General features: G+C 45.6%; 2 protein-coding genes and 1 long non-coding RNA gene across 15 annotated transcripts in view; 1 reads left to right on the forward strand and 2 right to left on the reverse strand.

The window, feature by feature from the left end:
• Positions 1 to 3,992: 3,992 nt before the first annotated feature.
• On the forward strand, positions 3,993 to 14,736 carry LOC101155400 (transcriptional repressor scratch 1). The gene is made up of 2 exons (XM_004084573.5): positions 3,993 to 4,786; positions 10,566 to 14,736. Exons 1-2 carry the CDS (start codon positions 4,669 to 4,671, stop codon positions 11,351 to 11,353), a joined length of 906 nt encoding a protein of 301 aa, XP_004084621.1. The 5' UTR covers positions 3,993 to 4,668; the 3' UTR covers positions 11,354 to 14,736.
• An 11,883-nt stretch (positions 14,737 to 26,619) lies between these two features.
• LOC144995476 (uncharacterized) lies at positions 26,620 to 50,604 on the reverse strand. Its single transcript, XR_013658996.1, has 6 exons — positions 49,491 to 50,604; positions 42,645 to 42,750; positions 35,992 to 36,093; positions 28,390 to 31,229; positions 28,082 to 28,184; positions 26,620 to 27,800 (listed from the first exon to the last, which is right to left on the reverse strand). It is a non-coding gene; the product is annotated as an uncharacterized LOC144995476 (long non-coding RNA).
• A 5,517-nt stretch (positions 50,605 to 56,121) lies between these two features.
• The window catches only part of zgc:63863 (TBC1 domain family member 20), a 22,150-nt gene continuing 6,724 nt past the window's right edge, over positions 56,122 to 71,547 (reverse strand). The window contains exons 3-14 of one of the 13 annotated variants that reach the window (XR_002874127.2): positions 70,850 to 70,980; positions 70,692 to 70,772; positions 69,294 to 69,480; positions 69,113 to 69,214; positions 68,047 to 68,188; positions 67,784 to 67,968; positions 67,529 to 67,638; positions 62,343 to 62,491; positions 61,233 to 61,332; positions 58,648 to 58,733; positions 58,221 to 58,316; positions 56,122 to 56,663 (exon numbers count right to left, since the gene is read on the reverse strand). Coding sequence is in view for 1 of the 13 variants with exons in the window: in XM_004084574.5 (XP_004084622.1) it covers positions 66,379 to 66,542; positions 67,529 to 67,638; positions 67,784 to 67,968; positions 68,047 to 68,188; positions 69,113 to 69,214; positions 69,294 to 69,480; positions 70,692 to 70,772; positions 70,850 to 70,980 (1,102 nt within the window). In the remaining 12 variants the exon portion in view is untranslated. Of the gene's footprint in view, positions 56,664 to 58,220; positions 58,317 to 58,647; positions 62,492 to 64,714; positions 66,543 to 67,528; positions 67,639 to 67,783; positions 67,969 to 68,046; positions 68,189 to 69,112; positions 69,215 to 69,293; positions 69,481 to 70,691; positions 70,773 to 70,849; positions 70,981 to 71,547 lie in introns of those variants that run through there. The other 12 variants (XR_013659004.1, XR_013659001.1, XR_013659007.1 and 9 more) reach the window with 12 other exon arrangements.

Consider the following 71,547-nt stretch of genomic DNA (forward strand, 5'->3'; position numbering starts at 1 on the left):
CCACCGGAGAGGGACGCCCACAGCCCCAGACGAGCACCCCACCACCACCCAGGAGTTCCGGGCATCCCCCCGCCCCCACCCCAGGTACGAGCCAGGACCCCCCAAGGGAGACCCGCTCCGCACTCCAGGCAGCCATTCGCCCGGCCCACGGTTGGTCCAGGGAGGAGCAAGGCAGGGGCCAGCCGCCCCCGCCCAGGAGGGGGAACCCCGAGGAAAAAAGAGGGCCCACAAGGGGTGTTGTAAATATAGCCCGACCAGGCTCGGCCACAGTTGGAAATTTGGCGGGGCCCAGCGCTCAGGAGCAGGGACCAGAACCCTACCCCCCGGAGCAAGCCCAGGCCCCCACCCCCAAACGCCGGCCCTAGAAGAGCTCTGGTCAGGCCTCGACGGGACCGAGGCAGCCAACCGGCCGGGGAAACCGCCGATGGACTCAGCGGAGACCCCGACCCGTCAACCCCCCCTGCCCCGTACCAATAGTGCCCCCCCCCTCCCCCAGAATGCCCCCCCACAGGACAGGGCCGACAAGACCCCCCCCACCCCCACCCCACCCCAGACCCCGCAGCCGAAGCGGATGACACCCAGAGCGACCGGGGGCCCCGAGAGGGTCGTCCCGTCCCGCCCCAGAGCTAGGGAAGGGCCGATCCCAGCCCCAGGTGTAGATGGACAGCCCATCCGGCGCCGCTGGGCCCCCACCGAGCAGGGCCCCCCGCCAACCCCCCCAGCACAGGCAAAGGGACCACCCCCCCAAGCCAAGCCAGACCACCACCCCACTCCCCCACCACGCACCCAAGCCCAGAGGGCCACGCAGCACCCCAGCCCGCCCCACCCAGGCGCCGGCGCCCCACCCAGGCGCCGGCAACGTCTTCTTTAACGCGCGGCGACAGACATCCAGTCTGTGAGGAGAACGTTCAACAGGTATTCAGAAAGTGAAGCTGTTATCCACATCTGGGTGAATTTCTGTTGCTTTACTACGTGTCCTGACTCAAAAACAGGTCAGGAAGAATCCAGCTGTCAGTCAACAGTCACACGTGGAGATCTGTTGGACTTTAAACATGGAAACTGATTTTATTCTGCTGAACCAAAGCAAACATCATTTACAACGTCTGCTTTAAATCCGGATGCAACGGTAATGAATCGGTTCCATTTATGACAGAATGTAAACAGATGATTGGTTACCAAAATGTGCTGATCAAAATGTTTGAAGTCCCCCAATCATCTTCTGATCCGTTTCCAAACTTCTTCCGTCTTTTCATGATGATGATGTCGTTTACTGGGCATAGTTTCTGCAGAGCGGCAGGAGTTCATTTGTAATTCCCCCGAGAGCGAGCAGGACTGTTGGCATAGAGTAAGCCCACCCCCCTTCCCGTCCCCATTGCTGAGAGCAGGTGGCCCCGCCCAGCGTCCCAAACACGATCTTTTCTAACGGCATTCTTTTCATCTGCTGCTGATTCACATTGATTTGAAGAAGAGAAATCCTCTGAATTTAACCATAATTGTCTTTAGAGATGTCTTCTGTCAACAACAACATTTTCATGAGCGGCTTTTTGCTGTTTTCAGGCACTGACTTTATTCTAAAAACAAACATTTTAAATTTGTTAGGAGACATATTTTTAAGTAAATGAATGTAGTTTCTTATTACAAAAGGAGCTGCTGGATTTGAGTTCAATCAAAACAGTTCTGATGATCTTTATTCTTTTCAATCTGAAATGAAACCCACATAGAACCGGGAACATCTGAAACACACTCTGCAGGCTTGTTCAGTAAAACAAGAGAAATGCCGTAAACACTAACTCTGTTGCTGCAAAAGTGCGATCTGAAATCCAGATCTACAGATAAAAACCTGAAGCTCCACGCTGCAGACAATGACCTCCGGACGTCTATTGACTGGTTTCATGGCAGAAACATGAACTCGTCTCTCCAACAGCAGAACCACCAGAGGGCGTCACGTGTTCCATACAGACATGAAGAACCACAAGAACCACGAACCAGCAGTAACACAGGAAGCCAGAAGTCACTTCCAGATATGATCATGCTCCTCTTCCTCCTCCTCCTCTTCCTCACAGGACGTCCTCCTTCACTTTATAGGATTTAACAATGAACTGTAAAAATAACTTCAGTAGGAGAACCTACTGCACAGAACCTACAGAAATGATGATGTCACTGACTGATGATGTCACTGACTGATGATGTCACTGAATGATGTCATACTGCATCCATCCTGCTGTCTGGGAAAGTCCCTGAAAGGACATTTCTCTAAACTCATCAGGAACACAAAGAGAAGTGTGTTCCATGTCTGATTATTGTTTGCGTGTTTTGTTTTTTATGGAAGAAAAAACATTTGACTGAACAGCGCCACCCTGAGGAACATCAACCTTTTCAGGACCCGTTTCTCTTTTTGTGATGTTACAAAGCTCTGTGTTTCCTCTGGGATCAAACGTTTCAACACAAAGTTTCATTTGACTCCATGTTAGTGTTTTTCTCTGACTTTAACTGTTCGACAGAAGTCATCATGTTTATTAAAAAGCCGTTTCTTTGAGGACAAAGTTCTGCTAAATGTCATGTGGAAAAAAAAAATGTTTAGGACACAACAGTTTGTCTGCCTCTGTATTCATTTCACTTGGTTGTGTGTCCGTATGTGTGTGTGTCTGGGTGAGTGTGTGTGTACGTCTATGTGTGTGTGTGTGGCTGTGTGTGTTCGTCTATGTGTGTGTGTGTGTGTGGCTGTGTGTGTGTGTCTGTGTGAGTGTGTGATCGTCTATGTGTGTGTCTGTGTGTGTGGCTGTGTGAGTGTGTGTTCGTTTGTGTGTGTGTGTGTTCGTCTGTGTGTGTGTCTGTGTGTGTGTGTGGGGGTTCGTCTGTGTGTGTTTGTCTGCATGAGTGTGTGTGAGTGTGTGTGTGAGTGTGTGTGTGGGGGGGTTCGTCTGTGTGTGTTTTTCTGCATGTGTGTGTGTGTGAGTGTGTGTGTGGGGGGGTTCGTCTGCGTGTGTCTGTCTGCATGAGTGTGTGTGTGTGTGTCTGTGTGTGTCTGTGTGTGTGTTTGTCTGCATGAGTGTGTGTGAGTGTGTGTGTGTGTGAGTGTGTGTGTGGGGGGGGTCGTCTGCATGTGTTTGTCTGCATGAGTGTGTGTGTGTGTGGGTGTGTGTGTCTGTGTGTGTGTTTGTGTGTTTGTCTGCATGAGTGTGTGTGAGTGTGTGGGGGGGTTCGTCTGTGTGTGTTTGTCTGCATGAGAGTGTGTGTGTGTGTCTGTGTGTGTCTGTGTGTGTGTTTGTCTGCATGAGTGTGTGTGAGTGTGTGTGTGTGTGAGTGTGTGTGTGGGGGGGGTCGTCTGCATGTGTTTGTCTGCATGAGTGTGTGTGTGTGTGGGTGTGTGTGTTTGTGTGTTTGTCTGCATGAGTGTGTGTGAGTGTGTGGGGGGGTTCGTCTGTGTGTGTTTGTCTGCATGAGAGTGTGTGTGTCTGCGTGTGGGTGTGTCTGTGTGTGTGTGTCTGTCATCGGAATTATTTTGTTTCTCAGAGATGAAGACATCAGAAAACGTCTCGCGGGGGGGGCAGTGATCTGTTGATGTAGTTTTTAAAAATTGCAGATGAAGGAACATTTTTGAATATGTCAACATTTGGCAACATTTGATTTAATTATAAAAACAATGTTAGTAATTAAGAAATTCATGGTAACTTTTAGGAATTTGAATAAACATTTACAGACATGAAATGGATCAGATCAGCTAAAAAAGCAAAAACAAATTAGTGATGACATCATTTAAAAAAAGGTTCTTTTTTCCTATGAACCCATGCCCCCCCCCCCCCCCCCCATGTGTGCGCGTGACGTTTTTTCCTATCAATCTCAGAGAAAGCAGCGCGAAGACCCTTAAAAGTCTAATTAACCCCCCCCCCCCCCCACACACACACACACACTTTCTGCACCCCCCCGGTTTTTTCCTTCATGAGTAACGCCCCCCCCCTCCCCCTATAAAGCTGCTGAAGTCGTGCATCAAAGGCAGCTTCACGCGCACGTCAACGGAGAGACGCGGGGCTGTGCAGGAGTGTGCAGCAGCTCAGCGCTAACAAAGCAATATTTTTTTTAACCGCCGTTTGTGCTGGACACGGACGTCTTCGGGGGGGGGGGGGGTTTCACTTGACCCACCGGCTTCTGTCTGGAACCCTTCAACCCCGTTTTCTCCCGGGCTCTCGGACGCGCGCGCGCTTCTGCAGCTGTTTTGCAGTCGTTGGGTTTTGGACGTGCTCAGCAGAACCCGTTTAGACAAACGTCCGAACCCGCGCGCTTCCCTGGTTCTGCCTCGCGCACTGTGGAGATCAGAGGAGCTGTCCATGTGCTGAAATCCAGAGCAGCCAGAGGGGTTCGCGTGGAGCTGTCCAGGTGCTGAACACCACGAGACCAGGAGAACATCTGCATTTTGGATGGGAAAGTTTTTCAGGAACCCATTTATATTTTTATTTTTAATGTTTTAAAGCTCTAAGAGAGAAAACAAAGAACAGAAGAGATTTAGTTTGGTCTGCAAAAGTCATGTCTGCTCCGTTAGTGTTTGCAGGAGAAGGCAGACGCATCTTTCGCTAAACTGACAGCGGAGCGTTCTGTTTCTCATTTAAAACCTGAAAAGAATCAACAGAAGAGTTTCAATCGGATGAGTGAAAGAACAGCAGTTTTCCCATCATGCCGCGCTCTTTCTTAGTGAAGAAAGTTAAACTGGACGATTTCTCCAGCGCTGAGCTGGAGAGCTCCTACAGCCGGAGAGAGGAGCTCCGTCTGCAGTTCCATCATCATGACAAAGGTTAGTCACCCCCCACACATGCACAGTCATGGGGGGGGGGGGGGGGGTTCTCTTTCTTCAACTTTCAAGCTTCATCATGTTTGAGGAGTTTTCAAGGACCAAAGAATCTGCTGACTATGTGGAAAAATGGCAAGATCCTTGTTAGACAGGAACTCGAAGCTACCAAAACAAACTCCTGGGACCAGATTGACGGGCAGTTCTCTGCAGGTTTCAAGGATGTTGATGAACTTCTGTGCATCTGCCTGTAAATCAGGGTTTTTAACTTTTTTTTGACATTTCTGCATAACATCCAGAAGTTCTTCCCTCCTGTGAGAGTCTGATTTTAGTTTGCTCTGCTAACAAACATGAGAACAAACCTCTGGATCAGTTTCCTTTGCCGTCTTCATCACTGGGATTATTTCTGTTGGTAATTCCTCACAGCCTCTTCTTCAGCTCCGCAGAGTCTGCTTCCAAAATTACAAAAACATTGGCTCCTAATGTTTCCCGTGCTCTGAATAATCCCCGAATAGATAAAAATCAGGAGTTTCTGACTTTGAAGGAAAGAGGAGTTTGCCATTTAGAGATGAAGAAAGTCTGGACTGTCAGACAGTTTTTTTCTGTCTGTATTTTAAACTAGTTTGTTACAAACAAGTTTTTCAGTATTTAACCCTTGTTCTATCCCAGACACGTTAACGTTGGGAGTGGGTCATCTAGACCCACTAGACAGTGCTCTGAACCTTTTTTCTTCAATGATTTGTGATCTTCACTGGTGTCCATGGATTACATGAAGTCTTTCCACCTTTATCCACCTTTGTCATGGTGGGGAGAACACGTCAATTGAAGGGGGGGGGGGGGGGTCATCTAAGATAGCACAAGGGTTAAATAAAACAACTCAGATGCCATTGAAGTGCAGACTTTCAGCTTTTATTCCATGGGTTGAACAAAAAGATTTCATAAAAATGTGAAAAACTAAAGCATTTTTAAACACAATCCCTTCATTTCATGGGCTCGTCAGTAATTGGACAAATGAAATAACTGCAAACCAAATGGTCATTCCTAATATTTGGTGGAGAAGCCTTTGTTGGCAATGACAGCCTGAAGTCTTGAACTCATGGACATCACCAGATGCTGGTTTTCTCCTTCTGAATGCTCTGCCAGGCCTTTACTGCAGCGGCAAACAGTTGCTGTTTGTTTGTGGGCCTTTCTGTCTGAAGTTTAGTCTTCAACAAGTGAAATGCTGCTCAATGGGTTCAGATCAGGTGACTGACTTGGCCATTCAAGAATATCCACTTCTTTGCTTTAATAAACTCCTGAGTGGCTTTGGCTGGATGTTTTGGGTCGTTGTCCATCTGGATTATGAAACGCCGTCCAATCAGTTTGGCTGCATTCACCTGGATCTGCGCAGACAGGGCTGCATTCACCTGGATCTGTGCAGACAGGGCTGCATTCACCTGGATCTGTGCAGACAGGGCTGCATTCACCTGGATCTGCGCAGACAGGGCTGCATTCACCTGGATCTGTGCAGACAGGGCTGCATTCACCTGGATCTGCGCAGACAGTATGTCTCTGAACACCTCAGATCAAGGACGGCCCGAATGCTTCTGTCATGACAGAGGCCAACTGTGGGTGGGAGTCCTCATGTGGTCGTCAGCATCCGTCTGTGGTCGTTTGCTTATTTCTGCCTTCTAGTGGACAAAAACACAGAGCTTTGTCTGCACATGCAGCAGCTGCATGACTGCATGCATACGGACACGGACGTTCATCCATCATTAGAGCAGCTTGTTGCGCACACAAACATGCAAACACACTCACTGTTCTGCACTTCTGCCAACTCGGCACATTTCTGGGCGCGCCTGTACAGCTGAGCGTAACACACACTGCAGTCTGCAGCTACAAGCATGCAGAGCAGGGGGGTGTACATCAGTGAAAGGTTTGAAGAGAGAACTTGACTCCATGGATGTTTGGAGGCGGATCACTGATGCTCTTATTTACAACAACACTGACAGAGTTTGGGTTTGATGAAAGAAGCGCCTCACACCTGCAAACTGTTCCAAAACGGTTCTGAATTTGGAATTTCTATCAAAACCTCGGTTAATGCAGTGAAAAAAACAACTTGCATTTTGCATTGTGCATTTTTAAAAGTTTGGAGAAGTGCTGCAACAATGCAGCTTTGGAGACGGCTCCAGCTGTCGGAGCGGTTGGTTTGAGTGAATCTGTCAGGATTCAAACATTTTGGGATCTGCATTTCTTTCCTTTGTTCCTGTCTCTTCTTCTCATCGTAGCATCGATCAACATCTGAGCTGTTCTCAGAACTGCATCATGAAACTCTATTACCAGCATCTCCTCTGCGTCTTAATGCTTGCAGAGTGCTAATTGAAATGGAGAGTTATTGATCTGCAGATCAGCTGGAGTTTGGCGGCGGCTCACTGGTTACCGGTTTGTCCTGGTAGTTGTTAGACTTTCTCCTGTTGAGCATCAACACTGAAGGAGCGGAAAACACACCTCACTAAACAAGTGTCTGATGCTGATAGGAGGGACAATTGTTGAGGAAAAATCCACTTTCTCTTTAGCTGAAGCAGGACGTCCATCTGTGTGTGTGTGTGTGTGTGTGTGTGGGGGGGGGGGGGGGGTCCACAGGGAAATTCTCCTCCTAGCTGCTGTAATGGAGACATGCAGCTGAAGTTTTGACAGCTCTGGGTGTGACCGTGTGCTGGTAGGCCTGTCAGGAAGGTGAAGCTGATGAGGAGGCAGAGGCTTCACTCCAGAAACAAAGATCTGGACGGGTTCTTCCACTCAGGGACGAGACGCCGCTTCACCTGCATCACAACCATTCCACTAACAAAAAAACACGTCAGCCAAAAGGCTTTAAACTAATAAGCTGGTTAAAATAACACTTCATCTGACTTGGTTTTAGTGTGAGATCTGGTTTTTCACCAGCGGAGACACGTTTCCCTGGCTGGTTGTAGATCGTGAAAGCAAGTTATATATTTAATTTACATTTGCTGTGTTTCAGGGTAAGCAGGGAGTTTCATTTGACGTCACCTCAGTTATTTCTGCTGGGACCGAAGGGTCAAAGCTGCAGTTTGTGTATTTGTGGTAGTAAAGATAGATCTCTGAAGGGGCTTTGACCCCATTGTTTCCCTGAAATAGATGCACAGAACAGGTTTTATGATAGAGCTTGAACACATAGAGGGGAATGCTGGTCCAACAGAGCTCCGGTCAGACAGAAGGGCACAAAGAAACCAGGTCAGCACACTTTTAATGTTGAAGTTTGAAGTTGAGAGTTACAGGACACAAGAATTCAGTGTGTGTGGTCGACAAAGAAACAGAGTTCACAATAATATCATACGCTACACAAAAAAACATAACTTCATAATCATTCAGATGATTAACCTGGGCATATTTTAAATTAACAAAATGTAACAAATAAACCATAAATCAACAGATATTAAGTCAAATAAAGGGTTAAAGCCTCAATTACTAATGTCAATAGAGTTGGAAGTCTCTGGTTCCCCCTAGAGGGCACAAATGCAACTACATTCTGTGACGTGAATGCACGTGATCAGCGCACGAACTGAGGCATCAAATAAACACTGAACGCATGTTGGAGAAAGCGCCAATGTTATACCAATGTTTTAAAAGGTAAAAGAAATGAACAGACTTCAAAACAAAGTCTTTTACTCTGCAACGTCATTAATTAACCGCCAAACGGTGTTCCAGCATTCAATTAAAGAGAACAGAAAAATCAGTTCAATCAAGGAATCATAAAACACGCATCAGAACTTACATTAGCTTATGCACGCACATGGCAGCAACAATATATGTGGAGGAGCAGTCTCTAACAGAAAAATGACTTCATCAATAAGTGTGTTTCAGAATAAAACACCTGTCCTACTGTCCAGTAATGGATACCCTCCTCTTCATCCTAGGCTGGCGGTAGCACTGGAGCAGGGCCGCTCATTCCTGGTCCTGGAGATCTACCACCCTGACTGTTTTCCAGATCTCCAAGTCCTGCTAGCTGCTGATTAGCTCAATCAGATGTCTCCACATTCTGACTGAATGAACACACCTGGTCCAGGTAATCAGTGCAGGGAGAGCTGGAAAACAGGCAGGTGGTAGATCTCCAGGACCAGGAACAAGCAGCCCTGCACTGGACGTACATCCGGCCTCAGGGAGGTGTGTCCCTTTCGTTTGACGTCAGCTGCCCTGAACCTTCCATCTGAACTGGTGCAGGTGTTCACAACTATCCCTTGTGTTATCCTATGACCCCCCCTTCCATTGACGTGTTCTCCCTACCGTGACAAAGGTGGAAAGATTTCATGTAATCCATGGACACCAGTGAAGATCACAAATCATTAAAGAAAAAAGGTTCAGAGCACTGTCTAGTGGGTCTAGATGACCCCACTCCCAATGTTAAAGTGCCTAGGATAGACCAAGGGCTATTCCAATGGGCTAAAGAGTTCTAGGTAACTGAGAATCGACCCCCATCAAAACCTAGCAGTAGTCAGACTGTCAGGGTCACTGTGCCACTTGTCACGACGTCCCACCAGCAGCAGTTTTGGGGTGACAGGATCCGGGTCAGCGGCGTTGGAAGAGATGGTCGGGCTCCCTCCAATCCGTTGGTGCCTGACCAGAGCTCACCCAGGGGCGGCGCTCAGGGGCGGGGCCTGGACCTGCCACTAGAACCAGCTCTTCCTTGGCTCCTCTCTCTTTGTGTGGGGTGGGGGATGTGGGGACTGGGGGGTCGGCTCTTTCAGCGATGGAGCCCCTGGGCTGGGGAGACCTGGGCCCAACGTTGGGAAGGGGCTGGGGGGGCCAGTTGTTTCACCAATCGGGGTTCAATCTAGCAGTCTTCGACCTACCCTCCTTCCGCCTTTGACCACTTATTAGGGTGGGGTGGGGGTGGGGGGGCTGGGATGCACCTTTGCGAGTAGGGCACTTGGTAATGCGCTATGGGCCTATGGGTTTCACGTGCACACTCCGTGTGATGTGGCAGCATCTGCACGGTCCATAAGGAGCCAGAACTCACACCTTACTAGTGACTAGAGTGTGGCGTCAGGACGCCGTGCATCAGCATCACCCGTGCGTCACGAGTGCGTGGAACTCCTATTATCCATTATTCCCAACACACCGACCACACACGACAGTGGTACATTCCATGGCCCGACCAGGCTCGACCACAGTTGGAGTTTTGGAGAGGCCCAGCGCTCTGGGGCAAGGGCCAGTTGGCAGTGTCCTACCTGCACCCTTTACCCCACAGCAATATACACTCCAACACGTCCTGACGCCACACTAGTCGCCAGTAAGGTGTGAGTTCTGGCTCCTTACGGACCGCACAAATGCTGCACACACGGGTTGGCACGTGATACCCATAGGCCCACAGGACGTCCACGCACACCACACTCTGATTGGCTCATTTCCTCATTTCTAACAGTCAGACTGAGCGTGTGCGGATCACATGAACAGCACTAATGCGCTCCTTGTTCAGTCTGCAATATTTGGGGTTGAAAAAATGTATAAACTGCATGACACGCCTGCGTCTAACCCGCTTCCCCGTTACTCGCCTTTACGTGTCGTAGATGTGTTCACTATGACCTGTCGCCGCAGCATGAACGTAGAAAACAATGAACACTTTCTCTCTGAGCCGTCTAGGACCTCGATATTCTGTGTGGGGTACCTGAGTGTTCCGTGCAGGTTTGACCATTTTCCCCCCACCCATAAGGACAACTGGGCCTAAAGGTTTTAGTAACTTTGGTTCATCTTCATCAGTTAATGTCTGCACATTTTTCTGTCTCCTCAGGGTACACCAGCAACTACCTGAGCCCAAATCCATATGATGATGCTGTGGGAAGTGACTCATCCATCATCACCAAAACGCCCTCCCCAAGCCACCCATCCATTATCTATGGCCACGTTAACAACACCTACTCCGGTATCCATGGTGACATCCATAGCGACATCCATGGTGATTCAGACCAGCCGGACAGTCCGCGGTCCGAGGTGTCGTCCTCAGCCGGTGGTTACATCAGTGGAGACACAGCTGTGAGTGAGGGCTACACGGTGGACGCCTTTTTCATCATGGATGGACGATCGCGGAGAAAAGCCACCAGCAGCCAGAGGGGGGCCCCCCAAAGGCACACCTGCAGCGAGTGCGGCAAAACCTACGCCACGTCCTCCAACCTGAGCCGGCACAAGCAGACGCACAGGAGCATGGACAGCAAGATGGCCAAGAAGTGCCCCACCTGTGGAAAGATTTACGTCTCCATGCCCGCCATGGCCATGCACCTGCTGACCCACGACCTCAAGCACAAGTGCGACGTGTGCGGCAAAGCGTTCAGCCGGCCGTGGCTGCTGCAGGGCCACATGCGTTCGCACACCGGTGAGAAGCCCTTTGGCTGCGCCCACTGCGGCAAGGCGTTCGCCGACCGCTCCAACCTGCGTGCTCACATGCAGACGCACTCTGCCTTCAAGCACTACAAATGCAAACGCTGCAACAAGACCTTCGCGCTGAAGAGTTACCTGAACAAGCACTACGAGTCCGCCTGCTTCAAGGGGGCGTTCTCGCCTCTGGGCTCTCTCAGTGAATGAGGAGTTCTGCAGGGGAAGCCTGACCTTCATCTCCTCCCATTGTTTTACAGAACAGCAGAAAGGGAGGTCTTCACTTCCAAAAACCATCCTGTGAAGCAAACCACAAAGTAGAAAAAGGGCATCTGCTTCTATCAGCAACTCTGCAATCCGGCTTTTCTGTCTCCTTTTCCTCTGAATCAAATGTTTCCAGTCTTGAGGCAGTTTGAGGAGACATGAAGCTCAGCCCTGCTGGCTCATTTTGAACAGATGCCCAGAGCTTTATGTCCAGATCCGTTGTGATCCCAGATGTGAGCTGAACAGCCCCAAAGCTGTTCCCTCAGGAGATGAATCGTGGTCGTCTTCCTGCTCTTTGGACGCCAGATCTCTCAGTCTGAGGAAATGTTCTCCTTAGGTTGGATGCACCTGATAAAAAAGCACAAAAAAGCACATGGATTTTATTTTACCTTTGTTCAGAGCACAGCCAAGATTCAGGACTGCTGCTAGATCCACAATGTGATAGATCCGCAATGTGATAGATCTGCAATGTGATAGATCCACAGCAGCTGTGTTTCCATGACACATATGCGCAAAACTTTGTAAAAATTCTAGAAATGTCATAAAAAACACAATTTCACTATTACTCTGTTTACTTTAAAATCCTAATTATGCGAATAAACACACCATCTGACGTGATATTGTTCAAAAGCTAGGATGTGAACAACACTTTGATTGACGGCAGATCCTTTCAAACTTCTGCCACGGCACCAGCGCTCATCATCATACATCAAAGGCGGCGTCGGCGTCTTCTTCAGACCGTGGAGCGGCGAGCTCCTTACATGTGGGAGGGGCCACAGATGAAGCCGTTTTAGAAATGGTGGTTGGTGATTTTCCAGAGGAGCTGTGGATCCAACAATTCCTCATGACACGCTCAACTTCCGATGAGCTGTGACGCTGTGGGACCTCTGGTGGCGCCGCCAGTGCCTACCCAGATGGGCACCGCCATCCGGTTGTTGGTCACGTGACTCATTTTCTTTTAAAAAAAGTGTTTCCATTGCAGTTTTCTGAAATGTCTCATTCTGGAAACGCCTCATAAACCACCTCCTCCAAGCGCAAATCCTTTTTTTTTTTTGATAAATGCGACTTTTCTACTAAATTGCGCTGTTTCCATTAGGCAAATTTATCATCACAAATCCAATGTCATAGTCAATGGAAACACAGTAGCTGTGATAGATCCACAATGTGATAGATCTGCAATGCTGATAGATCTACTGTGAAAAGGAGACTCATCATGAAACCATCATGAAAATAGGATGCTTTCTTACACTTTGGGTTTTTTTGTTCCAGCAATTCTACATTTTGTTTTTGTTTTGTTTACTATACGGTTGGAAATATTTAAGGAAAATGATCATCTTTTAAATTCAGGATCAGATGCCTCAAACATCCACTGAGCCATCAGGATATTCATTCCTTCATTGACTGTCGGTCTAAATGTTTCATTTTTTTTACTGTTCTTCTATTTTATTTATTGCTCAGTTATTTAAGGGCATTTGACTTTAGAAATGTCCTCAAAGTGAAACTTGTCATGAAATATCCAATTAACTGAAGGTGTTTCTGTTGTTTTGTATTTATTTTCATATGTCTGTATTATTTTGCACTTTAGTTTTCTGCCTTTTGTTCCAAATATGCCAAAGCATTTGACACTTTCTGAATCCTGAGGACATTTTTACTTTTCTGCCTTTTTAAACATCAAACACATTTGCATGAAAAAATAACCACAGCTGAAAAAAATCAAATCTATGCCAATGTTTTCTTCTGTCTGTAGGAATTTTCTGCCAAACTCCGTAGATGAGCGGCAGATGAAGCAAATTACTGTTGGCGCAATATTTGGCTCTCCTCTGAAAGCAATAATGCACGATGTGTCCAGAGGAAAACAGTCTCTCCGGCTTTTGGACTTTTTATCTGGTTGTGGGAAAAGACTTTTCAGGGAGTCGGTGAACAAAGAGTCACATGAGGAGGGCTGGGGTTTGGACATCTGCCTTCAGAGGAAACGTGGCGTTACTTGGATTCCTTCCGGCTGACTTCATCACTGATTGAGAGAAACTTTGGACATTTTTCTTCCTGTTTACTGTTGGTGAGCTGAGATATTGGGGTCTCCAAGGATTCTCAAGAACATCCCACTTCCTCTGAAGCAGGGTTCTGGGTCGGGCTGGGACGGGTTCTTTTGTACATGTTTTATGCACTGCCTGCCTTGTATTGTTACTCTAAAGTATTTTAGAAAGTAGAATCTAGATCTCTGGTACTGAAACATGGACGGAAGCAAATGCAGCATGTGAAGAATTGAAGCTTTCAGAGCATTTCCAATAACGTCGGACCATCTCAATCCCAGCTTTACCATCAAGAACTGGCGCTGATTATTGTCCTGCAGAGGTTTCAATTCTTTTTCTGTAAATGAATTACATTTACAGAGATTTCCTGTCAGTATTGATCCAACATGAAGCTCAAAGCATTGAAACTTTTCTTTTTTAAGTCTGTAACCCATTGTGTTATCCTAGGCACTTTACCATGGGGAGTGGGGTCATCTAGACCCACTAGACAGTGCTCTGAACCTTTTTTCTTCAATGATTTGTGATCTTCACTGGTGTCCATGGATTACATGAAATCTTTCCACCTTTATCCACCTTTGTCATGGTAGGGAGAACACCTCAATGGAAGGGGGGGGGGGGGGTCATCTAAGATAGAACAAGGTCTAAACTTTCAGATTATTGGGATTTTACTGAGGTCATTCCTAATACAACATTTAAATAACAATGTTCAATATTTCAGCACCAGAGAGAGTCTATGAGCACTTACTCTGATCTACTGTAGCCTACTATAGCCACAAGTTAGTACAACCATTCTTATCTAAAGTACTTCCTGTTACTAACTATATCATACAACTTTTCTAAAGTTAGTAGCACAAAGAAATCGTTTAGATTCACGTAGAGAATATGTGTGTATAAAAACTTCTTTCTGATCTTTCTACTACAAACTGCAGACACCAGAGGGGGGGGTCTCACCATAAGCAACAGAAGACAACCTGCTAAACCTCCCAACACACAGATTGCTGTGCCATTCACGCCCACGTTTGAAATCTTGACCACAATTTTTCTAGGAGCAAAAAAATGAAACTATTTTGCAGCCAGAGGCCTTGTAAATAAGATCTGCTGTGATTTCTGAGTGGGACTATTTCTACAGATCTGTACAGAGGGATGAGATCAAATGTCATGGATTATTTTTATGGAGCTTCCTCGCTTTCATTTTACTTTCTTCCTCTGTCCGGTGATAGTTTGAGATAATGTAAAGCACAATGCAAACACTGGGCCTTTTTCTTCACTCTTTAAATAAAAACTACTTTCAAATAACAATCAGTGGAGTTTTTCCTGCAGTCCACTTTCTACTTCATGAAACTTTGTTAATTATTGTTAATTAGAGAGTTTTAGTGCAAAAGGAAAAGGTTTGAGTCCTGAGACCGCTGCTGGAGAAGCTGTTCAACTAAAACGAAGAGTCAGCTGTTGGTGGTTTTCAAAACGTGTCAAAGGAAAATGTTATGACTGAGAACAGATCCAGGTCTTTGTTACAACCCGGCTGAATAACTGGGACTCTCTTTACTTTGGCGTCTCTCAATCATCCATGTCCGTCTCCGGCTGGTGCAGAACGCTGCTGTGCGCTTGATAACTGGAAGGTGGAGGAGAGAGTTCTGGCTGCCTGTCCATTTTAAAATTATTTTATTTGTTTTTAACTCTGTAACCCTTGTGCTATCCTAGGCACTTTAGCATTGGGAGTGGGGTCATCTAGACCCACTAGACAGTGGGTCATCTAGACCCACTAGACAGTGCTCTGAACCTTTTTTCTTCAATGATTTGTGATCTTCACTGGTGTCCATGGATTACATGAAATCTTTCCACCTTTATCCACCTTTGTCATGGTAGGGAGAACACCTCAATGGAAGGGGGTCATCTAAGATAGCACAAGGGTTAAACAGCGCCCTACCTCTCAGCTGCTCCAGCTGCATTCCCCTTCCCGCTCGCCTGGATCAGCTGACCTCCTGGATGTGCACGGACAACGCGGGAACTCAGAGGGGAGGATTTGCCGTTGCAGGCAAATCCTCCCCCTGGGGGGGTCTGCCCATGTAGGTCAGGCAGGTTAGTCAGTGAATGATTTTAAATCCAAGTTAAAACTCACTTTCTCTCTCTGGCTGTTAACTCAGAATGAGTTGGTGATTTTATTGATGTTTATTAGTTTTTATAATAATAATTATTATTACCATTATATTATTAGTTTTATTATGCAGTTTATTTTAGATTGCTGTTTTGTCTTTCATGGTTAAGCACCTTGGTCACCCTGCATAAATGAAGTTGACTTGACTACCACGAGGCCATTGAGCGGGTAAGTTATGAGCCACTGCATAAGGACACGCTACCCACACAGAGAAAAATCACCATTTTTCCTTCTTATATGAGAATATTTCTGTTTGATGACATCACCATGCTGCATTAATGGGGCCTTGGGGGGGACGTTATGTGTTTCTATGCAAATGGATGAATATATGTTCCAGCTTACAGTGCAATATCACGGTTCACCAATCGGAATTAGAACATGCTGTGGTTTGGTGTTTTACACACTCGTATCCTGTATTAAGATCATAAAACTTAATCTTAAGTGTTTAAAATAATAATCTGATCACAACTTTGGGAAGAATTTTTGAATAAAATATGCTTTTCCAGTAAAGTGTTGAAGCTAGAATGAACCAGGGCAGGTCAGTTAGATGTAATTTCGTTGAACCAAGTGTCACTGTACGATGACAATAAAGCTTTATCTTATCTTATGTCATGAGCTGGGGTCAGGGTTAATGGTTGAGGTTAGGGTAGGGTTGGGGTTGGGGTTGGGGTTGGGGTTAGGGTTGGGGTTAGGGTAGGGTTGGGGTAGGGTTGGGGTTGGGGTTGGGGTTAGGGTAGGGTTAGGGTTAGGGTTAGGGTAGGGTTGGGGTTGGGGTAGGGGTTGGGTTAGGGGTTGGGGTAGGCGTATGGTAGGGGTAGGGGTTGGGGTACGGGTTAGGGTAGGGTTGGGGTTAGGGTAGGGTTGGGGTTAGGGTAGGGTTAGGGTTAGGGTAGGGTTGGGGTTGGGGTAGGGGTTGGGTTAGGGGTTGGGGTAGGCGTATGGTAGGGGTAGGGGTTGGGGTACGGGTTAGGGTAGGGTTGGGGTTAGGGTAGGGTTGGGGTTAGGGTTAGAGTTGGGGTTGGGGTTGGGGTTGGGGTAGGGGAAAAAGCAGCAGCATGAAGACAGAGCTAACTCCGCAAACAAAAACAGAATTTTTAGAGACGGTTTCTGATGAACTCGTCTTTTTTTTAAGTCAGTTAAAAGTCACAACAAATATGTCTTATTTTTTTTTCGAGTGAGATTTACTGCTAAAAAGAACCAGAAATTATTTGTTTTTAAAAATCATTAAAGGACTATGTTTATAACTTCTACATTTGAGAAGCTCATTGAATCTTTTAGGAATTTTAGCATTTCAACTCAAACGATCTACGTGGACTACAACCAAAGTTTTAGTGCACTGGAATCTTCTAGAAAAAGCCGAATATTTGAAGTGCTACTTCCACAGAGTAATTATTCTCACAATGAGACATGAAGCTACTGATTCATGGATACTAGAATGGAGTGAGCAGCAACCATGCAGGACAAACGGGTCAAAGAAAGACAATGAGAGAAGACGGAGAAAGGAAGACAGAGAAATAATGAGACACGGAGAAAGGAGGGTGGAAGTCAGAGGGGCATTGAGAAGGAAAGATGTGTCAGGAAAGGATCGGGAAACTCAACCTAAGCTGCAAATGGTTCCCTAACAAGAGGCTGAGACAGCAAAATGAAATTATACCTCCACACACGAGACGGCAGCCATTTCTCACACTACCAACAAGCATCATGAAGACCTGTGTTCATGTGCACAAACATGTTGGTTCTGTTCACTGTTCCCGCGTGTGTGGGTTTAGCTTTTACAAACATGCTGTCCAGCTCTCATCAGAATCAATGAGACGCACATTTGTAAACTGAAGCTCCTGAGGGTCAGGATCACCTGGACCCCTAAATGCTTTGAAAAGTCTTGGGAGGAGCTGCATGTTCTGCACTAAGAACCAGCAGCTTCCTTTTTAGCCTTCATTTCCCATCATGGTTAGACCTGCTTTGAATTATCCAACATGAGATAGAACTGTTTTAGTCCACTTCAGTCTTTGGTGGACTCACAGACAGACAGACAGACAGGCAGGCAGGCAGGCAGGCAGATTTGCTTTTATTGTCATTGTCTATTGTACAATGATATTAAAGCATCACCATTTCAGTGCAAGAATGACAAAATGACGAAATATAATATTAAATAAATCAGTGTGTACAACATATACAAGTGTGCAAACATGTCAGATGTGTAAGAGGTGGCAATGAGGTAGAGTGTTGACGTTTGGTAGACAATTAAGTGGACAGAGGCATGGATAAGAGTTACCGTATTAGAAAACATTTCTTTTGCATTCCCCACCTCTCTGACGAGAACCTGTGGAATGGTTCTAGTGTTAAAGCAAAGACCAAAGCTCTCCTCCTTCTTATCTGGACCATGAAAATGTCAGGGTGGGTGGTGGAGAAACCCAGCTTTCAGAAGGAACAAGGTGGTTTCCCACTGGACTATGCTCCACTCCCCCGCACACACAATGTACAGGTCCCAAACTCCCATTTAGCTTCACACGCTGTGATAGGTCTTTTAAAGGGGTGTTTCACACCTCATCGCATTTCAATTAGAAAGTAAGACAGAGACACAGACGCACACACGCACACACTCACAGCTCAACAGTCTGTCCGGTGGGTGAAGAAGATTCATTCAGATTCTCATCTCTTCCTGAACACGTTAGTCCTTTCTTTCCACTCTTCCTCCACTTCCCTTCCATCAGGGTGAGTGACAATGGTTTGACCCCCCCAGACAGCCACAGGAGGCTGCTGCAAAGAAAGGGGGAGTGTTTCTGGAGTGTAAGTCTTCTGGAGTGTGGAAGTGAGGTCACCACCTTTGTTTTGTTTGCTGAAAGTAAAAGTTTAAAATACTTTCAGATACTTCAGATATTTTAGGAGGGCTGTCCCAACGATGCCTTTATGACACAAAGCTGGATTTTTCTATAAACCAACCTTAACTTGCAGTGCCTGAAACCTCCTCGATGGGTTTGACCCACAAAATAAAATCCTTCCACTGCTAATGCTAATGCTAATGCTAATGCTATCTCCTCTTGCTATGGCCTAAAGTGGAAAACCCTTTGCAGGTTTCACATTCCCTTAGTTTAGTCAGGTTGGAGATACACAAATATGTTTGGTAGATGGGTGGATAAATGGTGAATGGCGTTTACTTGTAAAGTGATTTCTCCCTTCCTGAAAGGCCCAAAGTGCTACAGTCACAGTCCCATTCACACACACACATTCACACACATGTTCACACACATGTTCACACACACATTCACACACACATTCACACACATGTTCACACACACATTCACAAACACATTCACACACGCATTCACACACGCATTCACACACACAGTCACACACACAGTCACACACACAGTCACACACACAGTCACACACACAGTCACACACACACACACACATTCACACACACACACATTCACACACGCATTCACACACGCAGTCACACACGCAGTCACACACGCATTCACACACGCATTCACACACGCAGTCACACACGCAGTCACACACGCAGTCACACACGCAGTCACACACACATTCACACACACAGTCACACACATATTCACACACATATTCACACACACATTCACACATGCATTCACACACACATTCACACACACATTCACACACACATTCACACACGCATTCACACACCGGTGGCGGCTCTGCTGCTGAACACCGGCATCAACCTGTCACCAGAAGCAATGTGGGGTTTAGTGTCTTCCCTAAGGACACTTCGACACACGGGCGGGCAAGGCGGGAATCAAACCTGCAATTTTATAATTGGAGGTCGACCGCCCTACCGCTGCTCCACAGCCACCCTTTGGATGGATGAAGCTTCGTGAAGCAGTGAAGCTGTTGACTGGCAGTGTGACGATCATTTGCAGGGAGCTGAGGGCGGTTGGGCCTAAGTGTGTGAAATTTGACTCTAACTTTAAATCCAAACCACTTCCTGAATCAGTCACATGGTCCAGCCAGACAACGAGGCGTCGGACATAATCATTTTCAGCTCCTCCCCTAAATGAACCACATGTGGATCATGGAAACGCCCCCCTATTCTAATGGTCATCCGCCTCAAAGCCTCGATACGGAACGTCACATCACTAATGTTCATCAAAGTTATGGGATGCCGACCATAAGGCACAGATTAAAAGTTGAAATGTTTCAGGGAAACATTGTTTAGTCTTAAACCTTGACCAATGAGAGTGAAGGCCAGTCCTGGTGAAACCTCTGATAGATCTCCGTTCCTTGCAGGGATGTTCATCATTTCAGGGCGACTCGGCTTTATTGGAATCCTCTGGGTAATCGTTTCAGTTTGTCACGGGGAGCAAAAGTCCCCCATGTGGTGACTGCTGGATGATGTTCTGTCTAAAGCAGATCAGCAGTGATGGTGAGAGGATGGATGGCTCAGGCGGTTGAGCGAGTCATCGAAGGGGCGGCGGTTCGATCCCCACTCCCTCTAGCCAACTGCCATTGGGCGAGACACTTCAGTGTGTCTCCACTGGTGTGAATGTGCATGAATGCCCCTGTGGGGGTCAGAGGGGCTGTAGGCGTTAACTGGCAGCCACGCCTCCGTCATCAGCAAGTATCAATAAATAATAATTATTATTAGGCAGAGGTCACGCTCCAGTCATTAGGAAGGGAAGAGGATCGCCTTTGCTCCTGTTGGTAGAATCCATTCAATCCCTTTTCAGTTATCTGTTCCTCTCCTCTTCTGGCCCCACACAGGGATCATCTCCATGCTAACCCTTTACGTGTCGCTAAGGCCTCTCTGGTCCTTTTAAGGTTTCTTTTACTCTAAAGGTCTCACCGGAAACCCAAACAACACGCCTCCTTCAGGAACCACGTCACAGCGGTTCTGTTTTCAGGACGTTCCAGCTGATGTTGCTCCGCTGCCTCTTCTCACACCTCCACACTTTTCTGGGTTTTGGAAAAGAACACGTTTTTTTCCTGTAATCTCTCTTCCTCTAATGTGGCTTTTATTGCAGCGGTACAGAAGAAAGCCTTCAGGCGGTGCGACACACATGCCTGTGCATCGCACACACACAGTGTGTTTGGCTTCATGTTAAGACAACACAAACATGCAAACGCACTCTTCTAAACACACAGCCACATTAAGCTCTGCGCAGCGCCGCCTGTAATGCAGCTGTCAGGGAAACACTAATTCTCTGCCGTTCGTCACTCTGCTGACAGGCACTCCTACACAACAATAACACACAACACTCACACACAACAATGACTGGTTGGGAGTTTATAACGGGTTTAATGAGCAGGAAGCTGCAGCCGCTGCTCGCCGTCGACTACAGCATGCAGACAAAAGAGACAAACGCAGACGGCGAGTGGAGGAGACACAGAATGCAGACACGGCGAATGAGGGAGGAGGAAATGGCTTTCAGTGTGTGTGTGTGTGTGTGTGTGTGTGTGTGTGTGTGTGTGCGCGCCCTTTTACAAGTGCTATTAAAGTTGTATTGCATCAGGCTTTTAGAGCATCGACCATCAGCCAGCTAACTTTAGCTAATAATTTTTTTAGAGCCTCTGTGCTTTGTGGATGTCAGCTTCTCCAGTGTGAGTTGTGTGTGTGTGGTTTGGATTGTCGGCCTGAATTTGTATAAAAAGGTCGCACACATGCTCACATGAGCCATTGGAGCAAATTTCCACAGATTCTTCTTCTCATTTCATGTCAGAGAAAAGTTTTCCCATCATCCTTCTCCTCTCTGGGCTCAGTCACCGTAAAAGCAGATACACAACTTTTACACAAACTGTCTGACATTTTCAGATGAACATACATGACTTTGCAGTTTCCATCCAGAGTCCGTGTTTGGTTCTAGGATGAGCCGGAGAATCTCCTTAAAAACCCGTGTGCTATGCTAGGCACTTTACCATGGGGAGTGGGGTCATCTAGACCCACTAGACAGAGCTCTGAACCTTTTTTCTTCAATGATTTGTGATCTTCACTGGTGTCCATGGATTACATGAAATCTTTCCACCTTTATCCACCTTTGTCATGGTAGGGAGAACACGTCAATGGAAGGGGGGGGGGTCATCTAAGATAGCACAAGGGTTCCAAACGGAGGTGAAACGTTCTGGAACTTCAACAATGACAGACTTCCTGAAACCTAAAGTACATAATCAGGTCTGATTAAAGGATCATTTCTCCTGTTTGCATGTTAGCAGTACTTAATGAAGTGAAGTCTTTTGAGCAGAAATCTGTTTAGGTTCTGAATCAAACCTCATGCTGACAGAGGAAGTCGGTGAAAGACAGTTGGGTCTGATCATTTTCAAACGTTTTTCTCCCTTGGCTGGTGTCGGCATCATCACTCTCTTTGTCTTTGGACACATTCATGAAGACATGTCATAGATACTCACAGTACTGCTCTGACGTTCCTGTTGTTGCAGCAAAATGGGATTTTGAAGACCTGGGGGGATCTCGGGATGTTATTGGATTGTTCCGCCAATATGAAATAACAAATGAAGGACGGATGTAGAGGAATTACAATCTTCTGGAGTGGATCATAGAACTGGACGAAGAGAAAAAGACTCTGGATCTGATGAATGAAAGTGGAGCAAATGTTTTTCTTCATAATGGAAGAGAAGATTTCTCCTAGTTTTGTTCACAAATCTGTGAGTGATAGACCCCACAGCGTCTCCTCTAAGCATCGTAATGACATGACGATAAGAATTCAGCATCAGCAAACGCACAGTTGAGCGTGGTTGAACTGATGGAGGAGAAAAGGTTTGGTTTGAACCCAAGGAGAAGGAAGTGATGTGACTGCAAGTCATTCATGAAGATAAAAAAGAGAGGTAGACCCGCATGCTGAGGTCTGATCATGAAACTACGGACCAATCACACAGAAACTCTGGAATGAAGGACGAGGAAAAGGTTCTTCTCAGGTTGAGCTGTGAAGTTCTGCACACAGATCTGAACACACTTTTCTGTCCTCAGAGCAGAAATCTGCTCCAAACTTTCTTCTTTTCACTACATTTTCCCTCAATCAGCAAACTGACTGCGGAGCCTATGTTCTTAGTGAGGGAGCAGCTTTGCTTTGTATGGACATACCGTAATATTCAGCCTCTCTCTGCTCTTATGCAAACATCTGTTTGAAGCTAATGTTGCTGCTTCATCGTCTTGGTGAACAGGCACAGTGATCTGGATCAGCCTTTGGCCGACAACAGCCGGGACAAGAGACAGTCAGGAGGCCGAGGCTTGGGTGTCCGCAGGAGCACCGCAGAAGGTCTCTGTGGTGCATTGTGGGAGGAAATTGATTAGCAAACATGAGGTTTTTCCACAGACGTGCAGCCATTTCCAATGGACTTCCTCCCTTCAGTAAACGGACAATGGAAACCAAGATTTCCTTGATGATGACGAGCCTCGTCCTCCCACAGCTGCAGATTCTGCTGATGACTGCGCAGACGTCACTCTGAGGTGCAGAAAGGAGCGCTGAAACCGCAGTGATCCTTCACCAACGCAGCCTCAGAGGATCCAGCTGTGGTGGAGTGGGAGGACAGTCATGAAGGTCCTACTGAGTTTCTGCTAGATCGTTCATGTGTGATGCACGTCTGCAGAACAGACAGGACGCAGAGAGGTCCTCCTCCTCCTGCAGAACCGGATAAACATGCAGCCTGCTTCAAAAAGTGACACAAAAATGAAGATTGTTTTTAATTATTGGTTCCCACAAACTTTAAAGCTTTTAGCTCATTTTTGTCTGATTTAGTTCTAAGGTTTTTAAAACTGTTTGATTTCTTAAACTAATAAATATAAATGTGTGTGTATTTATTCATGTCTAGTGGGAATCAGACTTGAAATATGGGATTGGTCAACTATACATTAAGACTTAAACACTGTCCATATGACCTAACATGACAGAATCTAATGTAAAGGATTTATGCTAACAAGCAAACATATGTTTTCTATGCAACGGTGAAAATGAGTTTGACCCCCCAGCTTTAAGCTGATGTTCCTCTTTGATTGGGGGATATTGTAAATTTCCAGAACATTCAGGATAGTTTGACCTTTCCTGACCTCTTGGTCTGTAAGCAGAAGCAACATCTTCATTCAATAATTCTTCAGAAGAATGACGGAGAACCGTTCCTCTGATCTCATCGTTTGGAATCATGAAGGAACCGAAATCATTTGTTATGTCTCTGAGAATTTTAGGGATCTTTAGTTTTTGTATTTTATATCCATCCAGTCTTTAATTGAAAACACGATGATGTCAGAAATGCAGAACGGGAACTTTTTAGTGGTTATGTAAGCAAAAGAGTCCTGTGTGTGTGTTTGTGTCTGTGTGTAGATATGTGTGTGTGTGTGTGCCCAAGAAACCACTTCAGAATTTTGCTGTCGAGGTCAGTTCCACACCACATTTTCTGCTCTCTGGAGACAAACTTAATACTGTCACAAAAGCCTCGCCAGCGTATTGCAGCTATAGCTTTATTGATCTGCAGAAGCACACACACACAAACGCAGTGTGCGTTTGGCTTGGTGCTCAGAGACACAACACCTGCATGCAACTATACTCGGGAGCACACAAAGACACACTGTGGGGCTCAGATGCAAAAATGTCTTCAAACACACTCACACCTCAGGTCATTAAGGAGTTCAGTGTGTCCTGTAAGCATTTTAGCTCCCTGGTGTAGTGGTAATACAGTGCTGTGTGAGTGTGTGTGTGTGTGTGCGTGTGTGCGTGTGCGTGCGTGTGTGGTGTCAGCTGTTTTGTTGCCTGTTAAGCCAGAGTTACAGTTAGTTAGTTGGCTTGGGAACACTTTGCTAGCTAGCTTGGGGACAAAGATGCGCTAAAAATCCTCCAACAGGAAAGTGATGAAGGTTAGAAGTCGGGCTCGGCTCAACGTTTGACAGAATTACCGTGTCACACCTGCAACAAAACATACATGGGAGAAACAGCACGCACCTTCATCACAAGAAAAACAGAACATCAAAGAAAAATGCAAGAAGGAAACAAAGGAGAGACCAACAAGAACCAGACGACAACAGGCAGCTCAAGAAAACAGGAAATCAGCAAAACAGACCACTGCAAACAAGAAAACCACATGATGGACTGGAAGAAGCCAAAGTCCCCCATCATGGATGGAGATCTGACAGCGAGCCCACACTTCCATGAACCGGGATGAGGGGGCCTTCCTGCTCTCTCACATCCTCCAGCAGCAAATGGACATCAAGGGGCGGAGTCACCTGTCAAAGGTTGACAAGTGACTCCGCCCCAGGGACAATCAACTGTTTTTGGACACGTCACATCCCTACCATCTGATGAAGACTTTGATGAAGACGGAAGACGTCCGTCGAAACGTGTCAGGTATGTAAAAAAACACACAACCGTGTCTGATCACAGAAGAACCAGGAAGTCAGTCAACGTTTGTAGTTTGAATCCTAAAACTGCTTCTGCAGTTGCTGAGAAAGCATCCTTGATGATAAAACATCTGTGGACTATTGACCTACATCGTTGATTCAAAGCCTTCAAACGTTTTGATCTTTGTCTCAGATTCTTGAGTTTAGGAAGAGGTTTTGCCAGTGAAGCTTTGGCATCGTAGAACTCTGGAAGAACGTTCTGATTAGCTTCTACAGCTGCAACTATCTACGCCACGCTGGCCTGATGCTGTTTTTGATGGTGTCCTGGTGCGTGTCTGACCCCCTCTGTCTGTCAGACAGACATTCTTTCTCTGAGGTTCTTGTAACTTTGCTTGAACTGAGGCCCGTATCACCAGAGATCACCTTTTAAAACCGTCTTTGTTGGTTTTTCTCCCCATCAGTGTTGCTAAATTAGTTCTCCAGTAGCCTCTGTTACCCTTCAAAAGGCCAGATAATGAAAAAAACCTGTGTTTGAGTACAATTCACTACAGTGATATTGATCTGCTCAGAGGAAAAAGCTCTGCTGCTGTTTCCTTTTGCCGTCTGCAACAGCCGTGTGATTCCTGATGATCATCAGGAATTCTCTCAGAATAGGAACTTTGTGTTTCAGCTTCCTGTCTGCATTCAGACTGGAAAGATCCGTTGGTCCGGATCCAATCCTGAACCTGGCCTTTGGTCTGGATTCAGACTGCCGTCAAGCACACTTCCCTCTTCCGGACCAAAGCTTGTAAACAAACCCACGTGTCTCTACCCATTGGTCATGAATTATGAGGGAGGGGCTAAGCAACCAGAGGCAGAACTAACGGAAGTCCTACGCTTTGCAGTCCTTGTCGGGATCGTTCACTGATTCAAACTTTATATTCCACTGAATGACCTTGAACGTCTGTGTCAACGTCTGGTTCTACTCCTTTTACTTTGGTCCGGTGGCGGCGTGCTGCAGGGCGGTTACTGAGGAGACGTCAGGTGTGAAGGTACGCTGATGAGCGTCCATGACCAAAACAGTGAGAGGCAACGTGGATCACGTTAAAGGGTGTTTTAACGAGACTGCAGTCATCCGTCCACATTTCAATGTGTGTCATGGATGTGGTGTCATGGCATTGTGACGTCACATCAGCGCCGGGGGCGTGCCGCGTAACGAGACACAGACAAGCATGGAAGAAGCGTCTTCAGCTGTGTTAAATTGAACAAATAAACAGCTGGACTCTTCTGTTGCTACATTCCTACTCTGTTTACATCACATGACCCCAGGCTACGGTGGCTGTTTTGGTCCAGTTTGGTCCGAGGACGGATTGTATTCAGACTGAGGAATCTCAGAACCGTCACAGAATAAGCAGACGACTGGATCCAAATGCAGAAAGTTTCATTAGCACAGCGGTGGTGCAGCGGAAGGGCGGTTGACCCATGATTGTAATATTGCAGGTTCGATTCCCGCCTTGCACACCCATGTGTCAAAGCATTCTTGGGCAAGACACTGAACCCCACTCTGCCTCTGGTGGGAGGTTGGCACCAGTGTGTGAATGTGTGTGTCTGTGTGTGTCTGTGTGTGTGTGTGTGTGTGTGTGTGTGTGTGTGTGTCAAAGCTAAATCACGGTCAGGAAAACAGGAGTTGATAACGACCATGGGAGCATCAGAGGAGGAACTACAGTAGTCAGGATCAGACGGCAGGCAAACAGGGTCAGGAAACAGAAGATCAGGTCAGGATGGAACGCTCAGTCATGCAGGCAGCCTGGCACAAACAAACAGTGAGGCTCAGTGCAGAGCTTCAGTGTAATGTGAGTGATGGCAAATGAAAGTCATGTGTGCAGCATCCAGAAACTGTGTGCTGAGGTTGCTGGGAGATGCAGTGCAGTTAGAACTCTGGAGACGGTTACCGACGGTGACCAGGGGGGGAGACAGAGCTCTGACTTCTGACAAGAACGAACCAAAGCTCATTCTGATTGGAAACGAACCGATACCACCTCAAAAGATGGGTCTGAGAGCGGTTCCTGGTTGGGTGTACTCAGACTGAAACTTTGTTCCGGATTATCGGGGTAAACAAACCGTTTCACTTAAAGCAACCCAAATGTGTTTAGTCTGAATCCACCCTAAGAATGAAGCCAGAAAGCTCTGGTAGCTCCTGATTTTGGGGGTTTTGGCATGATTCCGACAGGTTTTATGGAGGGAGGAGCCTGGCTACATTCATGTCAGAAAGTGGTGGGGATTGGAGGATTTATTCAATTAATATGAAAAGATGGCAGAAACAGAAGACAAGAACAATTCCTCTGAGAAACGTTAGTGAGACAAAATACAGAGAAGATCGGTTCTTCTAACAAACTTAGAGAGAAAAAGTCTCAGATTGATCATTTCCAACCAGTTTGTGTGAACTTTTCTGAATAGATAATCAAACTCGGTTCCATTATTATTGCATTTGGTTTCAGATGGAAAGCTGTTGGTGTGTTTCCGTCTTTAGGCTGGAAGATAACAGCTCTTCAAAGCAGACATGTTGGCTCTGGTTCATCCAATCAGAAAGCTTTCAGCATTTTCAGGCCTCGTCAGACTGTTGTTTCCCAGCTCAGTAGAACAAACGAAGGAGACGGTCAAACTGTTGTCACAGACACACAGCACTCACCTCTGAGTGAGCACGGAGTCGTACTGCAACTGTGATTATGCAAACCAGTCCCACTGCACAGAAAACCAGCCAGGGGTTCTTCAAAATGAATAAACAGTCTTAGATGAATGGAAATATGAATATGGATCAGAGTGGTCCTCTTTCTGCCTCATCAGCTGTTCTCTTTCTGCAGGAATGTTCCTTTTTCTCTGGGTTCTCTGCTGCGTTTGAGCCGGTCCTCCAAAAACCTGCTGTGAGCAGAAAAGAACATATTTGTGTTTGCTATGGTCTCTCCGGCCTGCATGTTCAAACTAAAAATGAGTGCTGGTTTTCAATAAAAGCCACTTTAAAAAGCCCTTTAGGAGCGTTCCAGCTGCAGATTCCTGCCTGAGGCAAAGCTTTGGGTAAAAATGTCAAATGAAACGAAAGGTTCAGCTGTCAGGAGGAACACCGGCTCTAAACGTCGGTCCTGACGTTTCCCATCAGGAATGCAGTGGTGGTTTGAATCCTTTTCACGTTGAGGAGGTCTTACATTTGACTTTGCTGACGGAGTCTGAGGGACCTTCTTGTTTGAGGACTCAGCTTTAGGTTTTGATCGCAGTCATTCCAGCTTCATCAGCTCCAGTGCAGTGTCCCTACACTCACATTCCGGCGGGATGACAAAAGGAGGTCATCATGAGGAATAAATGTTGGCAGAAAACAAAGAAACAAGTCAAAGTTCACAACAATTTTCTGTCTAAAACTGGAAAAATCTGATCAAAGATTTTCTGTAGAAAAACTTTTCTCCCATGAAATGTAATCAGAAATAATAAACCTTGGAATTAGTTTGATGTTTCTTACCGACAGATGCAGATGAAGTTCTTCAGATGTTCTTCATCTGTTTGAATCCCAGATTCTTTCTGAATCCACCCAACAGCTTTTTCCTGGAAAAGGTCTCAGCAGATGGACCAGAGTCTGGATCCTCTTAAGAATCCATTAAATACAGTCTTTTTACTCAGACTTTTCTTTAATGAACCGGGTTTTGTGTTTTAATTCAGAATAGAAGTGACTTGAAAAATCTAAACGTAGATGGAAAATGTCGCCAAACAGGCGGCAGTTAGAGCTGAAGTGGATTACTAAAAAGAGCCAGACCTCCCGTCACCGTGACGACTGGAGGAGGACGGCAGGTTAGGAACCAGGAGGAGCTAATTAGGGAGGCGCCACTGACAGGTGTCCAGTCAGACGCTTCCGCTGACAGCCAGCAGCAGCTCCAGCCCCCGCCACCAGACCTACCCCCAGCATGTCTGACACAGCGATGCCGCCGAGATGACAGCGCAGGACCACTTCCCTAGGTGGGATTTGGAAATTCAGGTCCTGAATGAGTTTCAAACGAGCCATAAAAAGGACCGTTCCTGCAGAAAGAGCCGGAAAGGAAAAGGAGCAGCGATGGGGGGAAGGGAAACATCCGTTCTGTGATTATCAGGATGTTTATTTGGTAATTCTATTGATTTCAAATGTTCACAGCAGAATGAAGCAAACGTTTGGTTCAGCGTCTGACTTTTGTGTTTCCCAGAAGTCTCTTCTCATATGAGACATTTGTCCCCTCAGCATGGTTGGACCTGATTTGGTTTTTGCTCCTTATGAACCTCACCGGTGAGTGGTTTGGCATAAAAGTGTCAAAGAAACATCCTGGTCTGACGGTCACCGTCTTTGACACGTCATCCAACATCAGTCCCAAACGTTGCTTCCATACATGTAAAGGCTTTGGCGTGTTATTTACGCCGCCTGTGCCGCCGTTTTCTCCACCTTTCATTAACGGACAAACGTCCAGCTGTTCTATGTGCCGAAGCAGCTTTCTGCATTCAAATCTTCCATTTGAACCTTTAGCTTGAACACTGTCTCATTAAAGAGTTTCACTGCAGAAGGCGTCTCTGGGACGGATGCAGCAGCGTGCAGCCAGCTCACCTGAGCAACTTTCCCTTTGAATACTCTTCAGAGGCGGCACAAACTAAAACAAAGCAGCGTTCCTCCCCGTTCTCAAAGGCTGCCCTCATGTCACACGTTCTATCTCCAACCACAGAAAAGAGGCTTTCAGCTCAACTTCTAATGTGAGGACAGCGGACGGACATCAGCGCGACACAAAAGCTCATCATCTGCAGGAAGGCCAAACAAATCAGGCTTGAACCAAACACCAGGGGTTCAGGAACCTCCGAGCTTCCAGGAAGCTTTCCGCTGATGCCAAATCCTAAGATCCAACGAGACTCCCCTGTGAAGGAGCTACAGCCGCTGTTTCTACCAACATGTATGACACACGTTATGTAATGTTCACAGATGGATCAGGAATGAACCACGTTAAAACCACAGAAGAAGGAATAAGCCACACAAAGAACACGTGAACCAACGTAGAACATGAACCGTGTGTGAATACTGTGCTGTTTATCTGCGATTCATTTCTGACTCGTGCATCAATTACGTCATTTGAACGTGACATGTGCGCCGTATACATGATTTAAAAGTTACACATCGGTGGTTCATGCGTGAAAAGTCTGTTGGGCAGACGTGAAAAGACACACATTTGCATCTCTCAAAAATTACACACAATTGTGTAAGATTTATGTAAAAATTGTGTATAAACTATGTAAAATACACATTAACTGGATCATTCTCAACCAACAAAACATTCTGAACAACTCAAAACCGGATTCACGTGAAGACCCGTCAGCTGAAACTCTATACGGACGTCTGCGCACATCGACGAACGACAAACACTAGAAACACGTATGAATGACGTGCATCACGCATGGATCACCATAGACCAACATTTCATACGTGGACGCAGTGGCTGGAAGACACGGCCTTTAATGTGGGGTTAAAATGGGCTGTAAGCTAGTGGGGGACATGTAAGCAGATGGATGATGGGAAATGGGGGCAGGCTTCCTCCGCATCAACAGTTTCTGATGAACTCCTGCCGCTCTGCAGGAACTATGACCAAGACAACAAAAAAAGTCTTTCCATTTTGGCTAAAAACGCCTTCGGCATCGTTAAAAGACTCTGATCAGAGGACGAACTTTAAACACAGTCGATGTTCAGGAACAGTCCACCGCAGACATGAATCAGCTGCAAACAGCTTCACCTGTTCAGGTATGCAGGTGAGAACACACAGATTCATACACAAACATTTCAAACCGTTTACCAGCTGATTTCAGCCCAACATAATGTTCCAAACAGACACACATTTTCACAAATTACCCCCCAAAAATGGAAGACTGTTTTTGTCTGGCTGTGTGATTAAAACGGTTTTTACATTTCAAAAAGCAAAGCTTTGGTTAGTCTGTTCTTATATTTAAATAGAGAAATCAAAGAAATGTGCTTTAGGAGATAAAAAAGCTCATGAGAAGACATGACATCTGTGAAAACACGCCAGGAGAAGAGCGAGCCTTCAAGATCACGTGTGAGCCAAAAGAGTGAACACAGAGCGCTCCCCGGACGCCAGCGATGGATGATGTAACCACTAGAAAGCGAGCTGCTGGCTTCAGTTAGCTGGAAGTCTTCTTCTCTGGTTTCTCCTGCCTCTGCACTCTTCCTCCTCCGACTCGGTGGACTTGGTGGATCATCGTCAGCCGTTCATTAAAGACAAAACTTTGGGGACCAGCAGACGCTCTAGCGGGCCCGTTCCCACCGCCATCTTCTTCATGATGTCACTGCCGGGGCAACAGGAAGACGCTTGTGACGGTTCAGCGTTGTCAAACGTAGGAAGAAAACAGAGGAAGAGTCCACATCAGCAGAGGAAGAGTCCACATCAGCGGAGGAAGAGTCCACATCAGCAGAGGAAGAGTCCACATCAGCGGAGGAAGAGTCCACATCAGCGGAGGAAGAGTCTACATCAGCAGAAGAAGAGTCCACATCAGCGGAGGAAGAGTCCACATCAGCGGAGGAAGAGTCCACATCAGCAGAGGAAGAGTCCACATCAGCGGAGGAAGAGTCCACATCAGCAGAGGAAGAGTCCACATCAGCGGAGGAAGAGTCCACATCAGCGGAGGAAGAGTCCACATCAGCGGAGGAAGAGTCCACATCAGCGGAGGAAGAGTCCACATCAGCGGAGGAAGAGTCCACATCAGCGGAGGAAGAGTCCACATCAGCGGAGGAAGAGTCCACATCAGCGGAGGAAGAGTCCACATCAGCAGAGGAAGAGTCCACATCAGCGGAGGAAGAGTCCACATCAGCAGAGGAAGAGTCCACATCAGCGGAGGAAGAGTCCACATCAGCGGAGGAAGAGTCCACATCAGCGGAGGAAGAGTCCACATCAGCGGAGGAAGAGTCCACATCAGCGGAGGAAGAGTCCACATCAGCGGAGGAAGAGTCCACATCAGCGGAGGAAGAGTCCACATCAGCGGAGGAAGAGTCCACATCAGCGGAGGAAGAGTCCACATCAGCAGAGGAAGAGTCCACATCAGCAGAGGAAGAGTCCACATCAGCGGAGGAAGAGTCCACATCAGCGGAGGAAGAGTCTACATCAGCAGAAGAAGAGTCCACATCAGCGGAGGAAGAGTCCACATCAGCGGAGGAAGAGTCCACATCAGCAGAGGAAGAGTCCACATCAGCGGAGGAAGAGTCCACATCAGCAGAGGAAGAGTCCACATCAGCGGAGGAAGAGTCCACATCAGCGGAGGAAGAGTCCACATCAGCGGAGGAAGAGTCCACATCAGCGGAGGAAGAGTCCACATCAGCGGAGGAAGAGTCCACATCAGCGGAGGAAGAGTCCACATCAGCGGAGGAAGAGTCCACATCAGCGGAGGAAGAGTCCACATCAGCGGAGGAAGAGTCCACATCAGCAGAGGAAGAGTCCACATCAGCAGAGGAAGAGTCCACATCAGCGGAGGAAGAGTCCACATCAGCAGAGGAAGAGTCCACATCAGCGGAGGAAGAGTCCACATCAGCGGAGGAAGAGTCCACATCAGCAGAGGAAGAGTCCACATCAGCGGAGGAAGAGTCCACATCAGCAGAGGAAGAGTCCACATCAACAGAGGAAGAGTCCACATCAGCAGAGGAAGAGTCCACATCAGCAGAGGAAGAGTCCACATCAGCGGAGGAAGAGTCTACATCAGCAGAGGAAGAGTCCACATCAGCAGAGGAAGAGTCCACATCAGCAGAGGAAGAGTCCACATCAGCAGAGGAAGAGTCCACATCAGCACATTTACGACTTTTTTTCATAAGTTTTTAGTTAAAGTGGAAGTGAGATTTCACAGCAACAGAGCAGCAAGTGAACGCCACACAGCACAGACCAACTAAACTCAATGAACAGGTGAGCTGAATGTTTATTGATGACGTTCCAAATGTCTGGAAGCTCATTTGTTTGATTTATGGTTTATTATTATTTTATTTAGGATCTCTGCAGCCGTTGATGAAGACGTTGGTGTCCCTGCAGATGTCCACTTCCATCCTTTCTTCCTCCAAAGACCAGGGGCCTCATTTATAAACGTTGCGTACGCACAAAAGAAGGCGTACGCCACTCTCTACGCAATAGTTGAGATTTATAAAAAGCAAACTTGACGGGAAAATGTGCGGTCCTTCAAGCTCTGACCCAGGCGTACGCACAAAAACGGGTGAAATGAGAAACGGCGACACCGTCGGCAGATGGAAGAAACACGTGAAAGTGAAAATGACAATACTGCCTCTCAGAAATAACATGAAGACTTCACAAAGCAAGACTGACAATTAACAGCTACACCAACACCCGTTTGATCGATCAGCAGTGAAACAAACAAAACAATCAAACGAAAATTACAACAGAAATTCAAATGAACACTTATTTGGAAAAAGAAAAGTGAAATATGTTCTGCAATATTGGCATGTTGTGCAATTCATCCTCATAAATAATATAAATAATATAGTTAACAGAACGAAATAATGTACAAAACTGAGATTCTCGTCAGTGTGTCCGTCTGGTGGAGCAGATATCAGTGTGGGCGTGCGGACGGACAGACGTACTAATTGTCCACTGGGGAAAGTTGTTTTCATATTAAAACATTTCTTCATAAGCTACAGAATTATGGTATTCATGCATATGCCTTTAGTTTGTTTTATTTTTGATAAAACAATGTATGGCGTATGTCTCAACCATTCAGAAAGCAACAAGAAATTACATTTGCTGATCAATTTCCCATTTCCACGTGGATTATTACCGACATCTGTAGCTTGTCAGATGTAATTAAATGGATGGAAATAAAATGCCCCATCACAATGCGTAATGACGCACAATGGCTGATCTTGCGCTCTTAGAAGATGTGGCAAATGGAAGAATTCGGAGTGAACGCATCTTTAGACAGCAAGAAGACTTGCTGGCAAACGAGGACGACTGGCTTATGAGCCGGTTCTGACTTCCTCCAGCCGTCCTGTTGGACCTCTGCGGGCTTTTGGGCCCGGCGTTACAGAGGAGCACTCGGAGGAACCACGCGTGTCACCCGGTGCATCTGGCGCTCCGGTCCCCCCGGCGCATGCATCTGGCGCTCCAGTGCCCCCCCCCCCCCGCCCCCCCCCCCCCCCCCCCCCGATGGAGCGCTGTAGCCTCACAACCTCGAATGGTTGTGAGGCTACAGCATTTACGGCGTCTGCCACCGTTTGCCGCTCACGTGCCTTTTTGGCATTAGTAATGCCCACACTGTGCCCTCCAAACAACACTTTTCTCCTCTTTTCCACCTCGCCAACGATAACTTCTACTTCACATTGAGTGAAGTTACGTTTTTTTGATTTCCTCTCTGTGTTTGCCATGGTTTCCCAATCAATGAATATTCATTTGTGGGCGTTTCACGGACTATTTATGGGCAACTATGGGCGTGTCATGAAGCCGCAAAAGCTGCGCTGCATTTAGAATTGGTTGTGATTTATTAAGGGAAAGATGCGTAGGATGTGCGTGCGCACGGTTTTATAAATCCCAATATTTCTTTGCGTACGCACGTCCCATGTTTCATCCGTACGCCATTTCTGACGCAAATCCTACGCAAAGTTTTATAAATGAGGCCCCAGATCTCTACGTCTGTGTGACGCTTCCGTCTGAGGAGGAGCAGCACTTTCTGGCATTTTTTCAATGTTCTTCTGCTAATATAACAGACTATTTTCATTCTTCTTTGTTGTTTTATGTTGAAACGGGACGTTTCCTCTGGAGGAGGGGGCGTATGGAACCCTACCTTCAGCTTTAGTGTTGTGAGCATGACAGGTTCATGACGTAAGGTGACAGATGAACTTCAGGGTTTGTGAATGAACAGGAGAATATAGGCTGCAGCGGTCCTCTGCACCCAAACGTGTCTCTGAGCTCCTTATTTTACAGATGACACTCCGCTTTACTGACACTGAACCCCGGAAAGACGGCTCCACTGACAATAATCTGATTTTGAGTCGCCAAAAGGTTCAGAATCTCTTTGTTTCTGAAACCAATCTGGAAATAAAGCTTCACAAAAGGCTCCACATGTTTCATCTTTGAGCTGGGCTCCCATAAACGGAAAACTTTGGTGTAGCAGCTTCAATCTATTTTGACTTTAATCTCGACATTTAGAATTTTGTTCCGGTAAGTGATGTTTTTGTGCCCGTGGCCCTAAAAGCCCGTCGTACACATCAGCCAATGAAGGAGGCAGATCTTTACATTAACATTCAGCTTCGTATAGATCTGTGTCGGAGACTTGGACTGGAACAGACCTGGACTAGAGACTCCGCCTTCTGGATTGTGGAGTATTATTCATTTTATACTTCTATTATTTTTGTCAGCTTTCATATTTTTAGTTTGTTTTTTGTTACACTTTGACAGAAACGTCAGAAAAGTGAACAATTTAATGTGATCAAAAATCAAAGGCTGGATTTCTGAAACTTTCCATGAAAACAGCACATCATCCCGTTTATTTACAGTATTTACTGGATGTACCTTCTGAACTATTTCCTTTCATTTACGGAGTAAATACTGAAGTTATTCTGGTGGTTTGGATCCATGGAGCTGTTGGAAGCAGAGCTTCTGAAGGTTCATTAACGTGTTTCCTCCATGAGGCTCCAACAGCTTCAGTGACATGTTGATGTCAACGTGATGATGTCACACTGTACATCACTGACCGCAGGCGTTCGGGGGGGGGGCGACTTCATGATCCGGAGTCTAATTCAGAGCAGCATCTTTGTGGAGAAACGTGCTCACTGACCCAAAGACTCAAACCAACAACCAGCCCATCCTCAATCCTCTGACTGCCTTTGATCCAATTATGCAGCATGAAACAACAAAAGTCGCCCGAGAGCGCCGTCCTAGAAAACAACGTACGGCTTCTTCTGAGGACACGAAACTGTCCGCTCACGTTAAACGTTTTCTGAGGAAACACCGTGAGAGTCAGAACAGGACTAAACATCCAGAATAAAGTCATAGACGCTGCTTCAACTCCTGTGAAAAGCCAAACATCAATGCAGTCATGAAGTTATGCCTATAGGACATACAGAACACTGGATGGGGCAGAAAGGAAGGGGTGGAGCCAAACTGGACGCCGTCTCTAGAGTAGGATGGTCAACTGAGAGTTTTTTGTTAAGTCCTCCCACTGTCTGTAAAAGAAACAAACACAAATATTTCTCAGATATCACACAAAAATTAGCTCTATTAAAGTCAAAATACTTATTTAGAAAAAATGTTGTCAGAAATATCAAATATATCAATATACATCTAACAGAATTTCAAAGCCGTGTTTTTTTTATTTAGGATTTTCTTTCTGAAGCAAAGTACAACTATTTTGGAATTTGCTCCCACCTAAAGCCAGCCCCTAGTGGCCATTTAAGGAACTGCTCCATGTGTCTGGTTTCAGATTCAGGAGCAGAATGTGAGGCTTTTGGTGCAAACTAGGTCACCACCTTAAATTGGTTAATGAGCCTTAAGGTGGACATGTGTTCCTACCCACTGACCAGGTTTTTAAGCCTTAAGGGGGCGACACCGAGTCCGCCAACAGAAGAGGGTTAAAGGTAGCTAGACCTCTGCTATAAACGCAGACAAGAGCTGCACAAAAGACGACAATATTCTCCTTAAGATTAGAAGGATGCTGCTTGAGGACTGAAGTCAAACTAAATCCTCTCAGCTTTTCACCTGATGATCATTTCAACATTTTTACCCAGAAGTCAATGCACTTTGCTGCAAGCCACAGTTAGTTTGGTCAACCTGTTTGTCTGTCACACAGTTGTGTACAAAGGCAGTGTTGATCACACATAAACACACACACAAACCTTGCACACTGGTGTGTAGTTGCTCTAAAAATGCACTTTTTGCTCTGCTGCACAACAGCTGCTGCTGCACGGCAGACAAAGTGGGTCAGTACACACTCATGCTGCCTGCAGATGACACACGCAATGACACGCACGCACACACACGTGGGATCAGGATCTTCTTCATGTGTCTCTTCAGCTTCTGAAAAACTCACTAACACACGTGTGTGTGCTGATCCCGATGAGGGTTTCTGCTTCATCTGCTTCGGCGGGAGAGGTGATGAAGAGGAGGGCAGGAGAATGGAAGAAACAGGAAGTGCATTAAATAGAAAGAGAAAAAAGAAAAGATGTGCACAGGCGTGTTGAGGATAGAAGTTTAGAAGAGGAAAAGGAGTGAAGGGTGGATGAAAGAGGATGAAAGAGAAGGGTGGAAAAAGAAACAGGTGAAGAGGATGAAGGCAAAGGAAAGTGGATGAAACATAAAGAAGGAAAGGTGAAGAGCTAAGAGGAAAGGAAAAAGGAAGTCAGAAAAGAGGGAGGTAAAAAGGAGGAGAGGTGGTATAAAAGAAGTAGAACAAGAAAAGAGAAGCAAAGAAAAATGAAGCTGAGAAAAAAGCAAAAGATGACAAAACGAGACTGAATAAAAACAGACTAAAGAGCAGAAAAATCACTGTGTGTGTGTGTGTGTCCAATGAGCTTCCTGATTAACTTATCATTGTGTAACTAAAACAGCTGACGGCAGTTTCAGTTTGTAATGAGATCAGAGTCGCCCGCCGGCGTCTGAACGTGCTGATTGGTTTACTGGACCACAACAATCCGTGTTGCATCATCTAAACATTCACGCACAAAAACACAGTTGTGTATTGATCAAAGAGAGTTTGTGCTTTGAGAAGTCACTGGAGGAAAACAAGCGCACCAGTCAGTACCCCCCCCCCCACCCAAAAGACACAACTGGGCAACGGAGAGGCAAGTATGATGACACCACACACAACACACACACATGCTGTCAGAGACACACAAAGGCACAACTAAAGCACTTCATCCTGAAACATCCATAAGTTACATTGTTTGGCACAGATCCACAACATCTAGATCTTTTTGGTCTTTAACAAACACCATCCGATTCAGATCAAACACAAAGTCTACACTGACGGGTCAGAACCCAACAAGAACCCCAAAACTTCACACAAAGCCACATTCTGGGTCAGGTCCTAAAACGGAACCAACTTGACTCAAATCTGCGTCTACAGACCTACACAACAACTGAACACTACACAAAGAAACACTTTCTACTGCTTGAGCTGCACACAATGAGTCACCAACACATCAGTTCAGCGCCATTACAGATTAACCACAGATTACGGTCACTGAAATAATCAGATGAAAACTTGAGAAAAATCTCATTAAATGTGAAAATGTCTATTTTGTATTGGTCCTAAAGGTCAAACTGATGTTTACATGTCATACTATGAAAGAACTGGGCTCAGAAAATGTGTTGAACAGGCCTTTAGGCAGAAGCAGGCCGTCATGGGAATTAGCTGGCAATAACAACACTGAGCCAGTTTCAACCAAACTACCATTATTAGAAATCTGTTTCAGGTTAAGTTTGTGGTTTTTTATTTATTCTTCTGAGGTTCAATCTCACATGAAAAGTTATAAACAGAAAAAGCACTTTTAACGTCCAAAGGCTCTTAGATTCACAGACCACGTTTTTAAAGAGGCTTTTCTAGGTCAGAGATGACTGGTGTTCTGTTGAAAATGACATTTCCAGGATTTTCTGTCCCTTTAGATCTACAGCCAGGTGACGACACCTGGACAGCTGCTGAGGAGACTGACCAATTAGAAGACCCTCGTCTTCTTTTCTTCAGCTCTTTTTGTCATTCTTTCAATATATTTCTTTTACCTTGTGCAATAACCGATTATATGGTTATCCTGTGCAATTTTTTGGAAATGGATGTGTGTATATTGACTTCATAGTTTTTCGTTTGTCTTTATATATCGCTCTTTTTACCAGGGGGGTATTCCAGAAGGCCCGTTTAAACTAGCCTGACTTTAAGCCTGAACTCTGGCTGAAATCCGCCTGAACTTGTTTACTCTGGGTATGTCGGTTCCAAAAGACCGGATATGAGTTAGCATGATTACGCTCCACTTGGTAACCCTGGGTTAATGCACGTGCACAGCAGGCACATACAGACATTCTCAATGGATCACTGATTTACAGAGTCACCATGGAAACGCGTGGTGAAAAAAAGAGAGCACTATACTTCAGTGAGACGGAGTTTGAGATTAATGACGGCGTATGAAGATTATACGTCCATCAAAAAAGTAACACTGCTGCATCATCAGCAAAAGAAAGAGTTTCTGCTTGGAGAAAAAGAACAAAGTAAACACACGAGTTTCTGATCTTTTTCCTTGTGACGCATATATATATATATATAACTTATCCAATTTTGCCACCTTAAATGAAATACTTCTATTGGTAACAAGTAATTGAGTCAAATTTAATCAACCTAATTTCCTACGTCTATAAAACTCAATAATTGTTTATACAACTCAAATTTATGTATTTATCTAACTAAATGTCATATTACTCCAATTCAATTAATATTTTTTCCATCTTAATTAATTGTATTTCCTGAACTCTCATATGTCTAAGTATGAGCCGGCAGATATGCTCATTTTTATAACAATAAAAAGAACGGGGGAAAAATGCACAATGCTTACCAATTCATTCAAGAATTTTCCATCATTGCCATTACAGATAACACCAGTAGGGTTTGGTATATAAACTCCTCATCCTCTCCTTCACTCTTACTGATGGTGCAAAGACATAAACACAGTAGGACTAAACAACTCAGCAAAACACAGCACAACACAGTAAAACAGCTAAACAACTAAAGACATTTGGTCAAAAAGCCACACTTAAACCCAAATCCATCCAGACAGGCAAAGGGAATGGTATCCCACAATCCCTTGCAGTGCCGATCTAACAGCAGCACCAAAGTCACACCTACTTAATTGAATTAATGTGAATGAAAGGAAAATAATTGTCTGAAAACTACGTGTTATTTTTAAGGTGACTTAACAAAAAAATGATTTATTTTAACTGAAGCAAATAATGAAGTTATATCAAAGTAAAAAGTTTATCTTTCCAACATCCATGTGGTCTTATCAGCCTCTCACGGTGGAAAAAGTATTATCTGAGCTTCTTCATCCACTAAATCATCTTCAAATGGACACGCCATGCTGCTTCACCTCTCTGAAAACAAACTAACCTTCAACTAAACCTGCTCCAGACCAGGTTATGTTCAGAGCATGAGTTGCTACGGCAACTTGACCTACCCTGAAAGATACCTCCATTTCTGGAACCGAAAGCTGAGGTTATCAACTTCCTTAGCCTCAAACTTATCGTGGGAGCTAGCAGAACCTGCTTTCTGGAATACCCCCCTGGCATGTTTACCAGCATGTCTACCAGCATGTCTACAGGCATGTTGACAGTTTAGGATCAAACCGTTTTTCTTCTGTTTTCTTGGTTCTACTCATGCAGTTGTCAGGTGTACCTCCCCTCACAGTCACATCAGATGTAAGTTAACCGCCCACAGCACCTTTTTTGGGTTTATCTGGCAGGTGGCAACCCATGTTTAAGGTGCGTGCCCACCACCTACTGGGTGACTCAGAGTGGGGGACAAATTCACAACAAAATCAACGATATCCATTAGAGCAAACCCCTACATCCTCAAACGGTATCTAACCAGTTCATTGGTTCTTTCATTCCCTCCTAACAGGTCCTGTTAGAACTCAGTCAAGCCTTCCACAGCCGTCTTTGTTGATGGGCAGCATCTTCAGTGAATTAGCATCTCTGGTTTCCTCGTCATCCCGTCAGTTCCTGGTTTTCTTCTGCTTGGAGTTTGTGTATTATTTGAAGCTCCTGTCCTTGGGTGTTCTGTCCTGCCTTTTAGGTCTTTCACCACCAGTTTGTGATATTATTATGTCACTGGACATCAAAAGCAGACGCCTCACATGTCTGCTTTCTTAAAGGCAGATGTTCCGTTTGTTTCTTTGTTCTTTTGTCCTTTTTTGTAGCACATACCAATAATCCTGTTCAACCCAGTGTTCATGTGACCACAGCCAAGCTGACCTAGATTTGGTTTAGTTAAATATCCATTTTAATTACCATCGGGAAGTTCCTTTGACCCGAGTCAACAGTCCAGTACTCACCAGAACCGGGTTATTTGTTCTTCCCTCTGGTGTTTTATAAAGGATGGCCAGCAGAGTCATCATCACCCCCCCGAATGCTGTGAAGATAATTGTTCCCAACTCCACCCCTGAATGTCCCCATTGATGAAAGACCTAATGAAAGCAGGTGAAGATGCTGAACTGTCACTGAAGGACACGGAGTTCAGGAGGCTGTGGATGTTTCTGCTGATGAAAGTGCTTTTCTCAGTCCTCCATCTGGGTCTCACTTCACTCTGAGTCACTTTGAACGTCTCCCACGCTTTCTACCACCTCAACAAGAGGTGAGAATTGATCTAAGTGGTGGAACATCCAAGTTTGAATCAACAAACCTGTTTGATAAAGCTGCAAACCGCCGTTCTCTCCCTCATTGCTTCTTCAGTGAAGCTCTAGTTGTTCTGATTGATTTCATGATCAAATCATCTTTGCATTTGGCGTCTGTGTGTGAAAATGAGCGTTGGTGAAGGAGGGATTACGCCGTGATCTTGGCTGACATTGATCAGCCCGCTCTAATTGGGAGCATCTAGCCGTGTAATTGATTCTGCTGCACTTCACAACCAGATGAATTTAGAAACTAGACCAACTCTCAACGACCCGAACCAACCGAAACACGACTCCACCAAGCTGTTCCAGTCAGAGGTAGACATATTTCTGAGAACACAGAACGTTCTGCATGTGCATTCAAACCCAGAGGAACCACATTGTGCTGCTGTTGGAGACTAGAAATGATTTTAGCATTTAGAGTCGATCCATCATTTCTAGTGTTGTTTTCTGTACATCGTGGTTCTCTATGCTCCGATATCACCAAGGAAAAGAAATGCTGTCCAGCCAACAGATGACATCACATTCCAACATAAACCTTCCACAAAGTACTTTGTGTCGCACTAGATAACAAAGTCAAACTTCTTTTAACTTCAAACTGCAGGGAGACAGAACCAAGAACCTAAAAGGTTCTGCTGGGTTTTAGTTAACGACATCCTGGTCTTTGGGATTTGAAAGATTCTGCTGAATGTTTCAAAGTGCCAGCGTTCCTACCTGCTCCGCACTTCTAGTGAAAATGCTGGACGTGCACGGTGGTGATGGGCTGAAGCTGCTTATCAGGAGGCCGCCATCTTTACACACCTGGTCAATTTGAATGAAAAATGACCTGAGCAGACGCTAAGGACACTGGCAGGTCAGCACAAAGCTGAGGAAATGGGATTCATGCAGGAGCCAGCTTCAGTGCGTGTGTGTGTGTGTGTTTGTGTGTGTGTGTGTGTGTTTACCTGTCTGTGTGTGTGTTTACCTGTGTGTGTGTGTTCATCTGTGTGTGTGGATTAGTCACGCTCTTCTTCCTCTGCAGTGCACACACACATGCACATGCACACACATCCACACATAGCGTCATCTGTGTCCAGTTGTGTAACCAGAGGAATAAAACAGAAAATATTAGAAAAACAGGAACGAGGAAAAACCAGAAGCAAAGGAACGGAGAGGAAGATGAGGATGGGAAGAACAGGGGTATATTATAGAGATGGAGAGGGGGGTGAAGAAAGGGAACAGGGATGGGGAGGGAAAGTGTGGGAGAATGATATTAAACACCAGGGAGCTAAGCGAGCACATTCACCTGCCCACTCTTCCCTTCATTCTCTCCTCTCTTCATCTTCTTCATCATCTGCTTCCTTCCTCACCTCCTACTCTCCTAATTAGCTCCAAATTCTCTTGCATACTGTTCATCTTCCTCCTCTTCATCGCTGTCTCTCTGAGCTCTGACCAAGAAGAACAAATCCGGTTGACCTTAATGAACAAATGAAGAGAGGAGGGGAGTGATAGCATCCAGGGAACCTGAAAAAGCTGGATCAGCAGTTGTTTCCTCTCCTTCTCTGTTTTTCTCTTTAGAAAGAAGGTCGACTTGTTCAAACATCTCTGCTTTGTTTAGTAAAGAGCTGTTCAAAACGCTCCATCCTAATGTCTGTGATAGACAGGACCACAGAAGGAGATGGTTAGAGGTTAACGCGTGGAGATGGTTAGAGGTTAACGGGTGGAGATGGTTAGAGGTTAATGGGTGGAGATGGTTAGAGGTTAATGGGTGGAGATGGTTAGAGGTTAACGGGTGGAGATGGTTAGAGGTTAACGGGTGGAGATGGTTAGAGGTTAATGGGTGGAGATGGTTAGAGGTTAACGGGTGGAGATGGTTAAAGGTTAACGGGTGGAGATGGTTAGAGGTTAATGGGTGGAGGTAGGTGGAGATGTTAAGAGGTTAACGGGTGGAGATGGTTAGAGGTTAATGGGTGGAGATGGTTAGAGGTTAATGGGTGGAGGTAGGTGGAGATGTTTAGAGGTTAACGGGTGGAGATGTTTAGAGGTTAACGGGTGGAGATGGTTAGAGGTTAATGGGTGTAGATGGTTAGAGGTTAATGGGTGGAGGTAGGTGGAGATGTTTAGAGGTTAACGGGTGGAGATGGTTAGAGGTTAATGGGTGGAGGTAGGTGGAGATGTTTAGAGGTTAACGGGTGGACATGGTTAGAGGTTAATGGGTGGAGATGGTTAGAGGTTAACAGGTGGAGATGGTTAGAGGTTAATGGGTGGAGATGGTTAGAGGATAATGGGTGGAGGTAGGTGGAGATGTTTAGAGGTCAACGGGTGGAGATGGTTAGAGGTTAACGGGTGGAGATGGTTAGAGGTTAACGGGTGGAGATGATTAGAGGTTAATGGGTGGAGATGGTTAGAGGTTAATGGGTGGAGGTAGGTGGAGATGTTTAGAGGTTAACGGGTGGAGATGTTTAGAGGTTAACGGGTGGAAATGGTTAGAGGTTAACGGGTGGAGATGGTTAGAGGTTAATGGGTGGAGATGGTTAGAGGTTAACGGGTGGAGATGGTTAGATGTCAACGGGTGGAGATGGTTAGAGGTTAACGGGTGGAGATGGTTAGAGGTTAACGGGTGGAGATGGTTAGAGGTTAATGGGTGGAGATGGTTAGAGGTTAATGGGTGGAGGTAGGTGGAGATAGGTGGAGATGGGTGGAGATGGTTAGAGGTTAATGGGTGGAGGTAGGTGGAGATAGGTGGAGATGGTTAGAGGTTAACGGGTGGAGATGGTTAGAGGTTAACGGGTGGAGATGGTTAGAGGTTAATGGGTGGAGGTAGGTGGAGATGTTTAGAGGTTAACGGGTGGAGATGGTTAGAGGTTAATGGGTGGAGATGGTTAGAGGTTAACAGGTGTATATGGTTAGAGGTTAATGGGTGGAGATGGTTAGAGGTTAACGGGTGGAGATGGTTAAAGGTTAACGGGTGGAGATGGTTAGAGGTTAATGGGTGGAGTTAGGTGGAGATGTTTAGAGGTTAACGGGTGGACATGGTTAGAGGTTAATGGGTGGAGATGGTTAGAGGTAAACAGGTGGAGATGGTTAGAGGTTAATGGGTGGAGATGGTTAGAGGATAATGGGTGGAGGTAGGTGGAGATGTTTAGAGGTCAACGGGTGGAGATGGTTAGAGGTTAACGGGTGGAGATGGTTAGAGGTTAACGGGTGGAGATGATTAGAGGTTAATGGGTGGAGATGGTTAGAGGTTAATGGGTGGAGGTAGGTGGAGATGTTTAGAGGTTAACGGGTGGAGATGTTTAGAGGTTAACGGGTGGAGATGGTTAGAGGTTAACGGGTGGAGATGGTTAGAGGTTAATGGGTGGAGATGGTTAGAGGTTAACGGGTGGAGATGGTTAGATGTCAACGGGTGGAGATGGTTAGAGGTTAACGGGTGGAGATGGTTAGAGGTTAACGGGTGGAGATGGTTAGAGGTTAATGGGTGGAGGTAGGTGGAGATAGGTGGAGATGGGTGGAGATAGTTAGAGGTTAATGGGTGGAGGTAGGTGGAGATGTTTAGAGGTTAACGGGTGGACATGGTTAGAGGTTAATGGGTGGAGATGGTTAGAGGTTAACAGGTGGAGATGGTTAGAGGTTAATGGGTGGAGATGGTTAGAGGATAATGGGTGGAGGTAGGTGGAGATGTTTAGAGGTCAACGGGTGGAGATGGTTAGAGGTTAACGGGTGGAGATGGTTAGAGGTTAACGGGTGGAGATGATTAGAGGTTAATGGGTGGAGATGGTTAGAGGTTAATGGGTGGAGGTAGGTGGAGATGTTTAGAGGTTAACGGGTGGAGATGTTTAGAGGTTAACGGGTGGAGATGGTTAGAGGTTAACGGGTGGAGATGGTTAGAGGTTAACGGGTGGAGATGGTTAGATGTCAACGGGTGGAGATGGTTAGAGGTTAACGGGTGGAGATGTTTAGAGGTTAACGGGTGGAGATGGTTAGAGGTTAACGGGTGGAGATGGTTAGAGGTTAACGGGTGGAGATGGTTAGAGGTTAACGGGTGGAGATGATTAGAGGTTAATGGGTGGAGATGGTTAGAGGTTAATGGGTGGAGGTAGGTGGAGATAGGTGGAGATGGGTGGAGATGGTTAGAGGTTAATGGGTGGAGGTAGGTGGAGATAGGTGGAGATGGTTAGAGGTTAACGGGTGGAGATGGTTAGAGGTTAACGGGTGGAGATGGTTAGAGGTTAATGGGTGGAGGTAGGTGGAGATGTTTAGAGGTTAACGGGTGGAGATGGTTAGAGGTTAATGGGTGGAGATGGTTAGAGGTTAACAGGTGGAGATGGTTAGAGGTTAATGGGTGGAGATGGTTAGAGGTTAACGGGTGGAGATGGTTAAAGGTTAACGGGTGGAGATGGTTAGAGGTTAATGGGTGGAGGTAGGTGGAGATGTTTAGAGGTTAACGGGTGGACATGGTTAGAGGTTAATGGGTGGAGATGGTTAGAGGTTAACAGGTGGAGATGGTTAGAGGTTAATGGGTGGAGATGGTTAGAGGATAATGGGTGGAGGTAGGTGGAGATGTTTAGAGGTCAACGGGTGGAGATGGTTAGAGGTTAACGGGTGGAGATGGTTAGAGGTTAACGGGTGGAGATGGTTAGAGGTTAATGGGTGGAGGTAGGTGGAGATGTTTAGAGGTTAACGGGTGGAGATGGTTAGAGGTTAACGGGTGGAGATGGTTAGAGGTTAACGGGTGGAGATGGTTAGAGGTTAATGGGTGGAGATGGTTAGAGGTTAACGGGTGGAGATGGTTAGATGTCAACGGGTGGAGATGGTTAGAGGTTAACGGGTGGAGATGGTTAGAGGTTAACGGGTGGACATGGTTAGAGGTTAATGGGTGGAGATGGTTAGAGGTTAACAGGTGGAGATGGTTAGAGGTTAATGGGTGGAGATGGTTAGAGGATAATGGGTGGAGGTAGGTGGAGATGTTTAGAGGTCAACGGGTGGAGATGGTTAGAGGTTAACGGGTGGAAATGGTTAGAGGTTAACGGGTGGAGATGATTAGAGGTTAATGGGTGGAGATGGTTAGAGGTTAATGGGTGGAGGTAGGTGGAGATGTTTAGAGGTTAACGGGTGGAGATGTTTAGAGGTTAACGGGTGGAGATGGTTAGAGGTTAACGGGTGGAGATGGTTAGAGGTTAATGGGTGGAGATGGTTAGAGGTTAACGGGTGGAGATGGTTAGATGTCAACGGGTGGAGATGGTTAGAGGTTAACGGGTGGAGATGTTTAGAGGTTAACGGGTGGAGATGGTTAGAGGTTAACGGGTGGAGATGGTTAGAGGTTAACGGGTGGAGATGGTTAGAGGTTAACGGGTGGAGATGATTAGAGGTTAATGGGTGGAGATGGTTAGAGGTTAATGGGTGGAGGTAGGTGGAGATAGGTGGAGATGGGTGGAGATGGTTAGAGGTTAATGGGTGGAGGTAGGTGGAGATAGGTGGAGATGGTTAGAGGTTAACGGGTGGAGATGGTTAGAGGTTAACGGGTGGAGATGGTTAGAGGTTAATGGGTGGAGGTAGGTGGAGATGTTTAGAGGTTAACGGGTGGAGATGGTTAGAGGTTAATGGGTGGAGATGGTTAGAGGTTAACAGGTGGAGATGGTTAGAGGTTAATGGGTGGAGATGGTTAGAGGTTAACGGGTGGAGATGGTTAAAGGTTAACGGGTGGAGATGGTTAGAGGTTAATGGGTGGAGGTAGGTGGAGATGTTTAGAGGTTAACGGGTGGACATGGTTAGAGGTTAATGGGTGGAGATGGTTAGAGGTTAACAGGTGGAGATGGTTAGAGGTTAATGGGTGGAGATGGTTAGAGGATAATGGGTGGAGGTAGGTGGAGATGTTTAGAGGTCAACGGGTGGAGATGGTTAGAGGTTAACGGGTGGAGATGGTTAGAGGTTAACGGGTGGAGATGATTAGAGGTTAATGGGTGGAGATGGTTAGAGGTTAATGGGTGGAGGTAGGTGGAGATGTTTAGAGGTTAACGGGTGGAGATGTTTAGAGGTTAACGGGTGGAGATGGTTAGAGGTTAACGGGTGGAGATGGTTAGAGGTTAATGGGTGGAGATGGTTAGAGGTTAACGGGTGGAGATGGTTAGATGTCAACGGTTGGAGATGGTTAGAGGTTAACGGGTGGAGATGGTTAGAGGTTAACGGGTGGAGATGGTTAGAGGTTAATGGGTGGAGATGGTTAGAGGTTAATGGGTGGAGGTAGGTGGAGATAGGTGGAGATGGGTGGAGATGGTTAGAGGTTAATGGGTGGAGGTAGGTGGAGATAGGTGGAGATGGTTAGAGGTTAACGGGTGGAGATGGTTAGAGGTTAACGGGTGGAAATGGTTAGATGTCAACGGGTGGAGATGGTTAGAGGTTAACGGGTGGAGATGGTTAGAGGTTAACGGGTGGAGATGGTTAGATGTCAACGGGTGGAGATGGTTAGATGTCAACGGGTGGAGATGGTTAGAGGTTAATGGGTGGAGATGGTTAGAGGTTAATGGGTGGAGGTAGGTGGAGATAGGTGGAGATGGGTGGAGACTGGTGGAGATGGTTAGAGGTTAATGGGTGGAGGTAGGTGGAGATAGGTGGAGATGGTTAGAGGTTAACGGGTGGAGATGGTTAGAGGTTAACGGGTGAAGATGGTTAGAGGTTAACGGGTGGAGATGGTTAGAGGTTAACGGGTGGAGATGGTTAGAGGTTAACGGGTGGAGATGGTTAGAGGTTAACGGGTGGAGATGGTTAGAGGTTAACGGGTGAAGATGGTTAGAGTTTAACGGGTGGAGATGGTTAGAGGTTAACGGGTGGAGATGGTTAGAGGTTAACGGGTGGAGATGGTTAGAGTTTCCAATTCTGCCAAATGAAAAACATTTGCTGGAGTTCAGTGAAGGCAGCAGATGAAATCAGAAAAAGGCCCAAATAAAGTTCTGACCCTCAGATCCTCTTCATATGTTTTAAAAAAAGTCAGATATAGAAGCAAAAAGGCAGTATGCCTCCTTGAGCTAAAGTTTTTCCAAACGCCAATACGTCGACTCAACCTAAATCTGTTTGCGTCAGAGCTTTACGTAGTCTAGAGTTGGATTTCTTGGTTTACGTGTTGGTAAATTTGGTTGGAGTGTCAGGACCAGGTCTTGAGGACCAACAAATTATGACCAACCCAGGAGTAAGAACTTCAGAGTTTATTTGAGGACCAGAGCAGGCGGGATGATGGCTGAAACTTGACACCAGAGGGCGCTGAGGCAGACTTGTGGGTTATGAGGAATGAGAGGAGGGGAACGTAGCAGTGTCCAGAGCCAGTCTTGGAATGAGGAAGTCCGTGAACAGAGTTTGTAGATGAGGAAGGTCTTAGTGCTTGGTATCTTGAGAGAGGACTTGGAAATGAGTAAATGGAGGTCGGAGGCAGGTAAGTTGATTGTTGAAAACTTTGGGGCAGGCAGGCGGGCAGGCAGGCAGGCGGGCGGGCGGGCAAGCAGAGAGCGTGGAGCTAAAGGCAGGCTTGCAGACAGACTGAAACCACAGAGCATGAGTGAGCTGGGAATCAGGCAGAAGACTTGACGTTCCAGCAGTGAGTGGAGCTGCATGGCAGCAATATATACTCAGGTGCACAGGTGGAGTGAATCAGAGGTGACGAGCAGCAGCTGCGGGGCGGGGCCATGTCATGACATGGAGAGAATCAATGATGGGGAGATTTTAACTCATAATTTAAGAATGCATCTTTTCATCGCATACAACCTGTTTTTATGTGAAAGCTCCTCCTGAACATCCTCCATTCAGAAGCAGCAGGATAAGTCTGTTTCTGCTCCTCCACCCGCAGGATTCAGCATCTCTGCTGTCAGCATTTTGTCTTTCATTATTCACTTACCCCCCCCCCCTCTCTCTCCATATCCATCTCACCACTTTCTTCTCTTTTAGATATTTTATCTTCCGTTTGTCTTTTTAACATTCAAGGAACAAAAAAATCCTTCAGTGGCTTAGTGTGTCGTTGTGTGTGTGTGTCCATTTGTGTGTAGTGATGTTGTGACAAAGTAGCGTCACAGGTTGCAGGACAGAGCCTGAACATGAGCCTTAGTTTGTTTGTTTTTTTCTTCTCTCCCAGCCCAGTAACAGTTTATAGTTTTGTGGGACAAATCATTCACATTTCATGTTTTGTTTAATTCTAAGGGTGCACACTTGGTTTTAAACAGAATCTCACTCACCATCAAAGTTTTCCTCCACCAACAGCCAAACCAGAGCAATGGACACATCAGCATTTATATCCACAGGAAACAGGAAGTGACTTCACATGTCAGAATTGTTTTTTTTGCTTTGTTCCCCTTCCTGTCTAATTGATTTTGTTTCAAACCTATTTCTGTATTTGAACTGTTTTTTCTGTTAAATATCTGTAAGTTTGGAATTATGTTGATGAATCTTCTAGTAAGTTGGTTTAAAGAATCGTTTGGATAATTAGCCTGTGGGAGGGGCTATGTCTTTATAAGGGGTGACCTTTTCTAAGTTGGGGAAAAGAGCAGTCTTGGTTGCAGTGGTGGCAACAAGCTCTTCCAGAATCAGCTGAATACTTTGTCTGATTATTTTTTTTTTTTGGGATCAACAAAATCCCATTTCTGAAATTTTGAGTCTGCTGGCTTGGCCATCTTATTTCCAAGTTATTTATTTTTTATGCTGCTGAGAAGAACCCCGTCACAGATGTAAAGGCAAACAATTCCTGACCGACAAAGCCTGTCAGAGACACACAAACACGCAAACATGCTCTGCAGATTGTTGGAGAAAAAGAAATGAAACCGGTTTGGAAGGAACACAGGAGGAAAGGAATGGATGCAGAAAAAATTCAGAGGATGGAAGAAAGAGAAGAAACGGAGGAAAGAAGCTTTTCCGGGGAAAAGTCTGAGCTCAGAGGCGTTAAACTCAAAAATATTAAAAACCAACCAAATGGATTTGAAGTTAACTGAGAGCCAGGAAATGACCGTCCTGACTGGAAACTTTAATGAGGAAATTAACAAAGAACAGATTTCATTGGTCAGAACATTATAGCTTTCTATTGTCCTTCTCATGAAAACGTTTTCCACTAAAACAACACAAAAATAAGATAATAACAACAGAAATGTGTCTAGCAGCAAAAAGAAACAGAGAAAGGAAGTAAAAGTTCAGTTTGTCACTTTGTGATCCTTAAAAAGGACAAAGTTTGTAAAAGAATTTACAGAGAAAAAGATTCAAAGTCAGGAAAATCTGCTGTTTTTGCAGCTTTTCTGGACTCATTTTGAAGTGATGCTGTCTGAACAGCTGACCGCGCTCACCTGTTGTGGTCATGTGATGCGCCGCGTCGTCAGCCTCTGGTGATTGTTCTACAGAGTATTTGGGCTTCAGCTGGAGGGAGGGGGGAACCATCGGGGGGGTCTGCAGCCACATTTGGAGGGAAACGTATCCTCACCACAATGCAAACAGGAGCCCATTTCCAGATGGGGGGTGAGAAAGGTTTTCTACTCTCTAACACGATTAAACAGAAACTTAGTGTGAAAAGAACCTGAGGAGGAGGAGGAGTGGGAGCCTCCAGGAGGAGTGGAGGCCACATGTTCTCTGAGCTGCTGCTCCTCAGGTTGGACCTTCTGTTTACTGAGAATCAGAATCACTTTATTGGCCAAGTACAGCGCATGTACAGTCTTCAGTTGTGCTCTCGTGCAAACTAGCAAGGTATAGAAAGTGTGAGGGGTAAGACAACAAAAGGATAAATAATAAAAGAAGGTAGATGTAAGGTAGCTGTATGAATAAATAAACATAACTAAATAAAGAAATAAAATAAAAAAGTCAAAAATGCTGCAGCTTTAGTTCCAGTTTGACAGTTTCTGTGGTCGTTCAGTGTCCTTGAGTGGTCCAGAGTCAGGAGTTCATCAGAGTGACGGCTCGGGGGAAGTAGCTGTCTTTGTGGCGAGTGGTTTTGGTGTGCATCGTCCTAAAGCGCCGCCATGGGGGGGGGGCTGAAAAGGCAGTGACCAGGATGCGAGGGGTCTTTTACGATCCTGCCAGCCCACTTCCTGCCTCTGGATCGGTACAGGTCCTGAATGGGGGGAAGGCTAGAACCAATAATCCTCTCAGCAGATCTGATGATTCTCTGTAGTCTGTTTCTGTCGTGTCTGGTAGCTGAACCAAACCAGACCGTGATGGATGTGGTCAGGACAGACTGGATTATTGCAGTGTAGAAAATGGTCAGCAGCTCCTGAGGCAGGTTGAACTTCTTCAGTCGTCACAGGAAGTACAACCTCTGCTGAGCCTTTTTCCGGACCAGGTCAATGTGAGCGGTCCACTTAAGGTCCCGTGAGATGGTGGACCCCAGGAACCTGTGTGAGTCTGTTGAGGGGACAGTGCTGTTGAGAATTGTGAGGGGGGGGGAGTGGTAGGGGGGTTCCTCCTGAAGTCCACTGTCATCTCCACTGTTTTGAGTGGGTTCAGCTCCAGGTGGTTCTGGCTGCTCCAGAGGACTAGCCGCTCCACTTCTCCTCTGTATGCAGACTCCTCACCGTCCCGGATGAGCCCAATGACTGTGGTGTCGTCTGCAAACTTCAAGAGTTTCACAGGGGGGGGCTCCTGATCTGCAGTCATTGGTGTAGAGGGAGAAGAGCAGAGGGGAGAGAACACACCCCTGGGGGGCGCCAGTGTCCATGATCCGGGTGCTGGATGTGGAGGGTCCCAGTTTCACCTTCTGCCTCCTGTCAGTCAGGAAACTGGTGATCCAGGTGTGGAGGGGGGGGGGCACGGTGAGCTGGGACAGTTTGTGGTGGAGGAGCTCTGGTGTTAAATGCAGAGCTAAAGTCCACAAATAGAGATCTTTATGGTTTGATTTGCTTACAGATTTGAAATCAAACAATCAGCAGAACCAAAACTACATGATTCAGTCCAATCATGTGGTGATATATCCACAACATGATCTACCATGTGAACCGTTTGAACCGTGTGTACCATGTGTGTACCATGTGTGTACCATGTGTGTATATAGAGGGAAACCTGAGCTCTCTCTGCCTCTCATTCAGAGACTATTGAGTGGATTCCAGCTATGAAGTAAACGCCGTGTAATGAAGCGAAACTGGATTTCTGGTGGCATCCTCTGACTGGTCATGACAGCATAATCAACAGTGATGCGTCTTAGCGTGTTATTTATAACTTAATCTCCTCTTATGGGCTTAAGGATCTGTCAGAACGTCCCTTTTCGCAGGGGGGGGGTCATTTCCTTTTTTCCCTGAGGAACAGGCCTGGAGCTCCAAGAACCGGTCTTCTGAGGTCCGCTTGGGAACTTTGTTTTCCACTGAACTTTGGAGAACGTCATTCTGTTTGTTCCTTTTCTGTTTCCTAGACAGAAGTGACAGAAATGTTTGGAGTACCTAAACAAAAGTTCTGTTCTGATTCCAATGTTCTCATGTTCTGATGCTGCTGTTCAGAAAACCAGCAGATCAATCTAAAGGGGGGGGGGGGTCTTCTGCAGCTGAATTCTTTAAACAAATGGCTTGAGGAACGTCAAGTTTCTCTGAGTTCTGATTGGTCTGCAGTTTGGTGACCAGAATGGAGTCCGTACTGTTCCTGCTGTTCTGACACGACTTTCAACAAACTGTTACTCTGTGTTCTAGAAAGCTTTGGTCTGGTTGACTGCAGCGTGATTTTACCAACAGGGTCGTTTTGATCCTTTTTCTCCAAAATCATTTCTTCACTCTGGCCTAGAGGCCAAAGTTTAGCCAAGAAAAAAGTGAAGAAATGACCCCTTGACCCTTTCACGACCTCCTCTGCACCATCTGACTTACTGTGGAGTCCAGAGCAGATCCTCCAGGATCAGATCCTCCAGGATCAGATCCTCCAGGATCTGATCCTGGAGGATCTGATCCTGGAGGATCTGATCCTGGAGGATCTGCTCTAAATCAGATCAGTCTGAATTACTTTTTCAGTTTCCTGCTCCTTTGGTTCTTTATTTGACGGCAGCGGCCTGACATTTGAATTCAAAGTTTGTGAACAATAACGTTTAGAACAGCTCTGACCAGCATCTTCTAGATAATGAAGGATGGTGCAGACCGCTTCCCAGCGTTTCATATCCAGTGATTTAAAAAGGCTGATTCCTGTACCTGTGTTTGAGGAGAAAACCGGCCAATGGAAGGACTCCGTCATCAGCAGGAAGGGTTCTCTGTCTGTCAGAGACGGAAACTGCTGCTGTTTTTTTCACGTGCACGCTCGCCCTCACTCTTCAGTTCAAATGAATGAGATTCTGAAAACCAATCACTTCAAAGCTTCATGGATCACCTGTTAGCACGGCCATTAAACTGCCAACTTCTTGACATTTACCAACAAAGTCATATTTCTCCCCCACTCAGACATGCACACTAGAGAAGATGCATCTGCTGTCACTGCATGGGTCCTCAGTCTGGTGGAAATGCAAACACACACTGAACACGGCTGACATTTGCCACCCGCCTGTTCCTCTCTCACATGAAGGACAGATCTGTGGCGCTGCAGACAGATTGATCTGCTCCGCCCATTAAACTTCTTCCAGCACCGCTGACGACGGGCCTCTCGACATCGCCGCCAAACTTGATGCAGACAGATCCAATTTGAGCGTCAAATGTACGGACTGTCTGCTGCTAAACTGTTCTCTGCGCTTTTAAATGATGTTTGATGATCCGGACTCGCTGGGAAGAGCCAGTTTACAGATTCACAAGAAATCCCAGCTTAATTCTGACAAATCTTAAATGGAAGAAAGTCCTACACCAATCAGAAAGAGACAGTTAAATGACTCAACCGCTGTCAAATCCTATCAGACCAGTGGGAAAATGACTTTTGCTCTGTAGTTATTTTCAATCCTCAGAATGAGAAATACCATAAATCTGGTGTTTTCTTATCACCAAAGATCAAGTTCACTGCAGAGAAAACTCACCACAAGCACGCAAGAAAAAGTTACACAACTGAAACAACAACAAGTTTTACAAACAAGAACATACAAAATAACAAATGCAGATGATGAAGAGACTGATGAAGATGAGCAGAGGAAGGTTTCAAAGACTTTAAGTCCAGGACTCAACTTCAGAGCAACAAACAACAGAATGTGCTGTTAGGAAACAAAACGGTCGCACATTTAGAACAGATTTAAAAACACAAGCAGATAATCGGCTCCTTTACAAACTTAGTTTTTGCTACATTCAGATGCGGTTACACTGTCAGAAGGTGTAGGGATGCATAAGCCCTCAAACGTTTGAAAGGTTTCACATGAATTCCCAAATGCACAGAAAACCAACCAGGAGAAGATTACTGTTCATGTTTTTTAATTGTCCAGATAATGACGGACTGACTGACTCCGGGGGGTTCAGAGGACATGGATCCATGTTTTCAGGAATGACCTTGATGTCAATCGGCTGTTTGAGGTGGAAGAAGCTACTAAACAACCAAGCAGTCCGGGGTAAACTCCAGACCAGGATCCATTTTTAATTCAATTCAATTTTATTTGTATAGCCCAAAATCACAACAGAAGGCGTCTCGATGGGCTTCAAAGTGAAACATGAACTCAAAAGGATCATGAATACAAAGAGTTCAATAGGAAAATACTAAAATGAACTAACAAACTGACTAATCTATACTGGCATCCCTGCCCTTAGACCCCCCTTCGCGGTAAGGAAAAACTCCCAAAAAAAACGGATTCTGGAAAAAACGAAGAAACCTCAGGGGTGTCCACATGAAGGAGGGATCCTCCCCCAGGACGGACAGGCGATTTACCAGAACTCTTAGAGAAGTATTAACTTATCTAAATCTACAACTACATATATAAAGTCCAGCAGACGAGCTTCATCCAGCCGTGGTTGGGGGGACAGTCAGGGGGCGAGTCGAGCCGGAGACAGGAACCACAGCCAGGTGTAGGAGCAGGAGCAGAGACGAGGTAAACGGTCAGGAACAGGAGCACGGATGAGCCAACTGGAGTCTGGAAGCACTCCCACTCCCCAGGAGGGGAGAGGAAAAGAGGGACAATACATGAATCACTGCACCAAACAGAGGCATGGAGAACTAAATGATGAATAATGATCAAGAATAGAGGAGAGGAAGGGTAGAAGTAGATGAGAAAAGAGGACAGAACCCCAGTGCACCATAGTTACCCCAGCTTCAACTTCTAGCAGCCTTTTAAAAGAAATAGTTATTATTAAGTTTAATTTAAACAAATTAACATTAAGTTAAATAATCTCTGAATACTTACTAGTCTGACAATAAGCCTGTCCAAAGAGGAATGTTTTCAGTCTAACTTTGAATGTAGAAACTGAGTCGGCCTCTCTTCCATGAGCTGGGAGTTTATTCCATAAAACAGGGGCTTGGTGGCTAAACGCTCTACCTCCAACCGTACTTTGACTAATTCTAGGAACCACAAGCAGTCCTGCATTTAGTGAGTGAAGTGTTCTGATTGGATGGTAAGGGACTATGAGGTCCTTAATATAGGACGGGGCCAGTCCATGTAAGGCCTTCAACACTGTAAACCCGAATAAGTTCAGTGAACTCAAAATTTTTGAGGAAACAGATTACATAATAATTTTTAAGTTGACTTACTTAAAAAGTATAAGTTATTTGAACTTAAAATCTTTGAGTTGAATAAAATAAAACAATTTAACTAAAATTAAACTATAACTTTTTATTTAACTAACTTAAAGATTCTTACTTTACTGAACTAGAATATTTTGTTTTTACTGAACCTTAATACATTAGTTAATTAACTAAAAAACTTTAATATATCTCAACTCAAAATTAATCATTTGAAGTCTAAACTGAGTCTTATTTATCCTTCTTAGTCAGGGCCATTCTTACAAAAGAAAAACTGAGGCAGAATTGTAAATGCAAGTTTATTTTTAAACCACCTTACACAAGTACATGCGACTCGTTCGCTGTGGCGACCCCTGATGGGAAAAGCCGAAAGAGAAACAACAACAACACAAGTACATTTGAACAACTTGTGGTACTAGAAAATGTAAAACACTGTACAATTTGTGTTAAGAAAAAGTGCACAAGCCATTAAAAAAAAATAAGTCTTCAAGAAAAGCAAAAAATGAACACCAATCTTTTTTACACCATTTCCTTATACAACTTTATAAAAAAGAGTATTCTTACATTTCAAGAAAAGCAAAAATTGTTAATCAGCCTTTTTTTTTTACACTTTTCCCACATAAAACTGTCTTTTCTTAGGCTGCCCTTTCCCTACAAACATTAGCGATCAAAAATACCCATTTGGGAATGTCGCCTACCACAAGCTCATCTTCCACCACAACCGCTGTACTGAGCGGACAGACATGCACTGAACTTGTGTTGTTGTTGCTGACGGTCAGAATGCCAACAGAGGTGCTGCTGATGTCTGCCTCTGGTGACTCTTTAATCTGCAAATGAAAAAAAAACAGTGTAGTATTAAAGAGAGAGAATTGATCGTTTGAGGGAAGAAAACTTTATGCAAAAACTACAACCTGAAATTTACATTTTAAGAGAAGGTCAGAAATTACACATCAGGAAAATTATTAAAATTGATTTAAATTAATGATTTCAAGCATTGTAGTCAAAGTAATAAATAATTTAAACATTTATCAAACTCATTACAGAAATGATGAAATGCATAGATTTAAAAGACAGAAAATAAAACAAAAACGTCACTTAAATCACATTTGCTTAATTAAATACAGTGATCATTAACTAAAGTCACATTGCTTGAAAAGGATCTGGAAGAACAGAGCTTATATAATATGAAATCAAATGAAATCACTTGTATTACTTGTAAGAGTCCTCATGATTCCATAAGGCACTGTACACAAAAAAATGCACAAAAGCTTTTGTAACATGACAATCTGAAAAGAGGATCACATTTATTCCCCCAAACCCCACCCCTCCCTCCACCTAACCAGTTTCACCAACATAACTCTCAGCTTGTGCTGGATGGTCAGCACCTTTCAGGACACGTCCAGGAATTCCATCTGCCCCGGCTTCTTACCTACTATTCACCCTCTGGAACTCTTTCCTGATGTCATGCTCTCACAGTTAGCACTCGTTACTCTCCACCAGGTTGTGTCTTTGTTATGGGGCAGTTTTTCAACTACAGCACAGAACATCTCCATAAAAATGACACAACCTGCTGGAAAGAATGTCACCTTCTTGCCAATGCAACTTAACCCTTGTGCTACCCTAGGCACTTTAACGTTGGGAGTTGGGTCATCTAGACCCACTAGACAGTGCTCTGAACCTTTTTTCTTCAATGATTTGTGATCTTCACTGGTGTCCATGGATTACATGAAATCTTTCCACCTTTATCCACCTTTGTCATGGTAGGGAGAACACATCAATGGAAGGGTGGGGTCATCTAAGATAGCACAAGGGTTAAGAGCAAAGATTCAGTTCAATTTTATTTATATAGTCCTATGTCACAACAAAAGTCTTCTCCATGGGCTTCATACCGGCAATTGTACAAGAACATGAAATCATACTACATTAGGTATTGGCTAAACTAAACTAAACTAAACAGACTAAACTAAACTGGGCATCCCTGCCGTTAGACCCTCTTACACAGTAAGGAAAAACTCCTTTATAAAAAAAAAAGAAAAAGACTCCTCCCCCAGGACGGACAGGCGATGTACCAGAACTCTTTGAGAAGAATTACATTTTCTAGTTCAACAACTGCATTTTTAAAGTCCAGCAGATTGGCGTCATCCAGATGAAATAGGGGACGGCTGTGGGCCAGAGACGAGCCAGAGGCGAGGTCCACGGTCAGGTACAGGAGCACAGATGAGCTGGAGTGCAATATTTTAGGAGACCATGTGCTTTGCCACATAACATTGCTTTGGCACGACTTTCTGGTTAAGTTGTATTACCCACACAGCTGGAGTATTAACCAGCACACTGTCACTGGTACTATTTAGTGAATAAAACATTATCCGTCATAAAGTACTTACATTCCAAACTTTGAAGAACTGTGGGTCCTCCTCACGTTTGTATATTAGAAGCCAGTACAGGACAGGAGTACCTGTGACATCAGCAGTCTGCTCTTGCTGCACAGAGACAAAGACAAATTAATATGGCAAACATATTTCAAATGACTGCACCCTTTGGTCTGGCTCAGTTCAGTTCATCTAGTCTTTTTAATTATCTTAAAATTGTACAGTTATTTCAAAAAATACACCATACATAAGATGACATTAAATTCATATTTACAAATGCATTTGGATCAACGTTGATGATTTTTTCTCCAATGAAGTAAACATTTACAGTCATTCACTGAATTAGAAACGCTCAGTGATTAATATGAACCGATCCAAGTCAGCCCCTTCTTTTAGCTATACTAATGCATAATGTTGATCATGCCATGCAGTTACACCTCACCTGTTTATCATAGAGGTGCAGAAAGTCGCATAGAGCCTTCCGGTTCGTGCTGCCTTCTGTCTCAAAAAGATCAGCATCCTCTGCGTCTGTCCAGGTCAAAATAAAACCGTTTTCACAGGTTGACATTTGTGATGCGATGAAACTCAGCTCACATTTACAAAAAAAAAATTAAAATGTTAAACACAATTTAAAGCTTTTCCAAGCTACTGGTAGCTTGGAAAAACCGCTGCATTTTACAATAGCCTCAATACTCTGTCCACAATATGTAATCTAGGATATATATTAATATTTTTTTAATATAATAATATTACTATAGGTTAACAGGAGGATCTTGAACTTGATTCTAGAATCAACTGGGATCCAGTGAAGTGAAACCAACACAGGAGTGATGTGATCTCTTCTGCTAGTTCCAGCTAACAATCTAGCTGCTGCGTTCTGAACAAGCTGGAGACTTCTTAAGGAACTCTTAGGACACGCTGCTAACAAGGAGTTACAGTAATCCAGCCTCCACGTAACAAATGCATGGATGAGTTTTTCAGCATCACTCTTAGAAAGTAGATTTCTGATCTTAGCAATATTCCGCAGGTGAAAAAAGGCAGTTTTACACGCCTGAGATATGTGAGCCTTAAATGATAAATCCTGGTCAAATAAAACCCCAAGGTTTCTAACTGTGGAATTGGGGGCTATACTTATACCATCCAGGGAGACTATCTGATCAGACAGAGCATCTCTGAGGTTTTTAGGACCTAGTATAATGACCTCAGTTTTTTCTGGGTTCAAGAGGAGGTCATTAATTGTCATCCAGGTCTTGATGTCACTGATGCAGGCGTTCAGTTTCTCTATCTGGTCATTCTGGTCAGGCTTCATGGATAAATACAACTGCGTATCGTCGGCATAACAATGAAAATTAATGCTGTGGTTCCTGATTATGTTTCCTAGGGGTAGCATATAAAGCATAAACAGGATCGGTCCCAAGACTGAGCCCTGTGGGACTCCATAGTTGACTCGAGTGCACTGAGAGGAATGGCCATTTACATTAACGAACTGATACCTATCGGACAGATAGGATTTAAACCACTGGAGAGCAGATCCTCTGATCCTTATGTCCTGCTCTAATCTATGGAGTAAAATACTGTGGTCGATAGTGTCAAAGGCTGCACTGAGGTCCAACAGGACCAGAATAGAAAGTAGTCCCTTTTCTGAGGCCAATAACAAGTCATTAGAGACTCTAACTAGTGCAGTTTCCGTACTGTGGTGAGGTCTAAACCCCGACTGAAAGTCTTCAAAGTGGCTGTTGTCCTGTAGGTGGCAGTAAAGCTGCTTAACTACAACTCTTTCTAGGATTTTAGAAATAAAGGGCAGGTTTGATATCGGTCTATAGTTGGCCAAGATGCTAGGATCCAACTGGGCTTTTTCAGAAGAGGTTTAACAACTGCATATTTAAAAGACTGTGGCACGTAACCCGTATCCAGAGAGGTATTTATCATTGTTAATATGGGATCATAAATTAGGGGAAAAGTTTCTTTAAAAAGTCTAGTGGGAATTGGGTCTAACAGACACGTTGAGGATTTGGAGGACGTAATAACTGATGTTATTTCCACTTGATCCACAGCAGTGAAGCAGTCTAATGTTACAGAGGTTTCTATGGATGCCTCCATTTCTACCGCTTCAACCTGTTCTGGGCTGATAGTAGGAATAACTTGATTTAACTTATGTCTAATATTTTTAATCCAAGTAGGTTTAGGGGATGTCATCTGGACTTGGTTTTAAAGTTAGAAGACGTTTCATCTCTTATCCAAGAGGCTTTGTCAATTCTGAATTAGCTGGTAAAAGAGCTGGTATATATCCGCTCATGGGAGAGGAGTCAGACCTGAAACTGGATGGAATTGTCAACTTAGCCTACATGGTTTCGGGTCGTTAAGAGTCCTTTGTCCTGACCTGGGGGTTGGGGAGCCAGTGACTCCCTCCCCAAACTGGTCATCTCTTTCAGCTGTTAACGGTGGAACTGGTCCGGTTTGTTTGGGTTTCAGAACACTGCCGTAGATCAATGGAAGAATAAACCTATAAACCCATAAATAAATGGAATCTACCTGGATGAATGAGAGTCTTTATAGACATTTTAATCAAAGATTTACCATTTGTGGAACATCTGCTAACAACTCAAACGTAAAGTGTCAGCCTCAAAGATCTACTTCCTGTCACCACCTCAGAACCACCTTTAGACCACTAAAATGTTTGAATTTAAAAAGGTTCGTAAAAACATGGAGCTTTTTCATTTCAGTGCATGTTACTGATTCGTCTATCTTCTTGTTCACTGTTCAAAGGATCACAGCGTCCAAACAAACTGAAATACAGGAACGGAGGACAACAATAAAGTGAAACTGTCTACTGGTCGTTCAATGGTACAGAGTTTTCACGTGCAGCAGGCATGACGACAGATCTTCTTCAAGTTCCAGAAATGTCCAAATCGGTTTTCACCTCAGTCGGACCAACTGAACGAGAAAGAACCAGTTCTGTTGTGGTTGACCAAGACATGGCTGTGAGATCCAACCAATCCCAATCATTGTCATTATATTTCAACCTACCAATCAGACTCTTTGTTTAGACAGCTCCTCCCACCCTGAAGCCAATCAGTCTGATGACTGAGCTGCTGTCTGCTCTCCTCCTCCTGTCTCTCTCTTTATCCTGCAAACACACCAGATCTGGAGCTCTGACTTTGGAGAATCAATCTCTATTGTTTGAGAAGAAAACACGTCTTTATTATTTTTACTGAGCTTCATGAATAGAATCCCATTGAAACCCCCACCCTAAATTCCTGTAACATCTTTGTTCTAGCTGGGGTTGCTGGAGCCAATCTCACCTGTTTCAGGTTAGAGCAGCGCGGATCTGGGCAGGTTTCCAGAATGAAAGGATCAAATCCTTTCTTTCCCACAGGTAGAAATAATCAGTCAGTGGTGCAGCAGATCTACTACATTATTCTCTTTAAACAGCTTCTCCATCTTAACATAAAGCTTTACGTCCACCAACCCAAAGGTCTCTGCACTGCTTCTTAATTCCTTCGGTGTCCATAGAAACCAAACCAAGGTCGGCATAGGTTTGGACCGATGGGAGGAAGAGAGGTCATGTGCGAGAAACACAGAGGTCATTCCCCAAAGACAAGCAGACCTAACGCACACAGAAAGGAGCCACCATTATGTATGAATAGAGCTAATGGGGCCCAGGGGTCGGAAATGCAGAGTATTTTGACACTTTGGGCTGAGTGAGGATGAAAAAGCTAAAGAACTTTCAGCTTCTAGAGTTTCAGCTGCAGTTGGTCTGGTTTCTTATAAACGTGGTCTAAACCTGAAACCACCTTTACATTTCCACGGTTTGAGGTTGTGGACAGGTGTCTTTCTATAGATAACCAGTTCAAACAGGTGTCATTAATCCAGGGAACAGGTGGAGGACACAAGATCCTCTACACAAAAAGTTACAGGTCTGTGAGAGACAGAAATCTAGCTGGTTTGTTATTGACCAAATACTGATTTTCCACCAGACTTACAAATAAATTCTATAAAAATCAAACAAAGTGATTTCCTGGATTTCTTTTATTATTTTGTCTCTCATAGTTAAGTAGAACCAGAACCAGCATCTCCTAAGACTCCCCATCAGAACCAGAACCCGCATCCCTTCAGCTAATTGGTAAACATCTGGACCTCCGATCCTCAAGACTTTGTAGCAGATGTCATGTTGGTTCTCTTCCAGGACCGGTCCGTCTCCCCTCCGGTCTCTGATGTTCTGCGGTTCTCCGTCTTTGATGGACTCCCTGGGGTCACGTGGACAGATGTGCAGCACTGTCTTCTCTCTGAACGCACACAAAAACACGTTTCTGACCTCATTTCTTCAACTGATTAACGAGTGAAACAACCTGACAGTAACGTGGAGAACAGACGGGAAAAAAACGGCTTTATATCATCTGAGTCGGATATAAGAAAATAGAAAAAATAGATTTGAAACTTTTTTTGGCAAAAGCAGAACCAATGAGAGAAAATCCACTGAGAACCCGGAACAAACCCAGAGGTTCTGTGGAAACCCGAGAACTGAAACCTGTCTGAAATTTAGTCCAGCTTTTGAGTCCAAACCTGGACCGGTCTGTGTCCAAACCTGGACCAGTCTGTGTCAAAACCTGGACTGGTCTGGGTCCAAATCCGGCACTGGCCTGTGTCCAAACCTTGACCGGTCTGGGTCCAAATCCGGCACTGGTCTGTGTCCAAACCCAAATCTGCCATGAATGGTCTGGTTGGAACATGAGGTTAATTTGCTTTAAGGCATCAATGCTTTGAATAGATCAAATATGTCCAGAAGAACTTTGTGTATCTGCACAGGGTTGGCCGGTGGTGTAGTGGTTTGCACCAGGTCCAACCCGGATTCTCTCCTGTGTGAAGTTTGCATGTTCTCCTGGTTCACGTGTGGGATTTCTGCAGACGTGTCGTCCTTCAGTCACAGACATGGGGGTCAGACGGTGAGGCTCGGTGTCGCCTAAACGGGTTTGGGTCCTAAAGGTTTAGACTTTGTAAAGTGTAGAACAGAAAATAAACAATTGATGAAGACGGGGATCAATCCGGCATCTGGACACATACATGTGTGCATGTATTCTTCAGTCATGGCTTTCTTTCTGCCACACAGAAACACAGAGCCGGTGTTGAGGGACGTCCAGAACATTTTTGCAGGAGGCAAAAGGACACGAGAAGCAGGTGGAGGTTGAATTCCACGCCAAGAGCCAGAAGCAGGAATCAGGTCCTCATAAGGCGCCGAGCCCGACGGTCTCCAGAACCGTCTCTGCTCAAATGGAGCTTTTGGTTCAGGCAGTCAACCGTTGATCGAATGTCCATTTTGACCACAGACGTACTTAGGTGTTGCTGGGAGACGAATGATGTTACCGATATCTGAAAATTAAACACTTATCTTATGAGAACTGCTGACAGAAACTTTAACTGACATCAAGCGTTCCAAGATGTTACTAAGACGTTTTTTTTTTTGTTCATTCATCCTCTAGCCGTTTGTCCCTTCAGGGCTGCTGGAGCCTATCCCAACCATTCACGGGCGAAGGCAGGGGCCATCCTGGACAGGTCGCCAGTCTGTCGCAGTAAAACTATTTTGTCTTCCAATACGGGGAATGATGACAACACAAAAAAGTCTTACAATTACAACCAAAACCCCATCACCTGCATGTGCTGCATCTTCCATTTTCCCTTCATTCCACAGCATCCCAACATTTTCATTTATTCAATCCATCTTCTTCGATCCATCGGGGGGCATAGGAACTCCCCAAACAAGCTGAGAGACATAGTCCTGGATCTTCCCTGGGGCCTCCGCCCAGCGGGACATGCCTGGAATACCTCCCCAGGGAGGCGTCCAGGGGGCATCCGGACCAGATGCCCGAGCCACCTCAACCGCCTCCTCTGGATGTGGAGCAGCAGCGGTTCTACTCCAAGCTCTCTCCGGGTGAACAAGCTGATTGAGGCCGGGGGTCTCTGTGTGACCGGAGCTCCTGCTGCATATACCCTTAAAAGGGGTGTCAAACTCCAGCCCTGGGGGGCCGGCCTCCTGCTGGTTCCAGAAATCACCTGGATCAGGTGTGTTTAGCCAAAGAGGAGCTTCAATGGCCGGTCAGAAAACGTGTTGGACAGCGGCCGTGGAGGCCTGGATTCTGACCCCCCCTGCTGTCCAGGGTGTGCAGCAGGTCCACGGTTCCACCACCTGGCAGAAACCCCCGTTGTTCCTGGTTCTGAGGTCTGAGGATTGGACGGACTCTCCTGTCCAGGCTGTCCCGGGCTGAGGAGTCTCCATCCAAATGTGGGGCTGAGATGCATCTGAGTGGAAGCTCAGCACGGCCAAAAACCACAGGGAGATTCTCTGGAGATGCTCGGTAAAGTCCTGCTGTTTGGTTGTTGACCTGAAGGTCCTCCAGGGCCCAATGGGATCCACGAAGCCGCCCGGCCAGAACTCTGGACTCTGAGGGATCAGCGATACGGAACCATTACAAAATCCACCACAACACAATGCTGAATGAAGACCCACAAAAGTCTCAGACATAAAACAGCTTTATTTTAGGCAACATAAAAAGTCTTCTCTGAAAAACATGAAGAACTCCAGCAGATGTCATGTGAGGCTGACGGGTGCGTCCAGATGAAGCCTTCACTGCCGATTAGAAACATTTCTCTCCATCCAATAATGATTTCATAAAACCTCTATCTAAATAAAACTCCAGTCTCACCAAAAATACACTTCACAGCAGAAACTCAGCTGGAAAACCTTCAAACTTTTAAAGCCACATTTTTAAAATCTCAAACAGATTGAATCAAACCAATTAGAAAATCAGGAGTTTCAGAAAGTCATGGTTTCCACCACAGCTTGGAACCCCCCCACCCCAGACGAAGCAACAGATCCACGGGGGGGGCACTCCAGTGAAGCTAGCAGCTGGAGAAAATGGGCTAAATGTGACAGGAAGCTGATGAATATTTCAAAGTAAGAGTTGCCGGAACAGCTGATTGGAAAGCCCCCCCTTTCCCTCCACAGGAGACGACTTTAGGATTCAACAAACTTGATCTGAGAGTTTTCTCTATCATAAAGCTGTGAACAGAGCCGCGGTACCGAGAAAAAACATCTGCTGTTCCGGGTGGATGTGGTTCTCCACAGACAGGAAAATACTGACCAACCTTTAGGACCAGAGCGCAGAACCTCCAGAAGCTCCGCCCTCTTCCATCGCTCTCCGACTTAAAGCTTTTCACAGAAGCTCCGCCCTCTTCCATCGCTCTCCGACTTAAAGCTTTTCACAGAAGCTCCGCCCTCTTCCATCGCTCTCCGACCTAAAGCTTTTCACAGAAGCTCCGCCCTCTTCCATCGCTCTCCGACCTAAAGCTTTTCACAAAACCTCCGCCCTCTTCCATTGCTCTCCGACCTAAAGCTTTTCACAGAAGCTCCACCCTCTTCCATCGCTCTCCGACTTAAAGCTTTTCACAGAAGCTCCGCCCTCTTCCATCGCTCTCCGACCTAAAGCTTTTCACAGAAGCTCCGCCCTCTTCCATCGCTCTCCGACCTAAAGCTTTTCACAGAAGCTCCGCCCTCTTCCATCGCTCTCCGACCTAAAGCTTTTCACAGAAGCTCCGCCCTCTTCCATCGCTCTCCGACCTAAAGCTTTTCACAGAAGCTCCGCCCTCTTCCATCGCTCTCCGACCTAAAGCTTTTCACAGAAGCTCCGCCCTCTTCTCTAACCTCCATTAAACGCAGAAAACAATCATGAAAAACTAAAAAAAAATTTATCAGCTGATGAGTGATCAGGTAATTTAGAGGGGGTGGACCAACAGCTGACCAGAACCACAGGCTTCTGGATAACAGGACTTTGGGCAGAATTACCACCAAGTGTCCCCCGATGGTCCAGTGGCGGTTCTGTTTCAGCCACATGCTGTCTAGACGCTCATGTCTAGCTTTGGTTTTATCCATTTCTCTGAAGTCTTTTCTGCTGGGATCTGAATTTTCAATCATTCTTCTACAAACCGACCAGATGTGTTCAACAGGAAACAGGAAGCTGTCAAAGCTGCGGCCTCCAATACCAGCCGGTACTGATGACTGATGCTGCATCAGCTGCTGTGGCTTCAGTTGACCCGGGAGTGACGACCTGCGGGTCTGTGCTCCTACATCCTGTCGGTTCAGCGTGGCGGCGTCCGTCCATCGTCTGCCCCCACCATCACATCAGAACAGCTGAAGGAACGCCTCGGGCCCCCAGTCCATGGCCGTCTGAGCTACAGCAAACACGGCGGCCCCCAGCGTCGCAGAGAGCCCCCACACTGCCACCTTCACTATCCTGTTGCCCTGCCGCCACAGCTCGCCGTCGTCCCCGGCTACGGCCCGCACGTCTGTGAGGCGGAGCAGACAGGAAGAGGAGATGAGAATTCCAGCGAATCCAGTTTCCCGTCAGACTGAGCGGGAAAACCCCGGAAACAATGCGGCTGGGCATCAACACCAAAGAGTCAGGTCTGATTGACAGGTCTCCTTTTAAAAAATCAAATCGCAACAAAAGTGGAACTTTGATCAAATGAAGAATTCTTTGGTGACAAACCAACTGACAGAGTTTTGAGCCTAAAAAAATAATAGAATCCTTAAAGTAGCGACTTTTTAAAGGCAGCTTTTCAAGTCCCCTAGAACAAAAATCTGTTTATCTTAAAGCAGAAATGTAGAAAGAAAGGTTTTTTTCTCTGTTGGATGTTGTTTATCAGGAAAAAAGAGGATAAGAAATCAAAACAAAACGAAGCATTTGCTCGTAACCATGGTGACAAAACCTGGACCCGGATGGCGTCATTTTCTGCTTTATAAACTTTCCTGTTTCTGTTGATCAGAACATGGAGCCGTCTGGACTAAAGCTGCAGCTGATCATTCAGGGAGAGTAACTCTTTACTCTGTTGTGTCTAATAAAGGATTAGAACCATGTGATAGTTATTGACATGGTCATAACTGCATTTCATCAGACGTTGCCGTTTCAAATCCGGGTTCCCCCCCAGATCGTCCTGCGTGTGGTTTTGACCACAGCTTAATCAGATGTGCGTTTTCCTCAGACGCTCTTCATCCTTAAACATTCCTGACTGCATGTATATCACAGTCAATCTGGCAGATCCTGCTGAGCTGCAGAAACCTGTGGGAATAATTCATGGCTCTGGCTCATTCCATCTGATCCTGATTGGTCTGATGAGGGCGCTTCAGCCGCTCTTTACTGCATGCTCATTGGTCCAAAGGGGATGGCGGTTGCTCGTGTTCTGAAGAATGATGGCCGGCGCCAAAAACGTTTCTGACCAACAGCGCCGGCATCAACTCTGCGTTATGTAGTCAACGGAGCGAGTTTCTGTACCGTGTCTGCAGGAGGCGGAGCTCCGAGTCCTGGTGAGGCGCTGGAGGACAGAGTCTGGCCTCTGATGGAGGGTGGACAGCTGAAAGGCCTGGAAGCTGCTGATGGACAGACTGGACAAAGACACGGGAAGTTAGTCTGTGGTCAGGGATTTACACGCTTCATCGCGCTGATTTTCTTAAAATAAGTTGGTGCTGTCCTGTTTCATGAAGTCAAATCTTAAACAACCTTTAAAGCCAAAGTCAAACTTCGGCTCACCTGTTTCTGGACTGCAGCGCCGCCTGTTTGGCCAGTAAAGGTGGAGGAAAGCAGTCAAACAGGCCCTGAGCTCGGCCAATCAGCAGCTCGAACGGCAGATCTTCAGGGATGTGAGCGAGGAGGTGGTGCACCATGGCCATGTCGCACTCCGTCTGCTTCACCTCCTGCTCTCTGTGGAGAACAATCTGAAAGCAGAGACGCGGCGCGGACGCTGAGGCTCGGACCAATGACGGCGCAGCCGCTCTGCAGGGACCTCCTCTTACCGTAGCAGCCAGGTAAATGGGCATCAGAGGATGGGAGGCCAGGAAGAAGTCATAGAGTCTTAGCGTGTGCTTGAACTCTGACAACACGTGACCAAACCATGTGATGAGCCAGGAAAGAGCGAAGATGGTTCCAACTTCTGCCCTGAAAAACAAAATCCCCAAAAATAATCAAGCTCTCCCCCGCATGTGTGAGGTTCTCATGTGTTCTTTGATCACGGGTGAAACCCTGAAGGAAACGGACGGTTTCCTCCTGGGACTCCTCTGCTTTAGGGGCGTTCCCACGCCTGCATGCTTAGACACCCTCACCCAAAGCGTGGTTCAGGAATCAAAGCCTTTGAAAACGTTGGAGCAGATCTCCACAGGACGCCGGCAGGCAGGTCTGATGCTGGATTCCATCGGTTTCTTCTCAGCACAGAAAAACGGACCGAGAGGCCGGAGTTTGAAGGCACCGCGCGAGTTTCTGATCCAAACCCGTTCAATGGAAACTTCTGCGTTTGACTGTTGTGGGACGTTTTCTCATCAGTGGTTTGCCTGAGAAATCCAGATTTGACTGGTTCTGGATTTGCTTTCAGGGGAATTCAAACAGATATATTTATTGACAAAAAATTCTATTTCTCATCCAGATAAAGTAAATAACTGAGTGAAAAGTAGAAGGTGGAGCTGGTGTTTTTGGTACGGAAGCCCTCATAGTCCAAACTGTTCTGGTTTCTCATTAAACAACATTCTAAGAATCTGGTATTTTTGATGTGGATGAGAAAAGAGTGAACTAAAGAGGAGAATGAAAGGTCAACTCACACACTCTGTGACATAAAGTGAACCAAACACAACAAACGACATTAAACCCTTAATTCCAGGCGTCTAAACGCAGAACAATTGTGTTGTGCTGATTTTTGAAAAATCTGCCTGGTTTCTTTATTCCTCCACTTATCACCCCTGAACTGGAGCATCTTTCATAATTCAGAGGAAGTTCTGAGGACTTTTTCCTGCTGTGAACGGATCAGAAACAGGTGTCACGGCGCCCTCTAGTGGCAGAATAAGGTGCAGCACCACGTCCACACGCCACTACCTGGTCATGAAGTCGTGTAGCTCTGCATCCACCTGCTCCAGAATGGGCATCAGGTAGTTCAAAATGTGTTTGGTGCTGTCCATGGTTGTATCCATGAAATCCCTGTAATCAGAGATGACAGACAGTCACTTCCTTCCACCACCAGGTTCAGGTTCCAGTGAGACCAGGTCAGAGCAAACACCTGAGGTGATGGTTGGATAACTTCTCCAGCATGGCCATGGCCATCCGCTCTCCAACCACCAGCAGAAGCGTGACGGCCACGTCGTGGTAACCCTGGTAGTAATGCAGCTGAGAGTTACGTTTCAACACCTCCAGGATGATGTCGATCAGCTGTTCCTGCAGCGCGTCTCTCTCTGCCGCCGGCATACCTGTGAGAGGGCGGAGCATTCATCTGTGGCTTTACGCTGACAGGTAACACCGTCATCAACCGAAACTTCCTAGGATTGACGGCTGTCAAAAACAGCTTTTCCGGTTCACATCAACACCAAAGATCCACATGTTGTTCTTGACTTTGTGGAGTTCAACTCTTGACATGTTTGCATGTCATTTCCAGGTTTTGCAAAGGACACATTTTTAAAAAGCAGAAAACAGAAAATAATCCAACATAAAACCAAAGTCCTGATCAGTTTAAACAGAGAAAACGCAGGAAAGAGCTGCCATTAAAGGCTGACAACCTGAGAATTTATCAGGATTTAAAGAGAACATTGACAATAAACACTGTGAAAGATAAATAACCCTTGTGCTATCCTATGGGGTCCAGATGACCCCCCCCCCCCTTCCATTGAGGTGTTCTCCCTACCATGACAAAGGTGGATAAAGGTGGAAAGATTTCATGTAATCCATGGACACCAGTGAAGATCACAAATCATTGAAGAAAAAAGGTTCAGAGCACTGTCTAGTGCACACGTGTCAAACTCAAGGCCCAGGGGCCAAATGTGGCCGACATGTCATTTTATTTGACCCGCGAGAGCATAAAAGTTTTTAATTTCTTGAAATAATAACTAAAAATTGGTGTGTATGTATTCATATCTGGGGGGATCTGACTTGAAATATCAGATTGGGCAACTAGGACTTAAACACTGTCCATATAACCGAACCTGACCGAATCATATTTAAAAGGATTTATGCTGGAGGAACAAGCAAACATATGTTTTCTATGCAACTATAATTGTTACTTTAAAAAGTTATAACAAATAATAATGAGTTGTTCAACATTAAGGAGTAGTTATATTTATTTTTCATTACATTTAGTTACATGTATAAGTTATATCAGGCCCTTTGAGGACAGACACTGTGCTGATGTAGCCCTCAGTGAAAATGAGTTTGACACCCCTGGTCTAGTGGGTCTAGATGACCCAACTCCCAATGTTAAAGTGCCTAGGATAGCACAAGGGTTACAGAGGATTTTTTATTCTTCTCATGACTTTATTTAACAGACTGTCAGAAAACAACACATTTGTTCCTGGAGATCATATTTGACATTGGTTTTTGTCTTTTCTGCTTGTATGTTTCCTTCAGGAACCAGTTCGTGTTGCTGTAGAGGTGAATGAATGGAGCTGCTATAAAGACCAGCCGTTACCTTTAGGAAAGCGCTTCATGGACCTCTTAACATCCAGAACCACCTGCTGGAAGTCTGTGTGCTTCTCTCGTCCATTTCGACCTGCAGTAGAAAGAAACTGAAACCGTGTGCGGCAGATAAATAGAGATGGGTGGAGGAGAAGGTGCAGGTCTACTGACCAGGTCTGTGCGGAAGATCAAACACGTTAATGTTGAGTAATTTGGGCCACACTTTTCTCCTCATCTCATTATTGAGAAGTCCTCCTCTGGTGGCTGCAGCTCTCCTGAGGGCCTGAATGTCCACTGGATCACTAGAGGGTTAACAGGCGTTTCAGCGAGACGATACAGCGAGACGGTACAGCCAGACGCTGCAGCCAGACGCTACAGCGAGACGATAAAGAGAGACGCTACAGACAGACGATACAGCGAGACGTTACAGCCAGACGCTACAGCGAGACGATAAAGAGAGACGCTACAGACAGACGTTACAGCGAGGCGCTACAGCCAGACAATAGAGAGAGACGCTACAGCGAGACGATACAGCGAGACGTTACAGCGAGGCGCTACAGCCAGGCAATAAAGAGAGACGGTACAGACAGACGATACAGCGAGACGTTACAGCGAGGCGCTACAGCCAGGCAATAAAGAGAGACGCTACAGCGAGACGATACAGCGAGATGGTACAGCCAGACGATACAGCGAGACGGTACAGCCAGACGCTGCAGCCACCAGACACTGGAGCCAGACGCTACAGCCAGACGCTGCAGCCAGACGCTACAGCGTGCTGATAAAGAGAGACGCTACAGACAGATGATACAGTGAGACGTTACGGCAAGACGCTACAGCGAGACGGTACAGCCATACGATACAGCGAGACA

This window comes from Oryzias latipes, chromosome 11 (genome assembly GCF_053564925.1).
Source record: "Oryzias latipes strain Hd-rR chromosome 11, Olatipes_Hd-rR_3.1".
NCBI lineage: Eukaryota > Metazoa > Chordata > Actinopteri > Beloniformes > Adrianichthyidae > Oryzias > Oryzias latipes.

Bases quoted from the DNA above. Each gene is read 5' to 3' on its own strand.
- LOC101155400 (XM_004084573.5), top strand. From the start codon at position 4,669: ATGCCGCGCTCTTTCTTAGTGAAGAAAGTTAAACTGGACGATTTCTCC. The intron at 4,787-10,565 runs GTTAGTCACCCC...CTGTCTCCTCAG, and splicing joins GTTCCATCATCATGACAAAG to GGTACACCAGCAACTACCTG.